At 46.2% G+C, this 72,089-nt stretch overlaps 1 protein-coding gene and 1 pseudogene across 2 annotated transcripts; both read left to right on the top strand.

Annotated features, from left to right (window-relative positions):
- Positions 1–4,016: 4,016 nt before the first annotated feature.
- On the top strand, positions 4,017–4,135 carry LOC134953698 (5S ribosomal RNA; annotated as a pseudogene).
- A 14,581-nt stretch (positions 4,136–18,716) lies between these two features.
- On the top strand, positions 18,717–68,562 carry LOC134948702 (bromodomain-containing protein 4-like). Of its 2 annotated transcripts, XM_063936872.1 has the most exons (5): positions 18,717–18,985; positions 26,484–26,607; positions 66,003–66,080; positions 66,154–66,366; positions 66,974–68,562. In XM_063936872.1, exons 3-5 carry the CDS (start codon positions 66,044–66,046, stop codon positions 67,699–67,701), a joined length of 978 nt encoding a protein of 325 aa, XP_063792942.1. In that variant the 5' UTR covers positions 18,717–18,985; positions 26,484–26,607; positions 66,003–66,043; the 3' UTR covers positions 67,702–68,562. The 2 variants fall into 2 exon arrangements, with proteins under 2 accessions (XP_063792942.1, XP_063792943.1); XM_063936873.1 differs by lacking the exon at positions 26,484–26,607.
- Positions 68,563–72,089: the final 3,527 nt, after the last annotated feature.

Raw genomic sequence — 72,089 nt, 5'->3', positions numbered from 1 at the left:
TTAGTTTTGAGATATTTTTGGAAATCTTCATTTTGTGACAAGTAAATTGGGACGCACCATAGTTTAGATGTATGCAGAGGATTCCTCCTCTCTATGGCCCTCATTCCGAGTTGTTCGCTCGTTATTTTTCTTCGCATCGGTGCCATTAGTCGCAAACTGCGCATGCGCAACTTTCGCAGTGCGCCTGCGCCAAGTAAATTTGCAAAAAAAATTTGGTATTTTACTCACGGCTTAAGAGAGAAATTTAATCGTTCTGGTGATTGGAGTGTGAGTGACAGGAAGTGGGTGTTTCTGGGCGGAAACTGGCCGTTTTATGGGTGTGTGCGAAAAAACGCAGCCGTTTCTGGGAAAAACGCGGGAATGTCTGAAGAAACGGGGGAGTGTCTGGGCGAACGCTGGGTGTGTTTGTGACGTCAAACCAGGAACGAAACTGACTGAACTGATCGCAGTGGCAGAGTAAGTCTCGAGCTACTCAGAAACTGCTTCGAAATTTCTATTCGCCATTCTGCTAATCTTTCGTTCGCAATTCGGCTATGCTAAGATACACTCCCAGTAGGCGGCGGCTTAGCGTGTGCAATGCTGCTAAAAGCAGCTAGCGAGGGAACAGCTCGGAATGAGGGCCAGTATTGGGGCATGGTCTGAGATTATGATGTTATCTATAAAAGTGTAAATAAGGATTCTTCTAGTAGAATATAGTCCAGCCTCGTAAAGGTGTCATGTATTCGTGAGTAGTATGTATACTCTCTGCTAAAGCCATTTTGGAGTCTCCAGACATCCAACAAAGAATGTTGAGAGCATAAAAGAGAAATGCCTTCTCTATTATGAGAAGACATATGCACTGGAGATTTAGAATGGTCTAGGGCAGCATCATGAAGTGAATTCATGTCACCTCCAATGATTAAGTTAGGTGTGGCGTGTTGCATTAACAAATTATATATCGTCTGAGAGAATGTAAAATTAGGTGAATTTGGTGCATAGATGTTAAGTAGTGTAAATTGTTCACCATTTAATAGTACATTTAGCATGAGGTATCTGCCTTCTGAGTCAGCGATAGTTTTGGTTACTTCAAAATTGAGGTTCCTGGCAAATAAAATTGCAACTCCTCTTTTTTTTTTTTACAATAAGAAGCCAAAATACACTCTCCCAACCAGAGTTCTTTAAAGTGGGGTTTGAGTTTTTCAGCCAATGGGTTTCCTGCAGAAACATTATATCTGGATGGGCGCGTTTTAAGTGTGTCAATACTCTACGTCTTTTGCTAGCCGAATTCAGGCCTGCCACATTCCATGATAAAAGTCTAAATGAATTTGAGGTGACTTGCAGAATCTGCATATTAAATGTCTGTGTTTGTGTCATCCTATGCCAATTCTAATGGTACTCGTGTGTAACTTGACTTGAAAGTAGAGCACATCTGCTCCGTCCCAGCTAGCAGAGCACATGTGAGATCTCCTACCAGTTCGAGACCGAGACTCAGACACGCATGGCCTAGGAAGAGGGGGTAAGGCAAGAGGGAAAGAAAAAAAAAAAAGGAAGAGCAACCAAATTAACATCAACAGTAACAATATTATATTACACCAAAACTAACTCAATAGTACAGTAACACTAACCTTAGTAACTTATAATAGTCTAGGTTATCACTAGTGATGAGCGGGTTCGGTTCCTCGGAAACCGAACCCCCCCGAACTTCACCCATTTTACACAGGTCCGAGGCATACTCGGATTCTCCCGTATGGCTCGGTTAACCCAAACGTCATCATCCCGCTGTCGGATTCTCGCGAGATTCGGATTCTATATAAGGAACCGCGCGTCGCCGCCATTTTCAATCGTGCATTGGAAATGTTAGGGAGAGGACGTGGCTGGCGTCCTCTCCGTTTATTAATGTTGCTGCAAATATTTGTGCTTATTGCTTCATTGTGGGGACTGGGGAGCAGCTGTATTATATAGGAGGAGTACAGTGCAGAGTTTTGCTGATCAGTGACAACCAGTTTTATCCGTTCTCTGCCTGAAAAACGCTCCATATCTGTGCTCAGTGTGCTGCATATATCTGTGCTCACACTGCTTTATTGTGGGGACTGGGGACCAGCAGTATTATATAGGAGGAGTACAGTGCAGAGTTTTGCTGACCAGTGACCACCGGTATTATCCGTTCTCTGCCTGAAAAACGCTCCATATCTGTGCTCAGTGTGCTGCATATATCTGTGCTCACACTGCTTTATTGTGGGGACTGGGGACCAGCAGTATTATATAGGAGGAGTACAGTGCAGAGTTTTGCTGACCAGTGACCACCAGTATACGTTGTCTGCCTGAAAAACGTTCCATATCTGTGCTCAGTGTGCTGCATATATCTGTGCTCACACTGCTTTATTGTGGGGACTGGGGACCAGCAGTATTATATAGGAGGAGTACAGTGCAGAGTTTTGCTGACCAGTGACCACCAGTATTTTACGTTGTCTGCCTGAAAAACGCTCCATATCTGTGCTCAGTGTGCTGCATATATCTGTGCTCACACTGCTTTATTGTGGGGACTGGGGACCAGCAGTATTATATAGGAGTACAGTGCAGAGTTTTGCTGACCAGTGACCACCAGTATTATACGTTGTCTGCCTGAAAAACGCTCCATATCTGTGCTCAGTGTGCTGCATATATCTGTGCTCACATTGCTTTATTGTGGGGACTGGAGACCAGCAGTATCATATAGGAGGAGTACAGTGCAGAGTTTTGCTGACAGTGACCACCAGTATATATAGCTGTACTATACGGAAGGCCACTGCTCTACCTACCTCTGTGTCGTCAGGTATACTATCCATCTAGATTCTATACCTGTGGTGCATTTTAGTTTTGCAGTTTGCTGACAGTGACCACCAGTATATATAGAAGTACGGTACGGAAGGCCACTGCTCTACCTACCTCTGTGTCGTCAAGTATATTATCCATCTAGATTCTATACCTGTGGCGCATTTTAGTTTTGCAGTTTGCTGACAGTGACCACCAGTATATATAGCAGTACGGTACGGAAGGCCACTGCTCTACCTACCTCTGTGTCGTCAAGTATACTATCCATCTAGATTCTATAACTGTGGTGCATTTTAGTTTTGCAGTTTGCTGACAGTGACCACCAGTATATATAGCAGTACGGTATGGAAGGCCACTGCTCTACCTACCTCTGTGTCGTCAAGTATACTATCCATCTAGATTCTATACCTGTGGTGCATTTTAGTTTTGCAGTTTGCTGACAGTGACCACCAGTATATATAGCAGTATGGTACGGAAGGCCACTGCTCTACCTACCTCTGTGTCGTCAAGTATACTATCCATCTAGATTCTATACCTGTGGTGCATTTTAGTTTTGCAGTTTGCTGACAGTGACCACCAGTATATATAGCAGTACGGTACAGCAGGCCACTGCTCTACCTACCTCTGTGTCATCAAGTATACTATCCATCTAGATTCTATACCTGTGGTGCATTTTAGTTTGCAGTTTGCTGACAGTGACCACCAGTATATATAGCAGTACGGTACGGAAGGTCACTGCTCCATCTACCTCTGTGTCGTCAAGTATACTATCCATCCATGAATGTATGGGGGGTATACCGCACTGGGGAATAATGTATCTAATAGATAATATAAAGACCAAAATGTAATAAGTAAAAAGAGAAAACCACTGTTTTCTAATAATCTTAAATTTGGTGGTGCACCCTGGGTCAGTAATGTAACATGCAAAAAAAAGAAGAGAAAAGAAGACTCTTTTGTAACAATTTCCCTGCAGGACTTTTTGTCCATTTATATATCTTATCAATCTTACCTAAACAACTTTAGACCAGTATTGTCTCTTTCTCTTCTTCCCATTTTTTCCCACTTCTTCTAATTCAGGACTCTCACCATTGATTCAGGGGTAACCATCCCTGTCTAACATTGGCAGCAGATCCCCTATTTTCCTCTCCAATCTACATCCACTCCTTTGCCTCTCCATTTCGTGAACTCTCATCAGTGATTCCTGAGCCTTCGATATCAAATATTTCTTCTACTATCATACCACACTGGCAACGCCCGAATCCTTCCGATCTTGGAAGCTAAGCAGTGTTGGGCTGGGTTAGTACTCAAGTGGGAGACTCTTGAGGAAAACTCAGTTTAGTAGAAGCTCTAGGACGGCTTTGCTCAAGCGTCTAACACTGACAGCAGATTCATCTCACTTATTCAAGCCTTTCGACTCTATCTGTCTCTACAACATTTATAATAGATATAGCGGACTATCATCAACCTAATATCTGTATAATTCTATTCACATACCTACTCAGGATTCATATAGATATACTTTTTCAGGCCTCCTGCTGTTATTTTCTGCATTTTTGAACCCAGGCAGTTCAGAACTATCATTCAGTATTTACACTGTATAAATGTGTTCTATGTTCTCCTACCCTCCCCTTTTCTGACTAGAACTATTATTCAGTATTTATACTGTAAAAATTTGTTGTTTTCTCCTACCCTCCCCCTTTTCTGATACTTCTGACAGTATATTCTACTACCATTTTATCGATTCTTGCTAATAAAATTTACATTTTTTAACATTGTTTCTTCTGAGACTTCGATACATATACATATAAGAGTGCGCCCACAAAAGAGTCTTCTTTTCTCTTCTTTTTTTTTTTACTATCCATCCATACCTGTGGTGCATTTCAGTTGTGCGCAGTATATATAGTAGTAGGCCATTGCTATTGATACTGGCATATAATTCCACACATTAAAAAATGGAGAACAAAAATGTGGTGGTTAAAATAGAGAAAGATCAAGATCCACTTCCATCTCGTGCTGAAGCTGCTGCCACTAGTCATGGCCAAGACGATGAAATGCCATCAACGTCGTCTGCCAAGGCTGATGCCTAATGTCATAGTACAGAGCATGTAAAATCCAAAAAACAAAAGTTCAGTAAAATGACCCAAAAATCAAAATTGAAAGAGTCTGATGAGAAGCGTAAACTTGCCAATATGCCATTTACGACACGGAGTGGCAAGGAACGGCTGAGGCCCTGGCCTATGTTCATGGCTAGTGGTTCAGATTCACATGAGGATGGAAGCACTCATCCTCTCGCTATAAAAATGAAAAGACTTAAGCTGGCAAAAGCACAGCAAAGAACTGTGCGTTCTTCTAAATCACAAATCCCCAAGGAGAGTCCAATTGTGTCGGTTGCAATGCCTGACCTTCCCAACACTGGACGGGAAGAGCTTGCGCCTTCCACCATTTGCACGCCCCCTGCAAGTGCTGGAAGGAGCACCCGCAGTCCAGTTCCTGATAGTAAAATTGAAGATGTCACTGTTGAAGTACACCAGGATGAGGGTATGGGTGTTGCTGGCGCTGGGGAGGAAATTGACAAGGAGGATTCTGATGGTGAGGTGGTTTGTTTAAGTCAGGCACCCGGGGAGACACCTGTTGTCCGTGGGACGAATATGGCCATTGACATGCCTGGTCAAAATAGGGGAAAAAAATCACCTCTTCGGTGTGGAATTATTTCAACACAAATGCGGACAACAGGTGTCAAGCCGTGTGTTGCCTTTGTCAAGCTGTAATAAGTAGGGGTAAGGACGTTAATCACCTAGGAACATCCTCCCTTATACGTCACCTGGACCACATTCATCAAAAGTCAGTGACAAGTTCAAAAACTTTGGATGACAGCGGAAGCAGTCCACTGACCACTAAATCCCTTCCTCTTGTAACCAAGCTCCTGCAAACCACACCACCAACTCCCTCAGTGTCAATGTCCACCTTACACAGGAAAGCCAATAGTCCTGCAGGCCATGTCACTGGCAAGTCTGACGAGTCCTCTCCTGCCTGGGATTCCTCCGATGCATCCTTGAGTGTAACGCCTACTGCTGCTGGCGCTGCTGTTGTTGCTGCTGGGAGTCGATCGTCATCCCAGAGGGGAAGTCGGAAGACCACTTGTACTACTTCCAGTAAGCAATTGACTGTCCAACAGTCCTTTGCGAGGAAGATGAAATATCACAGCAGTCATCCTGCTGCAAAGCGGATAACTCAGGTCTTGTCAGCCTGGGTGGTGAGAAACGTGTGTCCGGTATCCACCGTTAATTCACAGGCAACTAGAGACTTTATTGAGGTACTGTGTCCCCGGTACCAAATACCATCTAGGTTCCATTTCTCTAGGCAAGCGATACCGAAAATGTACACAGACGTCAGAAAAAGAGTCACCAGTGTCCTAAAAAATGCAGTTGTACCCAATGTCCACTTAACCACGGACATGTGGACAAGTGGAGCAGGGCAGACTCAGGACTATATGACTGTGACAGCCCACTGGGTAGATGTATTGCCTCCCGCAGCAAGAACAGCAGCTGCGGCACCAGTAGCAGCATCTCGCAAATGCCAACTCGTTCCTAGGCAGGCTACGCTTTGTATCACCACTTTCCAGAAGAGGCACACAGCTGACAACCTCTTACGGAAACTGAGGAACATCATTGCAGAATGGCTTACCCCAATTGGACTCTCCTGGGGATTAGTGACATCGGACAACGCCAGCAATATTGTGCGTGCATTACATCTGGGCAAATTCCAGCACGTACCATGTTTTGCACATACATTGAATTTGGTGGTGCAGAATTATTTAAAAACGACAGGGGCGTGCAAGAGATGCTGTCGGTGGCCCGAAGAATTGCGGGCCACTTTCGGCATTCAGCCACCGCGTGCCAAAGACTGGAGCACCAGCAAACAGTCCTGAACCTGCCCTGCCATCATCTGAAGCAAGAGTTGGTAACGAGGTGGAATTCAACCCTCTATATGCTTCAGAGGATGGAGGAGCAGCAAAAGGCCATTCAAGCCTATAAATCTGCCCACGATATAGGCAAAGGAGGGGGAATGCACCTGACTCAAGCGCAGTGGAGAATGATTTCAACGTTGTGCAAGGTTCTGCAACCCTTTGAACTTGCCACACGTGAAGTCAGTTCAGACACTGCCAGCCTGAGTCAGATCATTCCCCTCATCAGGCTTTTGCAGAAGAAGCTGGAGATATTGAAGGAGGAGCTAAAACAGAGCGATTCCGCTAGGCATGTGGGACTTGTGGATGGAGCCCTTAATTCGCTTAACCAGGATTCACGGGTGGTCAATCTGTTAAAATCAGAGCACTACATTTTGGCCACCGTGCTTGATCCTAGATTTAAAACCTACGTTGTATCTCTCCTTCCAGCAGACACAAGTCTGCAGAGTTTCAAAGGCCTGCTGGTGAGAAAATTGTTAAGTCAAGCGGAACGTGACCCGTCAACAGCTCCTCCTTCACATTCTCCCGCAACTGGGGGTGCGAGGAAAAGGCTAAGAATTCCGAGCCCACCCGCTGGCGGGGATGCAGAGCAGTCTAAAACGAGTGCTGACATCTGGTCCGGACTGAAGGACCTGCCAACGATTACTGACATGTCGTCTACTGTCACTGCATATGATTCTCTCACCATTGAAAGAGTGGTGGAGGATTATATGAGTGACCGCATCCAAGTAGGCACGTCAGACAGTCCGTACGTATACTGGCAGGAAAAAGAGGCAATTTGGAGGCCCTTGCACAAACTGGCTTTATTCTACCTAAATTGCCCTCCCTCCAGTGTGTACTCCGAAAGAGTGTTTAGTGCAGCCGCTCACCTTGTCAGCAATCGGCGTACGAGGTTACTTCCAGAAAATGTGGAGAAGATGATGTTCATCAAAATTAATTATAATCAATTCCTCCGTGGAGACATTCACCAGCAATTGCCTCCAGAAAGTACACAGGGATCTGAGATGGTGGATTCCAGTGGGGACGAATTAATAATCTGTGAGGAGGGGGATGTACACAGTGAAAGGGGTGAGGAATCGGAGGATGATGATGAGGTGGACATCTTGCCTCTGTAGAGCCAGTTTGTGCAAGGAGAGATTGATTGCTTCTTTTTTGGTGGGGGCTCAAACCAACCAGTCATTTCAGTCACAGTCGTGTGGCAGACCCTGTCGCTGAAATGATGGGTTCGTTAAAGTGTGCATGTCCTGTTTATACAACATAAGGGTGGGTGGGAGGGCCCAAGGACAATTCCATCTTGCACCTCTTTTTTCTTTCATTTTTCTTTGCATCATGTGCTGTTTGGGGACTATTTTTTTTAAGTGCCATCCTGTCTGACACTGCAGTGCCACTCCTAGATGGGCCAGGTGTTTGTGTCGGCCACTTGTATCGCTTAGCTTAGTCACACAGCGACCTTGGTGCGCCTCTTTTTTTCTTTGCATCATGTGCTGTTTGGGGACAATTTTTTTGAAGTGCCATCCTGTCTGACACTGCAGTGCCACTCCTAGATGGGCCAGGTGTTTGTGTCGGCCACTTGTATCGCTTAGCTTAGTCACACAGCGACCTTGGTGCGCCTCTTTTTTTCTTTGCATCATGTGCTGTTTGGGGACTATTTTTTTGAAGTGCCATCCTGTCTGATACTGCAGTGCCACTCCTAGATGGGCCAGGTGTTTGTGTCGGCCACTTGTGTCGCTTAGCTTAGTCACACAGCGACCTTGGTGCGCCTCTTTTTTTCTTTGCATCATGTGCTGTTTGGGGACTATTTTTTTGATGTGCCATCCTGCCTGACACTGCAGTGCCACTTTTAGATGGGCCAGGTGTTTGTGTCGTCCACTTGTGTCGCTTAGCTTAGCCATCCAGCGACTTCGGTGCAAATTTTAGGACTAAAAATAATATTGTGAGGTGTGAGGTGTTCAGAATAGACTGAAAATGAGTGTAAATTATGGTTATTGAGGTTAATAATACTATGGGATCAAAATGACCCCAAAATTCTATGATTTAATCTGTTTTTGAGGGTTTTATGTAAAAAAAAACCCCGAATCCAAAACACACCCGAATCCGACAAAAAAATTTCAGGGAGGTTTTGGCAAAACGCGTCCGAATCTAAAACACGGCCGCTGAACCGAATCCAAAACCAAAACCAGAAAAATTTCCGGTGTACATCTTTAGTTATCACCCATTTGGGGGTGGGTCGCTGGCTGGAGTGAGTGAGGCAAGTTTAAGGCAGCTCCTGGCCTGAATAGGGTCATCAAACATCTGTGTTTTGCCATCAGTGGTTACTCTGAGTTTGGCAGGATACAAAAGTGCGAATTTGATGTTGTTTGCAAAAAGGTGTTTACAGATAGGTGTAAATTCTCTACGCTTCTGAGTAACCGCATTAGAAAAATCTTGAAAGATCAGGATTTGAGCACCACGCACTAGCAGAGTGCGTTGTTTGCGGTAGGCCATTAGAACATTCTCTTTATCCCAATAATTCAAAAATTTTGCTATGAACCGGCCTTGGCCTTACATCTCAGTTCTCTCTCAGGCCCTATACGATGTGCTCTTTCAATCATAACTGTGCCTGATGAGGTGGGAACATTCAGTATGGATATGATGTCAGTGCTAAGGAGATCCATTAGGTCCGTTCCCTTTACGGATTCGGGGATGCCTAAGAACCGCAGATTACGCCAAATGGTTCTATTCTCTAAATCTTCTAGTTTAGATTCTAGGGCCTAATTCTGAGTTGATCGCAGCAGCAAATTTGTTAGCAGTTGGGCAAAACCATTTGCACTGCAGGGGAGACAGATGTAACATGTGCATAGAGAGTTAGATTTGGGTGGGGTGTGTTCAAACTGAAGTCTAAATTGCAGTGTAAAAACAAAGCAGCCAGTATTTACCCTGCACAGAAACAATATAACCCACCCAAATCTAAATTTCTCTGCAAATGTTATATCTGCCCTCCCCTGCAGTGCACATGGGCCCTCATTCCGAGTTGTTCGCTCGTTCTTTTTCATCGCATCGCAGCGATTTTCCGCAAACTGCGCATGCGCAATGTTTGCACTGCGACTGCGCCAAGTAAATTTGCTAAGAAGTTTGGTATTTTACTCACGGCATTACGAGGTTTTTTCTTCGTTCTGGTGATCGTAGTGTGATTGACAGGAAGTGGGTGTTTCTGGGCGGAAACTGGCCGTTTTATGGGTGTGTGTGAAAAAACGCTGCCGTTTCTGGGAAAAACGCGGGAGTGGCTGGAGAAACGGAGGAGTGTCTGGGCGAACGCTGGGTGTGTTTGTGACGTCAAACCAGGAACGAAACTGACTGAACTGATCGCAGTGGCAGAGTAAGTCTCGAGCTACTCAGAAACTGCAAAGAAATTTCTATTCGCAATTTTGAGAATCTTTCGTTCACAATTTTGCTAAGCTAAGATTCACTCCCAGTAGGCGGCGGCTTAGCGCGTGCAATGCTGCTAAAAGCAGCTTGCGAGCGAACAACTCGGAATGAGGGCCATGGTTTTGCCCAATTGCTAACAAACGTGCTGCTGCGATCAACTCAGAATTACCCCCCTAGTTTGATGTTAAGTTGGGCCTGTGCCTCAGCAAATTGTTTGAGTTCAGAAATGGCATCCTCATTGGTACTGGTGCATTGTTCCACCTCAACCAAGCGTTTAGTGTTTGTTTCTAGATGCGTTAGGATGGTGTTAATAGAAGCCTGAATGGCGTCTAGTTTTTGTTCCATTTGTGATGTTTGTGCTGGATTCAGCAAACTAGGGGTACCACCTGTGCCTCCCAAAGGGGGGCTTTCTGGAGGTGTGATGGATGGGGAAGAGCTAACCGAGCCACGTGTAGTGGAGCTCAAGGGTTGAGTGTTCTTGACCTTATTCTTGTTTCCAGGGGTGGATCCAGAAGAAAATGAAAGGGGGGGACCATAATAGGGGAACAGTAATAGTTATATTTACATGCACCTAAGGCACGCGTGCTCCCAGATAAGGAGTGTGGTTCTCCTTTTGAAAAAAAAAAAAAGGAGACGTTTCAGTGATCGCGCTGAGCCCCCCAAAAAAGTGGGTCCCACGGACCCCTCACTTTTAAAAATGGGGGTCCTATCAGTCCTTTTCTGGGTCCCATCGGAATGAAGGTTCATATTAATCTTATTAATTATTCAAATATAAAAACAGACTTGATTTGGACACTACAAAAGTATTGCGAGGGGGAGGAGGGGGTGACAATGCTGCTGGGCTGTGTAGCATGCAGGACACTGCACCAGAGCTGTAAGTAGACATTTCAGTGCCCTTTGGCAGAAAGTAAATTGGTGCTCCCCCTGCCATATTTCAAACCAAGGTAGGGGTGTGGCTTCATGGGGAAAGAGCATGGCCACATAACAGTACCAATTCACATTACACCACACAGGTAGAGCATGTTATATACACATTGCACCAGGTAGAGCACGCTATACACACTGCGCCAGGCAGAGCACCCTATACACATTGCGCCAGGTAGAAGTCGTTACACACATTGCACCAGGTAGAGCACGTTATACACACTGCACCAGGTAGAGCACGTTATATACACATTGCACCAGGTAGAGCACGTTATACACACTGCACCAGGTAGAGCACGTTATATACACATTGCACCAGGTAGAGCACGTTACACACATTGCACCAGGTAGAGCACGTTATACACACTGCACCAGGTAGAGCACGTTATATACACATTGCACCAGGTAGAGCACGCTATACACACACTGCACCAGGTAGAGCACGTTATATACACATTGCACAAGGTAGAGCACGTTACACACATTGCACCAGGTAGAGCACGCTATACACATTGCACCAGGTAGAGCACGCTATACGCACTGCGCCAGGCAGAGCACGTTATATACACATTGCACCAGGTAGAGCACGCTATACACACTGCACCAGGTAGAGCACGTTATATACACATTGCACCAGGTAGAGCACGTTATATACACATTGCACCAGGTAGAGCACGCTATACACACTGCACCAGGTAGAGCACGTTATACACACTGCACCAGGTAGAGCACGTTATATACACATTGCACAAGGTAGAGCACGTTACACACATTGCACCAGGTAGAGCACGTTATACACACTGCACCAGGTAGAGCACGTTATATACACATTGCACCAGGTAGAGCACGCTATACACACTGCACCAGGTAGAGCACGTTATATACACATTGCACAAGGTAGAGCACGTTACACACATTGCACCAGGTAGAGCACGTTATACACACTGCACCAGGTAGAGCACGTTATATACACATTGCACCAGGTAGAGCACGCTATACACACTGCGCCGGGTAGAGCACGTTACACACATTGCACCAGGTAGAGCACATTATACACACTGCACCAGGTAGAGCACCATACACACACTGCACCAGGTAGAGCACGTTATACACACTGCGCCAGGTAGAGCACGTTACACACACTGCGCCAGGTAGAGCACGTTATACACACTGCGCCAGGCAGAGCACGCTATACGCATTGCACCAGGTAGAGCACGCTATACGCACTGCACCAGGTAGAGCACGTTATACACACTGCACCAGGTAGAGCACGTTATATACACATTGCACCAGGCAGAGCACGTTATACACACTGCACCAGGTAGAGCACGTTACACACACTGCACCAGGTAGAGCACGTTATACACACTGCACCAGGTAGAGCACGTTATATACACTGCGCCAGGTAGAACACGTTATATAGATTGCGCCACCGTAGAACACGTTATATAGATTGCGCCAGGTAGAACACGTTATATAGATTGCGCCAGGTAGAACACGTTATATAGATTGCGCCAGGTAGAACACGTTATACTCACTGCACCAGGTAGAACACGTTACACACATTGCACCAGTTAGTGTTCTATACACATTGCGCCAGGTAGAGCATGTTATACACGTTTTATATGGTACTAGGGAGTATTGACAGAGGTAGCAGGGAGAAGGGACAGAGAGAGGCACCAGGGAATAGGGACAGAGGTAGCAGGGACAGAGATAGGCACCAGGGAATAGGGACAGAGAGAGCAAGGAGTAGGGACAGAGGCACCAGGGGGTAGGGACAGACAGAGGCGCCAGGGGGTAGGGACAGACAGAGGCGCCAGGGGGTAGGGATGGAGCCGGCACCAGGGGGTAGGGACGGAGGCAGCAGGGGGTAGGGACGGAGGCCCCAGGGGGTAGGGACGGAGGCCCCAGGGGGTAGGGACAGAGGCCCCAGGGGGTAGGGACAAAGGCACCAGTGGGTAGGGACGGAGGCACCAGTGGGTAGGGACGGAGCCGGCACCAGGGGGTAGGGACGGAGCCGGCACCAGGGGGTAGGGACGGAGCCGGCACCAGGGGGTAGGGACGGAGCCGGCACCAGGGGGTAGGGACGGAGCCGGCACCAGGGGGTAGGGACGGAGCCGGCACCAGGGGGTAGGGACGGAGCCGGCACCAGGGGGTAGGGACGGAGGCAGCCGGGGGTAGGGACGGAGGCAGCAGGGGGTAGGGACGGAGGCAGCAGGTGGTAGGGACGGAGGCAGCAGGGGGTAGGGACAGAGGCACCAGGGGGTAGGGAGAGGCACCAGTAGGTAGGGACAGAGGCACCAGGGGGTAGGGACAGAGGCACCAGTAGGTAGGGACAGAGGCACCAGGGGGTAGGGACAGAGGCACCAGGGGGTAGGGATAGAGGCACCAGTAGGTAGGGACAGAGGCATCAGGGGGTAGGGACAGAGGCATCAGGGGGTAGGGACAGAGGCATCAGGGGGTAGGGACAGAGGCACCAGGGGGTAGGGACAGAGGCACCAGGGGGTAGGGACAGAGTCAGGAGAGTGTGCAGCCAGAAACCCCACCAAATAACACCCCCCAGGGACCAGACCCCCACCGCTTACCATGGACACAGCGCTGTCAGGCCGGGGGGTATAGTCCGATCCGCATGAGGCCGTCAGCATGGAGTCACAGTATGCGGCCAGGGGGGAGTGGGCGGCCGCATGGTTGAGGAGGGAGAAGAGGGGAATCAGCGAGGAGTGCGGCGGCATCCAGCCGGGGGACCAGGTACCGAACTGACCCCACCTCAGGTACAGCAGCGGAGTTCATCGCGGGGGTGAGAGCATGCGGAGCAGAGGAGGAGGGGAGGGCGTAAGATTACATTGTTCATGGTCTCCGCCTCTTCCAAGTTCCTCCCTCCGTTCCGTCCCTCCCACCGGACTGATTGACAGCACAGGACAGGACAGCGCTGCGGCTCACAGCGTGTCCTGAGGGAGTTGGGACCCAGCGTTTTTTTATGTTTTGTGTCCCCAATATGAATTCATGAGTAATGACAGGGGGGGCACGGGCACGAGTGCCCCCCCCCCCCCTGGATCCGCCAATGCTTGTTTCTCATGGTTGACATTGGAGACCTATCTAGAAATTTGTCCATACTATGAACGGTTGTCTTAGGCCAAAAATTGAGTGTGCCCCCGAAATAGGCAGAAAAATTAATAAAAATCACATATTACAATAGGTAGGCTAGCGATCCATTAAACTTCTGAATCACATGACTGTGTCTAATTGAGTATCACACACCTCACAAATTCTAGGATGCTAGAAGATTTATACAGTCCTATGAATCGTGACTGACGGTGCTATTAGCGCCAAGAAAGACTAGTTACACCAGGCATGTCCAAACTGCGGCCCTCCAGCTGTTGTGAAACTACATATCCCAGCATGCCTTGACACAGTTTTGCTGTCAAAGAATGCTAAAGCTGTGTCAGGGCATGCTGGGATGTGTAGTTTCTCAACAGCTGGAGGGCCGCAGTTTGGACATGCCTGAGTTACACAGAGAATTAAAAAAAAAAAAGAAAAAAAAAAAAAAAACAGAAAAGTAATAGTAATGGTATGTATAAAAACGAGATTTATGGTAAGAACTTACCTTTGTTAAATCTCTTTCTGCGAGATACACTGGGCTCCACAAGGATTGGACAATGGGGTGTAGAGTAGGATCTTGATCCGAGGCACCAGCGGGCTCAAAGCTTTGACTGTTCCCAGAATGCACAGCGCCACCTCCTCTATAACCCTGCCTCCCTGCAAAGGAGCTCAGTTTTTAGTTAACCAGCCCAATGCAGTAGCAGGAAAAAGGACGACAACGGTTAGTAGCCACATACACCACACTCTCACGACAAGAGAAGTGCCAGCAACTAATGCCATATCAACCCAAAGAAGCTAAGTGCGTCAGGGTGGGCGCCTTGTGGAGCCCAGTGTACCTCGCAGAAAGAGATTTAACAAAGGTAAGTTCTTACCATAAATCTCGTTTTCTGCTGCGGGGTACACACAAGGATTGGACAATGGGGATGTCCTAAAGCAGTTCCTTATGGGAGGGGAAGCACTGTAGCGGGCACAAGAACCCAGCGTCCAAAGGAAGCATCCTGGGAAGCGGCAGTATCGAAGGCATAGAACCTTATGAACGTGTTCCCGGAGGACCACGTAGCCGCCTTGCACAATTGATCAAGGGTCGCACCACGGTGGGCCGCCCAAGAAGGTCCAACAGACCAAGTAGAATGGGCTGTAATGTGAGTAGGAGCTGATAGACCAGCCTTCACATAAGCATGTGCAATCACCATTCTAATCCATCTGGCCAGGGTCTGCTTGTGAGCAGGCCAGCCACGTTTGTGAAATCCAAACAAAACAAAGAGAGAATCAGATTTTCGAACAGAAGCAGTTCTCTTCACGTAGATACGGAGAGCCCGTACCACATCCAAAGACCTCTCTTTGGGAGACAGATCAGGAGAGACAAGGGCCAGAACCACAATCTCCTGATTAAGGTGGAACGAAAAAACCACCTTAGGTAAATATCCGGGACGAGTCCTAAGAACCGCCCAGTCATGGTGAAAAATCAGATATGGGGAACGACAAGACACGGCACCCAGATCCGACACTCTTCTAGCAGAGGCAATAGCCAGCAAGAACACCACCTTAAGGGAAAGCCACTTAAGGTCAGCTGAACCCAGGGGTTCAAACGGAGGCTCCTGCAACACCTCCAAAACCACGAAAAGTCCCAAGGAGCCACAGGCGGGACATAGGGAGGTTGGATACGCAACACACCCTGAGTGAAAGTATGAACATCAGGTAAAGTCGCAATTTTTCTCTGAAACCACACCGACAAGGCAGAAATATGAACCTTTGGCTGTACTAAACTTGGAAGCGTCATAATTATTAAATGCGCACCAAACAAAGTAGGAATGCCAGACCCTATAGTAAATCCGAGCAGAAGCCGGTTTCCGGGCCCGCAACATAGTTTTAATGACCTCTTCAGAAAAACCCTTAGCCCTCAAGATGGAAGCTTCAAGAGCTACGCCGTCAAAGACAGCCAGGCTAGGTCATGGTAGACACAGGGGCCGTGAACGAGGAGGTTTGGGCATTGTGGAAGTAGAAGTGGACACTCTTACGATAGGCCTTGCAGGTCTGAGAACCAGTGCCGTCTGGGCCACGCCGGAGCTATGAGAAGCAGATTTTCTTTTTCTTGCGTGAACTTCCGAATTACCCTGGGCAGGAGTGACACCGGAGGGAACACGTATGGCAGCCGAAACCTCCACGGCACCGCCAGCGCATCCACGAATGCTGCTTGAGGATCCCTTGTTCTTGCTCCGAAGACCGGAACCTTGTGATTGTGTCGAGACGCCATCAGATCTACACATGGAAGACCCCACTTTTCCACTAGGAGTTGAAACACTTCTGGATGGAGGCTCCACTCGCCGGCATGCACGTCCTGACGACTGAGAAAGTCCGCTTCCCAATTCAGGACTCCCAGAATGAATATTGCCGATATGGCTGGTAGATGGCGTTCCGCCCAAAGTAGAATCCGTGAGACTTCCTTCATTGCTGAACGGCTTCGAGTGCCGCCTTGATGATTTATGTAAGCCACAGTGGTGGCATTGTCCGACTGTATTTGAACTGGACGGTTCTGAATTAAATGCTGGGCCAGGTTCAACACATTGAAGACCGCCCACAATTACAGAATGTTGATCGAGAGGAGAGACTTCTCCTTGGTCCACCGACCCTGAAGGGAGTGTTGCTCCAGCACCGTGCCCCAACCTCTTAGACTGGCATCTGTCGTCAACAGGACCCAGTTGGATATCTAGAAGGGACGGCCCCTGCACAAATGTTAGTCCCGGAGCCACCAAAGTATCGACAGATGGACCTCCGGTGTCAATGGGATCATGTGAGACCTGATCCAGTGAGGCAGGCCATCCCACTTGGCTAGAATCAGCCTCTGGAGGGGGCGAGAATGGAATTGAGCATACTCCACCATGTCGAATGCTGAGACCATGAGGCCCAGCACCTGCATTGCCGAATGTATCGACACTTGTGGACGAGAAAGGAAGCAACGAATCCTGTCCTGAAGCTTCAGGACTTTCTCCTGAGACAAGAACAACCGCTGGTTGTGAGTGTCCAATAGCGCTCCCAGGTGCACCATGCTCTGAGCAGGGACCAGGGAAGATTTCTTCCAGTTGATTAGCCACCCGTGGGCTTGTAGAAACCGGACCGTCATATCCAGATGACACAGGAGAAGTTCTGGGGAATTTGCCAGATTTAACTAGTCGTCCAGGTACGACAGTATCCTGACCCCTTTACCTCATAAAAAGCTTTTCTTAGGGCTGCTTGGAGCAGCCCCTCTGTTAAGTGCCTGCTTACTGTAGCACCAACTTACAAAACTGAGCTCCTGTGCAGGGAGGCGGGGTTATAGAGGAGGCGGCGCTGTGCATTCTGGGAACAGTCAAAGCTTTGAGCCTGTTGGTGCCTCGGATCAAGATCCTACTCTACACCCCACTGTCCAATCCTTGTGGAGCCCAGTGTACCCAGCAGCAGAAATTAAAATTAAATGAAAAATGCAGCAGCTGACAAACACCTTCTTGTAGGGATTGTGATGTTACAGTCTTGCACCACAAGATGGCACCGTTGCTTTTCTATAGTATAGTTGACAAAACTAGGTACCAAACACTTATGAGGCAGGGAACTGCAGTAGGGTAAGGGAAGAAGCACAATATACAAAGTATAGAAGTGCATCAGAATAAATCTGAAGTAGTGAGCCCGTTTGTGCTATGGTATTGCATTTTATATATTAAATCTGCCCTGAGTATACAGGTATATGAGCAATAGTAAAGTCATCTCGTGATGTACCTCAAATGCCACTAGATGGCAGACATGCACCGTATTACCAAATGAACAGACTGATAAGAAAGTAAAAAGTAAAAAACTAGCACTCTAACTGGTGCTGGATAAACGAGGAGATATGGCAGTGCTCAGAAAATGGAAGTTAAATTAGAAAGGAAAGATGTAGAAAGAGAAAGAAAGGATATTCTAGAAGAGGTATGGAGGAACACTAGGAAGGATGAAGGAAAGGAATGAAACCAATGTCATTAACACAGAACTAGTATAAGGAGAGTCCTGTCACTTCTTTAAGAGGTCCTCTTTTTCAGCACAGACACCAGCACTACCTGAATAGGTATTTCACCATTGAGATTGTGTCCTAATTAGGCAGTCTTCCAGTTGCTGGCTAGCAAAGTCCCCTCTCTCTCGCTCTCTGATGAAACTGGTCACCACTGTCCCGGTCACACCACTGCTATGATGAGGTGATCTCCCGTAGTAGCGGAGCCCCCAGCATCGCGCTGTAGACCAGATGTCATAATAAATGTAGTGGGCAGAAGTGCCGCAGTCACGAGACAGTCCACCCAAGATGTACGGGGGTATGGTGTCCCTCCCCGCGGCTTCGGCTCTCCGTCGGTTTGGCCTCCAGAACAGGTCAGGGTGCAAGGCGGCCTCGATAGTTGTAAGGCAGGCTCAGCACCGGCTCTCAGTAGACGCCCGGCGTTCGGTCCCGCAGCTCCGATCCCTTCTCCACTCGGCGCGGCAGCAGCGACAAGCCTCGGTTGTCCAGGCGGGGTTCACGATCCTCCCAATCGCGGCACTCGGGGTAGCCAGCAATGCGCGTCCGGTCAGAGCGTTCACGGCAGTGTGAGCGGAGTACAGCTCACGTGGCATGCTCCGCATTCAGTAAGGTCCCGTCTCTCTCCCCATCGAGCTGCTCCCTGTCCCCTTCAGTGTACAGGATGGCCGGCAGAGAATCCTGGCAAGGTTTCCAGTGTGTGGTGGGGTCCAGGAAGGGAAAGCAGGCCCAGCTCTAGGAAAGCAACAGGGTCGGTAATGGCGCCGGGCCACGCCACTGGGAGACAGGTAGGCCTCAGATTTAGCAGGCTGGATTCCAGTGGATAACTGCTCCGAACTCCCCGATAGTTAGTTTATTAGGCAGAGTTGAGCCTCCACCCCAAACTCTGCTAGATATTGCTTTGTTTGTGTGAGATCTGCTGTATGATGGAAGCAGATTCTACCCCAGGGAGACAGAGACATCAGTAAAATGCGGCCATCACGATGCTCCACCCACCGGAAGTCTCGTTCATATCTTTGATGATTATCGGCCAGTGTGTAGGGCCTATAAGTTCAGACCTACTCAGAAACTGCACAAAATGTTTTTGCAGAGCTCAGCTGCACAGGCGTTCACACACTTGCAAAGCGAAAATACACTCCCCTGTGGGCGGCGACTATGCGTTTGCACGGCTGCTAAAAACAGCTAGCGAGCGATCAACTCGGAATGACCCCCTATGTCTGTAGTAGAACTTTTGTAATGACCATGTCCAGTGGGCAGATCTTGTGGGTTAGCTGTAGGTTCCTATGCACGTATGATGGGGCAAATTCAGTAAGGATTGCAAAAATTACAAAATATCAAAAATTGCGAGCAAAAGCAAAATTGCGAAAGCACGCTCAAATGGAAAAACTGCAACACTAATTTAATTTAACAAAAAGGTGGCCTTGTGAAATGTGCAAATATTGCAAAAACCATCCTAATAATCGCAATTTTTGCGTACATATTACAAATGTATGCAATTTTCGTATACATGTTTCTGATGTTGCATTTTTTGCTAACAGTGTTTTTCCCTTAAAAACTGCACAACCTACTTTCCTGCACCCAAATTAAAGAAACTACTCAACAACTGCAAATCAATTCAATCATCACTTAATTGGTCAAATGATCTTGTGGTAGTTTAGCAACTATTATCTTAAAGACACCAAAGTGTTTTTCTTCAAACATTGACTAATGCCCATAACTGTGTTCAAATATATTCAACTAGACCAGAGGTTCTCAAACTCGGTCCTCGGGAGTCCACACAGTGCATGTTTTGCAGGTAACCCAGCAGGTGCACAGGTGTATTAATTACTCACTGACACATTTTAAAAGATCCACAGGTGAAGCTAATTATTTCACTTGCGATTCTGTGAGGAGACCTGCAAAACATGCACTGTGTGGGCCCCCGAGAACCGAGTTTGAGAACCTCTGCTCTAAACCCTGCACTACAGCAATTATTGGTATATGTTTTAACAAACACACTTTTTTTGGAGTTAAAATATTTTAATTCGGAAACAACAGTAACATTTTTATCAAAAAAAAAAGAAGTGTTTTTTTGATTCTGAAGTGGTCAAACACTACATATTATTGTTTCTTTGCTTTTATTGACATTCCTTACTTTAAAGAATTATGTGTGAATATTTGTTTCAATAAGTATACAAATGGAGCAGAATTTGCAAAACTTGAAAATAAAAAGATGGTGTTGCTGTTCTTCAACATATGTTTATGCGTGTAGCGCACAAATAAAATGTTAAAAATAAAAAAAAGTACGTGGGTATGTTTTGTTTAACAAAAAAATGTTGGTTGTTTAAAAAAAATGTTAGGAAGCTAAATGTCATTCAGCAGATACTGCTAAGCAAAATGCTTGTAAAGGTTATTTTACATTTGCTTCTATCAAATAGTGTGGTTGTCAAACCTTGATTGTTAGTAAGTGTAAACAAAAATCAGTTAGTGACTTATATTTTCACAACCAACATGTGTTACAGACAGTGGCGTAACTAGGAATTTTTCTCCCCAAAGCCTAAAAATTATCTGGCGCCCCCCCCCCCCCCCCCCCCCCCATAAACGGCACTATAAAGGTGAAGATGTGCGCGCTGCGCCGGAAAAGGGGGCGTGGTCTCACTAAAATGGGTGCGGCTTCACTGAAAGGGGCGTTACAATACAGGTTAAGTATTCCTTATACCCCAGTTTTGCAACCTGCACGCCGAGACATTGGCCACTACAGGGGAAAAAAAATAATCCTGATTCATGTCCCTTATATTATTTGTAATTTTTCCTCCTTATAGTAATGCCCCTTACACATTATGCCACACACTGCAATGGCCCTTAGACATAATGCCACACACCATAATGCCCATTACACAATATGCCACACACAGTAATGCCCCTGACACATTATATCACACACCGTAATGCCCCTGACACATTATACCACACACCGTAATGCCTGTGACATATTATGCCACACACCGCAATGCCCATTATAAATGATGCCACACACTGCAATGTCCGAGACATTATACCACATACCACAATGTCCATGATATAGTATACCACACACCATAATGCCTGTGATACACTATGCCACACACACCGCAATACCCATTACACATTAAGACCTATAGTAAGGCTTATAATTACTTTTAAATTACCTGCTCATTGCCAGGGATTTCATGCTCTTGGTTCCATACACAGTGCCAGGGGTTGTCATGCTCAGGGTGTCATACGCGTTGCCAGGGGTTTCATGAGCTGGGTGTTGTGCTTGTAACCAGGGGGTAATGCTTGTTGCTAGGGCTGTGCTCCCAGTGCCACATATGCCCCCAGTGCCAGATATTCACCCACAGTGCCAGGTGCACATTGCCCCACAGTGCCAGATACAGAGATGCCCCCAGTGCCAGATACACCTGTCCCCCCAGTGCCAGTTATGCCCCCAGTGCCAGATACAGAAATGCCCCCACAGTACCATATATGCCCCCTGTGCCAGATATGCCCCCAGTGCCAGATACAGAGATGATCCCAGTGCCAGATACATAAATGCCCCAATGCCAGATATGCCCCCAGTGCCAGATTCAGATATGCCCCCAGTGCCAGATACATAAATTTTCCCCAATGCCAGATATTCCCCCAGTGCCAGATACATAAATGCCCCCAAATGCCAGATACAGAGATGCCCCCAGTGCTAGATATGCCCCTAGTGCCAGATACATAAATACCCCCAATGCCAGATACAGAAATGCCCCCTAATGCCAGATATATCCCCAGTGCCAGATTCAGATATGCCCCCAGTGCCAGTTACATATGTCCTGTGTCCCCCCCCCCCTCCTTACCGCGGTGCTGCCGCCCTGTGTTTTAGTGTTAGGGGAGGAGAGCGCAGCGTGCGCCTCTCCTGCTCCTCAGCTCAGTCTCCGGCAGTGCGGGTGTCTACTTTCAATTAGGCGCCGATCCGTGAGCCAATCAAAGCTCGCGGTCCGGCAGCCAATCAGGAGCCTTGGCTGCCGGACCGCGAGCTCTGATTGGCTCACGGGCCGGCGCCAAATTGAAAGTAGACACAGAGGGGCAGGAGAGGCGCACACTGCGTGCTCTCCTCCCCTCAAGAAGCAGCAAGCCAGCAACAGCAGCATCATCAGCGGAGGGAAGGAGGGAGACAGCAGATTGACATGCGGACGGCTCATCCGCATGTCAATCTGCGCTAAATCAGTGGCGGTGCCCCCCCGCGGCCCTGCGCCTCCAAGCCACCGCGGGGGCCGTGGGGGCAGTAGTTACTCCACTGGTTACTGAATGGGAGACATTCAGCTATACAAGAAACACAGTGCCTGGACATGTAGCAAAGAAAAGGTACAATCTCACTTTTTGCGCTCCAATTGTCCCTTCACTTGAGTTGTCCTCACACCGATATCAGGGTTTACATGGAACAAAGAATTAAACATATCATAGTGTAATACTGTATATGCACAAAGTCCTTTCCACTGTGTTAACGAGGAATAAAAGTGATGGAGAACAGTCCCAGAAGAGATCAGACGTCCACCTTCTTATAGGGTCACCAAAGTGATGTGATGGGGACTTGACAGATTTCTTACATGTATGCTTACTTGTATCAATGTGGTAGAACACCCATAAAGGTTTCTTTAATGAAGATGATGTTCTTCTTAAACCATATGATGCAGATGGATACCACTCATGCAGTATTGTATGAAAATTAAAAAAGGGGAGGCCAATTAGGGCAAACCAAAACCCTTTTTATTTCTTAAAAAATACAAACAGACAAACAGTCATACCCAAATTGGGAAACAGAGATGGACTTCAGCTGACAGAGTAAAATCCGGAATTTACAATGTCATATGTTCCCCTCAGTGGATAAACTGGTTTAAAACATCAATGTAACACTGTATCAACGTGTTTCGACGCACGGCGGCGTCTTTATCAAGATTAGACAGTGTGTTTAGCACTGGCATGCAGCCTCTCACGTAGGGTCAGCTGGACATCTAGCTGACCCTATGTGAGAGGCTGCACGCCAGTGCTAAACACACTGTCTAATCTTGATAAAGACGCCGCCGTGCGTCGAAACACGTTGATACAGTGTTACATTGATGTTTTAAACCAGTTTATCCACTGAGGGGAACATATGACATTGTAAATTCCGGATTTTACTCTGTCAGCTGAAGTCCATCTCTGTTTCCCAATTTGGGTATGACTGTTTGTCTGTTTGTATTTTTTAAGAAATAAAAAGGGTTTTGGTTTGCCCTAATTCGCCTCCCCTTTTTTAATTTTCATACAATACTGCATGAGTGGTATCCATCCGCATCATATGGTTTAAGAAGAACATCATCTTCATTAAAGAAACCTTTATGTGTGTTCTATCACATTGATACAAGTAAGCATACATGTAAGAAATCTGTCAAGTCCCCATCACATCACTTTGGTGACCCTATAAGAAGGTGGACGTCTGATCTCTTCTGGGACTGTTCTCCATCACTTTTATTCCTCGTTAACACAGTGGAAAGGACTTTGTGCATATACAGTATTACACTATGATATGTTTAATTCTTTGTTCCATGTAAACCCTGATATCGGTGTGAGGACAACTCAAGTGAAGGGACAATTGGAGCGCAAAAAGTGAGATTGTACCTTTTTCTTTGCTACATATTGTATTTATAGGTTGGTGTCCTATCTGGTACTGTCTATTTGCTGCTCTTTTGCAGCGCCTTAGGAAGTATCTCTTTTTCTTTTTACAGTGCCTGGACATGATTGTAAAGGGACACCTACACACACACACACACACACACACACACACACACACACACACACACACACACACACACACACACACACACACACACACACACACACACACACAATAGGTGAAAACACAGTATATGTAGGCAGAGTCTCAGAGAGACACAGATTTCAGAGCCGGCCACACAGCGACCCTGTAACAGTAGTAAAACTAAGCTGGGTCGCAACAACCAAGCACCCAAGTAGTGCTTATAATATGTACACTGCTCCCCACCCTCACTAAGACCCCCGGGTACCACTGAGGAGACTTGGGGTCTTGTCAGAGGAGCTGCGCGTCCCTTGTAATGCTGCTGTGTCTGAACTGCAGAGGGAAATGGCGCTGGAGAGCCGCTGGATCCTCTCAGTGGGAAGCCCCGCCCCCTAAAATGGCGCGCGGCTTCCCGCACTTTATAATATCTATACTGGCCCTGAGGATTTTGTAGTTTGTGCTAACCAACTGTAGAAACACCTGTTAGTAAGTGTGGCCAGTGTGAGTATGATGGGTGTCTCAGCGCGTCCCTCACAGCGGGACCCCGCTGCAGCGTGTGTCCTGTCTGAGCATTCCTGGAGCGCAGCCTGCACTCAAAGCTGCACTCCTACCCTAGTGCCGGCATTCCCACCAGTGACCCACTAACCGGGACGCCGGCGCTGTACTCACCACTCTTCAATCTTCAGGCTCTGTTAGGAGGTGACGGCTTGCTGCGGGAGGGTACGCTGCACCATGGTGTGGCTTGCGAATAGCTCTCTCAGAAGCTCAGTGTCCTGCCAGCAGAGAAACGGGACCATTAACTCTATAGGAAGTTGGGCCGTTCTCCCCCCTAAGTCCCACGAAGCAGTCAGGCTGTTGCCTAAATAGCTCTGACTGAAAATAACAAACATTAAAAATAAAAGTAGAAAACTCTTCAGGAGCTCTCCAAAGTGTGACCGCCTCCTCCGGGCACATTTTCTAAACTGAGTCTGGTAGGAGGGCATAGAGGGAGGAGCCAGCACACACTATTGATTTCTTAGAGTGCCCATGGCTCCTAGTGGACCCGTCTATACCCCATGGTACTAATGTGGACCCCAGTGTCTTCTAGGACGTAAGACTCTTATCCACTCGCTGGTCATCTCCAGACTGGACTACTGTAATCTCCTCCTGACTGGCATTCCTGACAAATACCTCTCTCCACTCCAATCTATCCTCAATGCTGCTGCCCAGCTCATTTTCCTCACCAAATGCACTACGCCCACCTCTCCTCTCTTACAAGACCTTCACTGGCTCCCCTGCCCTTTCAGAATCCATTTCAAGCTTCTCACACTCACTTACAAAGCCCTCACCCACTCCTCTCCCATCTACATCTCTGACCTTATCTCCCTTTACACTCCCACCCGTCCTCTTCCCTCTGCTAATGCACGCCGACTCTCCTGCCTTATGATTACTTCCTCCCACTCCTACCCCCAAGATTTTTCACGTGCTGCTCCATTTCTCTAGAATTCTCTACCTCTCCCCCTCAGACTCTCCACCTCTCTACAAAACTTCAAACGGGCTCTCAAAACCCACTTCTTCACCAAACCCAGCCAAATCTCATCCTAACCCTCTGTTCCACGCTCTCTATGTACCACATCTATGTCACCCGTATGTCTACCCAGTGGTGTCAGAAGGCGGGTGTGGCCCACACCCGGGTATCCCCCTTGGAAGGGGTGACACCAAAGTGCCAGCTCTTCTTTAGTGACAGGAGCCGAGTGCTGCAGTGAGATACTCTCCTGCAGCACTCGGCTCCTGTCACAGATAAGAGTCGGCACCTCAAGCTGACCAGTCTCCGGGGGCAGCCAGCATCTACGGGGAAGCTGGACATGCCCCCGGAACGAAGGAGAAAAGGTCAGCGAGGTCACTCCCCCTTTTAAATTAGGCCATGCCCCATTTCCAGATACCCGCGACTCCAGCGGGCTGAGCGAGGGCGTGGGGGCGATAATACAGAGTGCGCTCCGGGTGTCACCACACCCGGTGATGCCTCTGTGTCTACCTCTCCCCTTTAGAATGTAAGCTGTCATGAGTAGGGTCCTCTTCCCTCATGTGCTTGTCCTTTTTCTTACTTTAATGATCTACAACTGCACCAAATCCAGCAGTCTTCAGCCACCGGATACTTATTCCAGTGTCATCTGCTGATGCAGCTATGTTTATTTACCCTGTACTTTGTCCTATATTGTCATCAACTGTAAGTTGCTGTTTTCCTGTTTTTGATTATTCGCTTATGTACTCTGTAATAGGGCACTGTGGAACCCTTGTTGCGCCATATAAATAAAGGATAATAATAATAATAATGTTAGCAAAGGCAAAGCAAACATCTAACAAAATAATTTCTTTTATACGATATTCCTTCTATGTACAACCCCTGCTAGTTATAACATCTCCATTTCCAGACTACTGCTGCCGCCGCATCAGGACTATGTTTATATAGGATTATATTGTAGTTGCTCCTGCAGCAGAAGTGTAATCTTGTACTCTTGTCCTTCTTTTAGGTGAGTTCATGTGCTGTTTCTCCAGACTACCAGATAGTCATCATATCATCTGATGACAGTCGGATTCATACTGTATGTAGGAACCAAACAGTGGTTTGTTGAAGCATAAACTGGCAGGTCACATGTAAGTGTCCTAGGGTAAAACATTTTCTCTTGTTACTGGTGTATCAGTGCATGTATAAGATTCATACAAGATAGTTATATACAGTAGGTCATACATATACAAGGGCATAGCTACCATAGGTGCATGGAGTGCAGCTGCTATGGGGCCCAGAGCTAAGAGGGGCCTGCCTTCCTTTTCACAGTTACATGTATAAATATACATTTTTCACTATAGGGTGGTACATCGGGCCCTTACAAACTTTTGCCTTGGGGCCTACAATATACCTAGTTATGACCCTAGGCCTGCTCATTCTAATGTTGTATACAGTAAATGAACTGGATGGCATTATAATGTTACATAATATGAAATGGGGCACTGTAATGTAGCATTGATGAAACAGAGGTACTATAGTGTGGCATAAAATGAACTGAGGACATTGTATGTCATAATGTGAATTGGAAGTATTGTGTTGCACAATGTATACTGGCAGCCCTATAATGTGACATAATGTGAACCAGAGCATTACCATAGGGCATAACATTAATTAGGGCACTACTGTGGTTTAGAAAATGAACTAAGACACTATTATGAAGCATAACATTAACAACTGCTGCGGAGAGGTGTCTCTCTAGAAGCATTGAGACAGGGGCCCCTTCAAAATTTTGCTATGGTGCCCACAAAGTTCTGGCTACACCCCTGTACATATGTATACTCTAGCTGCATGTAAGTATATAGGGCATATTACATATGTTATTGTATATGTTTATTGTACACTCACTATTTCCAAACACTCTTCCTAAAAAGAAAAAACACAACAAAGAAAGGTTTTGCATAAAGTTTGCAACAAACACATCTAAAAAAAAAAACTTTTGTTTTTTAAAGAAAACAGTTTTTGGGAATATTGAAACAAATAAAGCATTATGAAATAGAGAAGATTAGCAAGAACAGTGACACATACAATTGTACAATACTAGCGCCTCGCCTCGACTTCACATGGGAGCAATTGTAAATTTACAGCTTAGACTTTTTTAACTGAGGTCTTACAACATTTATAATGGATGACCAGTGTATATACTTTCACGCCAGCCTGCAGATCATGCGCTACCAATCGTCCCCTCCCCCGGCCTCTTATGGTTTGGCCTTTACCTTTTGACTTCGTTCCTAGTGACAGAAACGTACAGAAAATGAATGTTACTTTGAGGAAAAAGAATAGTTTTCACATATATAGGAGCAGAAAATAAAGGAAAAACTTAAATTTTGCACTAGTAAACAGGGCTTAAGTCAATTTATTTGGAGAAAAACAAATAATACATATCAATCTCTACATAGTATAAAATAAAATCCATCATTGTGATACTGTATATCTTTTAACTGTTTAGGCAGCGTAAGCTAAGAAAGTGGTCGGATGGTCATTTTTTTCTTTGACTTGTAACATAGTATCTAAGGATGAAAAAAGACAATTGTCCATCGTGTTCAACCTATTTGTGGTCTCCTATGCAGGATTATTTTGGTCTAAATTTTGTCTGATGCTGATATCAGCCGTAGTGTTTTATTCCTCTTTTTATAGTAACTGTAGTGCGTGATTACGCACCATAACCCTGGATATCCTTATTCATTAGGAATTTATCTAACCCATTCTTAAAGGTGTTGACTGAGTCCGTCAGGCAGGGAATTCTAAACACGTATTGTCCTTACTGTGAAAAAACCTTTACGCCGCATTGTGCAGAATCTCCTCTCCTCTAACCTAAGCGAGTGTCCACGTGTCCTCTGTGCTGATCATACCAAAAACAGGTCCTGCGCAAGCTCTGTGTATTGTCCCCTTATATATTTGTAGATGTTGACCATGTCCCCTCTCAGTCTCCTCTTTTCCAGTGTAAACATGCCTAACTTTGCAAGCCTTTCCTCGTATTCCAGCGTCTCCTTGCCCTTAATTAGTTTGGTTGTCCGCCTCTGAACCTTTTCTAGCTCCAGAATATCCTTTTTGTAGTATGGTGCCCAAAATTGTACACAGTATTCAAGATGTGGCCTCACTAGTGATTTATATAATGGGAGTATAACACTCTCGTCCCTTGCATCAATTCCCCGTTTTATGCATGCTAATATCTTATTAGCCTTCTTTGCTGCAATCCTACTTTGGGTACTGCTGCTTAGTTTGCTATCTATGTGAACACCTAAGTCCTTTTTCAGTACACAATCGCCTAATTTTACCCCATTTAGTATGTAGGTGTTATTTTTGTTCTTGCTACCACAGTGCTTTACCTTACACTTGCCTGTATTAAAGCGCATTCTCCATTTGGCTGCCAATGCTTCTAGTTTAACTAAGTCGAGACTCAGCGTCCCCCTCCATATTAATAACCTTACACAATTTGGTATCATCTGCAAAAATTTACACCATGCTCTCTAGACCTACTGTTAGGTCGTTAATGAAAATGTTGAACAATAGTGGTCCTAGTACAGACCCTTGTGGCACACCACTTAGCACTTCAGTCCAATTTGAATATTATCCATTAACCACAACGCGCTGCTCCCTATTATCTAACCAATTTTTGACCCAAGCGCATATTGTGCTCCCTAACCCTATTTCTTGTAGCTTATAGATAAGTCGCATATGTGGTACTGTGTCGAAAGCTTTGGCAAAGTCTAAAAAGATTACACCCACCTCCTTACCCTGATCAAGGTTCGCACTTACTGTTTCATAAAAGCCAAGTTAGTTGGTTTGACAAGATCTGTCCTTCACAAATCCATGTTGATTCCTTATAAGGACCTTATTGGCTTCAAGGAACTTCTGAATACTATCCCTTAGAATACCTTCCAATACTTTCCCCACTATAGATGTAAGACTCTAGTACAAGAAAGCAGTGCTTGATGTAAATCCAATAGGACAAAATAACTAATTTAAGTGAAAATAAGATTTATGGCACATGGAGATGGAAGGATTGGAAGGTCAAAAAATAACCAATTAATTTAATAAAAATAAGCAAAATACACAAAAATAAAAACTTTCAGAATCACCAATATGGCCTGCTTAGATAGTAGTTTTTGTTCCTTATTTAACATGGACTGCAGATAGGTGTAGGGATTAAGTGATAAAGCGCTGATGGCACAGTCCTGATGTAACATTACCACAAAACTGCCACTGGGGGTGAAAGTCCCCTGAATGAAGTCTCTTAGAATGGGTGATGATGTCGGGGTCTTGAATCCTCACTAAAATGCGGTGTCCTCAGTGGAAAATAGATGCAAATGGACGCCAATGACAAATCCATTCACAAATTATTTCTGCAAGGGTCTTTAGTGTCTGTGATGGATTTTACAAGATATTATTGGTAGTATCATTGCTGTAAAGAATAGAACTAAACCTACATTGAAAAGCCTTAGGGTTTACTGTGATATTATAATACAGATTGACACATTTAAATATGTGTGTAGGGCTCCACTATATACTTATCTTGATGATTTTACATTGCAGTGATTGCATTAATATTTATGCCTAATTATGTTTAGAAACTGTGTTTTTGTCTCCAGTTTATGTATAATGAGAGGGTTTTAAGTACCATCAATGAGTTTAAAGTGTTGCTGTTAAAATAAGGGAAAACACAAGACAAGCAATCATGTGACTTTTTAAACCGATTGCCATTCTGAGTGGCAATAGCTCTATTATGCGCTTCAAATACCCGGAAATGGGATAGTAATGCTGGTCATAGTGAGAAAGTCACGTGACCACACCATGTGACCTAATGAATCGTATCTTCCGCTGCTTGGGTATACATTAGAGATTCCCAAATGTGGAAGTGACACGGTTCACGTGGTCACAACTTGTTGCCTATCAACCTATACTCCAGATAGCTTCAGTGCTACTAAGCGCTTACGACCACTCGTTAATTTATGTGATGCGGGTCACAATAAGAGAAACATGTGACCGCATCTGGAGTAACTGGTGCACGATATCCTTTCTTATTGGGGTTACTATTAGAGATGAGCGGGTTCGGTTTCTCTGAATCCGAACCCGCCGAACTTCAGCTTTTTTTACACGGGGCCGAGCAGGCTCGGATCCTCCCGCCTTGCTCGGTTAACCCGAGCGCGCCCGAACGTCATCATCCCGCTGTCGGATTCTCGCGAGGCTCGGATTCTATCGCGAGACTCGGATTCTATATAAGGAGCCGCGCGTCGCCGCCATTTTTCACACGTGCATTGAGATTGATAGGGAGAGGACGTGGCTGGCGTCCTCTCCGTTTAGAGTGACTAATAGTACTAGAGAGAGAGAGACACAAATTTTGGGGAGCATAATATAGGAGGAGTACTACTTGCTGCTGATAGTGTGACCAGTGGCAGTGACCAGTGCCACCAGTTTAATGAATCCGTTCTCTGCCTGAAAAAAAACGATACACAGTGTGACACAGTCACACATACCATATCTGTGCTCAGCCCAGTGTGCTGCATCATATACTGTATATCATTATCTGACTGCTGAGTGCTCACTGCAGTGCTCACACAGCTTAATTGTGGGGGAGACTGGGGAGCAGTTATAGCAGGAGTACATATTTTAAGTACAGTGCACACTTTTGCTGCCAGAGTGCCACTGCCAGTGTGACTGACCAGTGACCACTGACCACCAGTATTGTGATTGTCTGCTGACCACCAGTATATTGTGATTGTCTGCCTGAAAAAGTTAAACACTCGTCGTGTGGTGTTTTTATAAACGCATTCTGCAGACAGTGTCCAGCAGGTCCGTCATTACATAATATATACCTGTCCGGCTGCAGTACTAGTGTGATATATATATATATATTTTAATTTTATCTCATTATCATCCAGTCTATATTAGCAGCAGACACAGTACGGTAGTCCACGGCTGTAGCTACCTCTGTGTCGGCAGTCGCTCGTCCATCCATAATTGTATACCACCTACCCGTGGTTTATTTTTTTTTTCTATCTTCTTGATACTAGTAGCTTACTTTAGGAGTCTGCAGTGCTGACAGACAGTGTCCAGCAGGTCCGTCATTACATAATATATACCTGTCCGGCTGCAGTACTAGTGTGATATATATATATTTTAATTTTATCTCATTATCATCCAGTCTATATTAGCAGCAGACACAGTACGGTAGTCCACGGCTGTAGCTACCTCTGTGTCGGGACTCGGCAGTCGCTCGTCCATCCATAATTGTATACCACCTACCCGTGGTTTATTTATTTTTTCTATCTTCTTGATACTAGTAGCTTACTTTAGGAGTCTGCAGTGCTGACAGACAGTGTCCAGCAGGTCCGTCATTACATAATATATACCTGTCCGGCTGCAGTACTAGTGTGATATATATATATATATTTTAATTTTATCTCATTATCATCCAGTCTATATTAGCAGCAGACACAGTACGGTAGTCCACGGCTGTAGCTACCTCTGTGTCGGCAGTCGCTCGTCCATCCATAAGTATACTAGTATCCATCCATCTCCATTGTTTACCTGAGGTGCCTTTTAATTGTGCCTATTAAAATATGGAGAACAAAAATGTTGAGGTTCCAAAATTAGGGAAAGATCAAGATCGACTTCCACCTCGTGCTGAAGCTGCTGCCACTAGTCATGGCCGAGACGATGAAATGCCAGCAACGTCGTCTGCCAAGGCCGATACCCAATGTCATAGTACAGAGCATGTAAAATCCAAAACACCAAATATCAGTAAAAAAAGGACTCAAAAATCTAAAATAAAATTGTCAGAGGAGAAGCGTAAACTTGCCAATATGCCATTTACCACACGGAGTGGCAAGGAACGGCTGAGGCCCTGGCCTATGTTCATGGCTAGTGGTTCAGCTTCACATGAGGATGGAAGCACTCAGCCTCTCGCTAGAAAAATGAAAAGACTCAAGCTGGCAAAAGCACCGCAAAGAACTGTGCGTTCTTCGAAATCACAAATCCACAAGGAGAGTCCAATTGTGTCGGTTGCGATGCCTGACCTTCCCAACACTGGACGTGAAGAGCATGCGCCTTCCACCATTTGCACGCCCCCTGCAAGTGCTGGAAGGAGCACCCGCAGTCCAGTTCCTGATAGTCAGATTGAAGATGTCAGTGTTGAAGTACACCAGGATGAGGAGGATATGGGTGTTGCTGGCGCTGGGGAGGAAATTGACAAGGAGGATTCTGATGGTGAGGTGGTTTGTTTAAGTCAGGCACCCGGGGAGACACCTGCTGTCCGTGGGAGGAATATGGCCGTTGACATGCCTGGTGAAAATACCAAAAAAATCAGCTCTTCGGTGTGGAAGTATTTCAACAGAAATGCGGACAACATTTGTCAAGCCGTGTGTTGCCTTTGTCAAGCTGTAATAAGTAGGGGTAAGGACGTTAACCACCTCGGAACATCCTCCCTTATACGTCACCTGCAGCGCATTCATAATAAGTCAGTGACAAGTTCAAAAACTTTGGGCGACAGCGGAAGCAGTCCACTGACCAGTAAATCCCTTCCTCTTGTAACCAAGCTCACGCAAACCACCCCACCAACTCCCTCAGTGTCAATTTCCTCCTTCCCCAGGAATGCCAATAGTCCTGCAGGCCATGTCACTGGCAATTCTGACGAGTCCTCTCCTGCCTGGGATTCCTCCGATGCATCCTTGCGTGTAACGCCTACTGCTGCTGGCGCTGCTGTTGTTGCTGCTGGGAGTCGATGGTCATCCCAGAGGGGAAGTCGTAAGACCACTTTTACTACTTCCACCAAGCAATTGACTGTCCAACAGTCCTTTGCGAGGAAGATGAAATATCACAGCAGTCATCCTGTTGCAAAGCGGATAACTGAGGCCTTGACAACTATGTTGGTGTTAGACGTGCGTCCGGTATCCGCCGTTAGTTCACAGGGAACTAGACAATTTCTTGAGGTAGTGTGCCCCCGTTACCAAATACCATCTAGGTTCCACTTCTCTAGGCAGGCGATACCGAGAATGTACACGGACGTCAGAAAAAGACTCACCAGTGTCCTAAAAAATGCAGTTGTACCCAATGTCCACTTAACCACGGACATGTGGACAAGTGGAGCAGGGCAGGGTCAGGACTATATGACTGTGACAGCTCACTGGGTAGATGTATGGACTCCCGCCGCAAGAACAGCAGCGGCGGCACCAGTAGCAGCATCTCGCAAACGCCAACTCTTTCCTAGGCAGGCTACGCTTTGTATCACCGCTTTCCAGAATACGCACACAGCTGAAAACCTCTTACGGCAACTGAGGAAGATCATCGCGGAATGGCTTACCCCAATTGGACTCTCCTGTGGATTTGTGGCATCGGACAACGCCAGCAATATTGTGTGTGCATTAAATATGGGCAAATTCCAGCACGTCCCATGTTTTGCACATACCTTGAATTTGGTGGTGCAGAATTTTTTTTAAAAACGACAGGGGCGTGCAAGAGATGCTGTCGGTGGCCAGAAGAATTGCGGGACACTTTCGGCGTACAGGCACCACGTACAGAAGACTGGAGCACCACCAAAAACGCCTGAACCTGCCCTGCCATCATCTGAAGCAAGAAGTGGTAACGAGGTGGAATTCAACCCTCTGCAATAACCCACAGACATCTCCATGCTATATTTTCAAATGTATGTCGATTTCAGCTTGCTGATAAGTACACCTCTGCAATAACCCACAGACATCTCCATGCTATATTTTCAAATGTATGTCGATTTCTGCTTGCTGATCCCTGCAAACTATAACTTTGATCTCTATTCACACCAATGTATATTTTAGCAGTGTATGTAATTGTATTTGTAGAATATTAGTACTTGCTTATAGCTGATATTATCTCTTGTATAGATGTGGGTCAGTGGAGTGGAGTTTATTAGCATACATGGCCTGGTGTTTACTTAACACAGGGTAATATAATTCCTTTGATTAGATGTCCAATTAGCTTCAGCTGAAGCCTTTGTAAATTAGAACTAGTATATGTTAGCATTCAGTTATGGGGCAGTTGTCTACGGGGCAGTTGTCAGAGTTTAGAAATATACGAAGTTTGGAAATTACAAAGTTAGGAAATTTTAAAAAGAACAGTTAAACCAACAGTTGAACAAACATTGAAAAACATTGGAAAGCAGGTAAATCTACCATTTGATTAACAATTTCCATAAGCATTTTCCAATCTATACTTTTCTCTTTATAAACACCATGCTCCACAGACTTTTTTTCCTCATAGCACTTCATGGTATCCTCTATAAAATGACATCGTCCTTCACTATTCCTGTTATTTATCGCTCTGTACACATTGCAGCCTCATTAATCCACTCCCCTCTTATTAACACTCATGAGCTTTTAACCTATCTATGTACACTAACTGTCACATCCTCTACCTGTCACCATAAGAAACTATCACACACCTCCCCTAACTATACCTATCTCTCTCTTCTTTTGCTTCTACTAGCTGGTGACATATCCCCAAATCCAGGTCCCATCCACATACCACGCTCACATTCAGCTGATTCACAACAGAATATAAAATCAACAAACCTTATCAACATCACTTGTCTCCCATCTACCTCCAAGTCACTAAAATGTGCTTTATGGAATGCACGCTCTGTTTGCAACAAATTAACAGCTATTCATGACCTTTTCATAGCAAACAAATTCAATATGCTGGCTATAACAGAAACCTGGCTCACACAATCAGACACTGCCTCCCCTGCAGCACTGTCACATGGTGGCCTCCACTTCACACACACCCCCAGGCCTGGTAACATCAAAGGAGGGGGTGTTGGAATATTACTATCCAAATGTTACACGCACATTGTTTTACCACCTGTTCCCTCACTCACATTTACATCCTTTGAAGTACACTCTATTAGGATTTTCACCCCTTTCTCTCTGCGTGTTGCAGCTATCTATCGCCCACCTGGGCAACCCAAAAAGTTTCTGGAAGATTTTTCTGCATGGCTCCCTCACTTTCTATCCTCTGACATCTCCACCATCATTATGGGTGATTTCAATCTCTCTATTGACAGTCCACAATCTCCCCATGCCTCTAAACTACTTTCTCTAACCTCCTCTCTTGGCCTCTCCCAATGGACTGACTCCCCTACTCATCAGGAGGGCCACTGCCTTGATCTTGTATTCACCAGACTATGCTCTGTTTCTGAACTCACTAACACTCCTTTCCCTCTCTCAGATCACAACCTTATCACATGCATGCTCTCCTCCATTACTTCAAACTCCATGTCCCTAAAGTCTACAAGGACACCTCTTACCCGCAGAAATATTAACGCTATTCATTTTCAACAACTATCTACCTCTCTGCAACCACTGCTTTCACCAATTTCTACATTCACCTCTCCAGAGACTGCTGTGTCACACCTTAACCAAACTCTAGTAACAGCACTTGATGAAGTGGCTCCAGCTACCCATCACACTCCACGTAGACTTAGATGTCAACCGTGGCACTCTAAATACACTAGACACTTACAAAAACTCTCAAGAAAAGTTGAACGCCAGTGGCGTAAATCTCGTAGTTCAAGTGACTTTCTCACATATAAGACCACCTACCACTCTTATCGTACTGCTCTGGACACTGCCAAACAAACATATTTTCAATTTCTCATCTCTGCTCAAGCCTCTAACCCCAAGCGACTTTTTAATACATTTAAATCACTTCTTGTCCCTCCCTCACCTAACCCACCAGCCACTGTCAGTGCGCAAGATCTTGCTTCCTATTTCAAGGACAAGATTGACAAGATCCGAAATGAAATGGTATGCTCTTCCACAGCAAGTGACCTGCTCAATTTCCTGCCTGAACCCTCTAACACCTTCTCTTCCTTTGATCCTACAAATGAAGATGAAGTATCTGCACTCTTTTCATCTGCCTACTCTAATACCTCTCCCCTTGACTCTATACCCTCACAAATTAGTAAAGCTCTGTCTACTGTGCTCATCCCAACCTTAACGAAAATCTGTAATCTCTCCCTGTCTACTGGTATCTTTCCTTCTCTATACAAGCATGCAGTGATTACTCCCATTCTGAAAAAACAAAACTCTGACCCGAACTCTCTCTCTAACTACCGTCCCATCTCTCAGCTCCCATGCCCCCCAAGCTACTGGAGAGACTTGCCTACACTCGCCTCACACACTTTCTTAACTCACACAGCCTACTGGACCCACTTCAGTCAGGATTTCGTGCCCAACACTCCACAGAGACAGCACTGACTAAGGTAGTGAATGATTTGGTCACTGCTAAATCTAAAGGACATTTCTCTCTCCTTATTCTCCTTGATCTCTCTGCTGCTTTTGACACTGTTGACCACTCTCTTCTCATACAAACACTACAATCCCTAGGTATTCAGGACACAGCCCTTTCTTGGTTCTCATCCTACCTATCTAATCGCTCCTTCAGTGTTCGTTTCTCTGATTCCACCTCTACTTCGCTACCTCTCTCAGTTGGAGTACCGCAAGGCTCAGTCCTAGGTCCTCTGCTTTTCTCTATCTATACCACATCTCTTGGCAAACTAATCAACTCTTTCGGATTTCAGTACCATCTGTATGCGGATGATACTCAAATCTACCTATCCTCCCCTGATTTGTCACCATCTGTATTGGGCCGTGTCACTGAATGCCTTTCTGCCATTTCATCTTGGATGACATCTCGCCACCTCAAACTTAATATTTCCAAAACAGAATTAATTATATTTCCACCGGCCAATAGAAGTTTCCAACCTGATATCTCTATCACTGTTGAGAACTCTGCAATCACCCCTACCCCACAAGCTCGCTGCCTAGGTGTCATTCTTGACTCTGAACTGTCCTTTGTTACCCACATTCAATCTGTCTCAAGATCATGTTACATACATCTAAGAAACATATCCAAAATACGCCCTTATCTTACACAAGACACAGCAAAAACTCTAATCCATGCTCTCATTATCTCCCGCATTGATTATTGTAATAGTCTCCTGACCGGTCTTCCCAAACATAGGCTCTCACCACTACAATCCATTATGAATGCAGCTGCGAGGCTAATCTTCCTTGCCAGACGTTCATCGTCTGCAGATCCGCTCTGTCAGTCCCTCCATTGGTTACCGGTATTCTACCGTATTAAATATAAAATACTTTTACTCACATACAAGGCTATTAACCAAACTGCACCAACATACATCTCTTCACTCATCTCAAAATATCTCCCTACCCGACCTCTCCGCTCTGCACAAGATCTACGTCTCTCATCCACACGCATTACTTGTTCACACTCAAAATTACAGGACTTTATCCGGGCTTCACCCACTCTGTGGAATGCCCTCCCACGCACAGTAAGACTCGCCTCTAGTCTCCAAACCTTTAAATGTTCCCTGAAAACTCACCTCTTCAGACAAGCCTATCAAATTCCAGACCCACCCACATAACCTTCAGTGCTTCCCTATCTAATTACATCCTCTGTAGAGTATTCATAACATCACATATCTTGTCTTTCTTTAGTCTCACACCCTCCTGACACTTGGATAACTTTGTGGGGTATCATCATACAACCCATTAAGAACCTAGCAATCTGGTGGACCATTATGCAATAGGTAGCATCTATCCTTGTGTATCTATGCCTATTTCCCTATAGATTGTAAGCTTGCGAGCAGGGCCTTCCTACCTCTATGTCTGTCTGTTTTTACCCAGTTTTGTTCTATTACTGTTGTCCTAATTGTAAAGCGCAACGGAATATGCTGCGCTATATAAGAAACTGTTAATAAATAATAAATAAATAAACCCTATATATGCTTCAGAGGTTGGAGGAGCAGCAAAAGGCCATTCAAGCCTATACAATTCAGCACGATATAGGAGGTGGAATGCACCTGTCTCAAGCGCAGTGGAGAATGATTTCAACGTTGTGCAAGGTTCTGCTGCCCTTTGAACTTGCCACACGTGAAGTCAGTTCAGACACTGCCAGCCTGAGTCAGGTCATTCCCCTCATCAGGCTTTTGCAGAAGAAGCTGGAGACATTGAAGGAGGAGCTAACACGGAGCGATTCCGCTAGGCATGTGGGACTTGTGGATGGAGCCCTTAATTCGCTTAACAAGGATTCACGGGTGGTCAATCTGTTGAAATCAGATCACTACATTTTGGCCACCGTGCTCGATCCTAGATTTAAAACCTACCTTGGATCTCTCTTTCCGGCAGACACAAGTCTGCTGGGGTTCAAAGACCTGCTGGTGAGAAAATTGTCAAGTCAAGCGGAACGCGACCTGTCAACATCTCCTCCTTCACATTCTCCCGCAACTGGGGGTGCGAGGAAAAGGCTTAGAATTCCGAGCCCACCCGCTGGCGGTGATGCAGGGCAGTCTGGAGCGACTGCTGATGCTGACATCTGGTCCGGACTGAAGGACCTGACAACGATTACGGACATGTCGTCTACTGTCACTGCATATGATTCTCTCCCCATTGAAAGAATGGTGGAGGATTATATGAGTGACCGCATCCAAGTAGGCACGTCAGACAGTCCGTACTTATACTGGCAGGAAAAAGAGGCAATTTGGAGGCCCTTGCACAAACTGGCTTTATTCTACCTAAGTTGCCCTCCCACAAGTGTGTACTCCGAAAGAGTGTTTAGTGCCGCCGCTCACCTTGTCAGCAATCGGCGTACGAGGTTACTTCCAGAAAATGTGGAGAAGATGATGTTCATTAAAATGAATTATAATCAATTCCTCCGTGGAGACATTGACCAGCAGCAATTGCCTCCACAAAGTACACAGGGAGCTGAGATGGTGGATTCCAGTGGGGACGAATTGATAATCTGTGAGGAGGGGGATGTACACGGTGATATATCGGAGGATGATGATGAGGTGGACATCTTGCCTCTGTAGAGCCAGTTTGTGCAAGGAGAGATTAATTGCTTCTTTTTTGGTGGGGGTCCAAACCAACCCGTCATTTCAGTCACAGTCGTGTGGCAGACCCTGTCACTGAAATGATGGGTTGGTTAAAGTGTGCATGTCCTGTTTATACAACATAAGGGTGGGTGGGAGGGCCCAAGGACAATTCCATCTTGCACCTCTTTTTTCTTTAATTTTTCTTTGCGTCATGTGCTGTTTGGGGAGTGTTTTTTGGAAGGGCCATCCTGCGTGACACTGCAGTGCCACTCCTAGATGGGCCAGGTGTTTGTGTCGGCCACTAGGGTCGCTTATCTTACTCACACAGCTACCTCATTGCGCCTCTTTTTTTCTTTGCGTCATGTGCTGTTTGGGGAGTGTTTTTTGGAAGGGCCATCCTGCGTGACACTGCAGTGCCACTCCTAGATGGGCCAGGTGTTTGTGTCGGCCACTAGGGTCGCTTAGCTTACTCACACAGCTACCTCATTGCGCCTCTTTTTTTCTTTGCGTCATGTGCTGTTTGGGGAGTGTTTTTTGGAAGGGCCATCCTGCGTGACACTGCAGTGCCACTCCTAGATGGGCCAGGTGTTTGTGTCGGCCACTAGGGTCGCTTATCTTACTCACACAGCTACCTCATTGCGCCTCTTTTTTTCTTTGCGTCATGTGCTGTTTGGGGAGTGTTTTTTGGAAGGGCCATCCTGCGTGACACTGCAGTGCCACTCCTAGATGGGCCAGGTGTTTGTGTCGGCCACTAGGGTCGCTTAGCTTACTCACACAGCTACCTCATTGCGCCTCTTTTTTTCTTTGCGTCATGTGCTGTTTGGGGAGTGTTTTTTGGAAGGGCCATCCTGCGTGACACTGCAGTGCCACTCCTAGATGGGCCAGGTGTTTGTGTCGGCCACTAGGGTCGCTTAGCTTACTCACACAGCTACCTCATTGCGCCTCTTTTTTTCTTTGCGTCATGTGCTGTTTGGGGAGTGTTTTTTGGAAGGGCCATCCTGCGTGACACTGCAGTGCCACTCCTAGATGGGCCAGGTGTTTGTGTCGGCCACTAGGGTCGCTTATCTTACTCACACAGCTACCTCATTGCGCCTCTTTTTTTCTTTGCGTCATGTGCTGTTTGGGGAGTGTTTTTTGGAAGGGCCATCCTGCGTGACACTGCAGTGCCACTCCTAGATGGGCCAGGTGTTTGTGTCGGCCACTAGGGTCGCTTAGCTTACTCACACAGCTACCTCATTGCGCCTCTTTTTTTCTTTGCGTCATGTGCTGTTTGGGGAGTGTTTTTTGGAAGGGCCATCCTGCGTGACACTGCAGTGCCACTCCTAGATGGGCCAGGTGTTTGTGTCGGCCACTAGGGTCGCTTAGCTTACTCACACAGCTACCTCATTGCGCCTCTTTTTTTCTTTGCGTCATGTGCTGTTTGGGGAGTGTTTTTTGGAAGGGCCATCCTGCGTGACACTGCAGTGCCACTCCTAGATGGGCCAGGTGTTTGTGTCGGCCACTAGGGTCGCTTATCTTACTCACACAGCTACCTCATTGCGCCTCTTTTTTTCTTTGCGTCATGTGCTGTTTGGGGAGTGTTTTTTGGAAGGGCCATCCTGCGTGACACTGCAGTGCCACTCCTAGATGGGCCAGGTGTTTGTGTCGGCCACTAGGGTCGCTTAGCTTACTCACACAGCTACCTCATTGCGCCTCTTTTTTTCTTTGCGTCATGTGCTGTTTGGGGAGTGTTTTTTGGAAGGGCCATCCTGCGTGACACTGCAGTGCCGCTCCTAGATGGGCCAGGTGTTTGTGTCGGCCACTAGGGTCGCTTAGCTTACTCACACAGCTACCTCATTGCGCCTCTTTTTTTCTTTGCGTCATGTGCTGTTTGGGGAGTGTTTTTTGGAAGGGCCATCCTGCGTGACACTGCAGTGCCACTCCTAGATGGGCCAGGAGTTTGTGTCGGCCACTAGGGTCGCTTAGCTTACTCACACAGCTACCTCATTGCGCCTCTTTTTTTCTTTGCGTCATGTGCTGTTTGTGGAGTGTTTTTTGGAAGGGCCATCCTGCGTGACACTGCAGTGCCACTCCTAGATGGGCCAGGTGTTTGTGTCGGCCACTAGGGTCGCTTATCTTACTCACACAGCTACCTCATTGCGCCTCTTTTTTTCTTTGCGTCATGTGCTGTTTGGGGAGTGTTTTTTGGAAGGGCCATCCTGCGTGACACTGCAGTGCCACTCCTAGATGGGCCAGGTGTTTGTGTCGGCCACTAGGGTCGCTTAGCTTACTCACACAGCTACCTCATTGCGCCTCTTTTTTTCTTTGCGTCATGTGCTGTTTGGGGAGTGTTTTTTGGAAGGGCCATCCTGCGTGACACTGCAGTGCCACTCCTAGATGGGCCAGGTGTTTGTGTCGGCCACTAGGGTCGCTTAGCTTACTCACACAGCTACCTCATTGCGCCTCTTTTTTTCTTTGCGTCATGTGCTGTTTGGGGAGTGTTTTTTGGAAGGGCCATCCTGCGTGACACTGCAGTGCCACTCCTAGATGGGCCAGGTGTTTGTTTCGGCCACTAGGGTCGCTTAGCTTACTCACACAGCTACCTCATTGCGCCTCTTTTTTTCTTTGCGTCATGTGCTGTTTGTGGAGTGTTTTTTGGAAGGGCCATCCTGCGTGACACTGCAGTGACACTCCTAGATGGGCCAGGTGTTTGTGTCGGCCACTAGGGTCGCTTAGCTTACTCACACAGCTACCTCATTGCGCCTCTTTTTTTCTTTGCGTCATGTGCTGTTTGGGGAGTGTTTTTTGGAAGGGCCATCCTGCGTGACACTGCAGTGCCACTCCTAGATGGGCCAGGTGTTTGTGTCGGCCACTAGGGTCGCTTAGCTTACTCACACAGCTACCTCATTGCGCCTCTTTTTTTCTTTGCGTCATGTGCTGTTTGGGGAGTGTTTTTTGGAAGGGCCATCCTGCGTGACACTGCAGTGCCACTCCTAGATGGGCCAGGTGTTTGTGTCGGCCACTAGGGTCGCTTAGCTTACTCACACAGCTACCTCATTGCGCCTCTTTTTTTCTTTGCGTCATGTGCTGTTTGGGGAGTGTTTTTTGGAAGGGCCATCCTGCGTGACACTGCAGTGCCACTCCTAGATGGGCCAGGTGTTTGTGTCGGCCACTAGGGTCGCTTAGCTTAGTCATCCAGCGACCTCGGTGCAAATTTTAGGACTAAAAATAATATTGTGAGGTGTGAGGTATTCAGAATAGACTGAAAATGAGTGGAAATTATTAGAGATGAGCGGGTTCGGTTTCTCTGAATCCGAACCCGCCAGAACTTCATGTTTTTTTTCACGGGTCCGAGCGACTCGGATCTTCCCGCCTTGCTCGGTTAACCCGAGCGCGCCCGAACGTCATCATGACGCTGTCGGATTCTCGCGAGGCTCGGATTCTATCGCGAGACTCGGATTCTATATAAGGAGCCGCGCGTCGCCGCCATTTTCACACGTGCATTGAGATTGATAGGGAGAGGACGTGGCTGGCGTCCTCTCCGTTTAGAATAGATTAGAGAGACACTTGATTTACTAATTTTGGGGAGCATTAGGAGTACTCAGTACAGTGCAGAGTTTTGCTGATAGTGACCAGTGACCACCAGTTTTATTTATAATCCGTTCTCTGCCTGAAAAAAGCGATACACAGCACACAGTGACTCAGTCACATACCATATCTGTGTGCACTGCTCAGGCTCAGGCCAGTGTGCTGCATCATCTATTATCTTTATATAATATTATATATATCTGTCTGACTGCTCAGCTCACACAGCTTATAATTGTGGGGGAGACTGGGGAGCACTACTGCAGTGCCAGTTATAGGTTATAGCAGGAGCCAGGAGTACATAATATATTATATAGTGAGTGACCACCAGACACACAGTGCAGTTTATTTAATATATCCGTTCTCTGCCTGAAAAAAGCGATACACACAGTGACTCAGTCAGTCACATACCATATCTGTGTGCACTGCTCAGGCTCAGGCCAGTGTGCTGCATCATCTATTATCTATATATAATATTATATATATCTGTCTGACTGCTCAGCTCACACAGCTTATAATTGTGGGGGAGACTGGGGAGCACTACTGCAGTGCCAGTTATAGGTTATAGCAGGAGCCAGGAGTACATAATATTATATTAAAATTAAACAGTGCACACTTTTGCTGCAGGAGTGCCACTGCCAGTGTGACTAGTGACCAGTGACCTGACCACCAGTATATATAATATTAGTAGTATACTATCTCTTTATCAACCAGTCTATATTAGCAGCAGACACAGTACAGTGCGGTAGTTCACGGCTGTGGCTACCTCTGTGTCGGCACTCGGCAGCCCGTCCATAATTGTATATACCACCTAACCGTGGTTTTTTTTTCTTTCTTTATACATACATACTAGTTACGAGTATACTATCTCTTTATCAACCAGTCTATATATTAGCAGCAGACACAGTACAGTGCGGTAGTTCACGGCTGTGGCTACCTCTGTGTCGGCACTCGGCAGCCCGTCCATAATTGTATATACCACCTAACCGTGGTTTTTTTTTCTTTCTTTATACATACATACTAGTTACGAGTATACTATCTCTTTATCAACCAGTCTATATATTAGCAGCAGACACAGTACAGTGCGGTAGTTCACGGCTGTGGCTACCTCTGTGTCGGCACTCGGCAGCCCGTCCATAATTGTATATACCACCTAACCGTGGTTTTTTTTTCTTTCTTTATACATACATACTAGTTACGAGTATACTATCTCTTTATCAACCAGTCTATATATTAGCAGCAGACACAGTACAGTGCGGTAGTTCACGGCTGTGGCTACCTCTGTGTCGGCACTCGGCAGCCCGTCCATAATTGTATATACCACCTAACCGTGGTTTTTTTTTCTTTCTTTATACATACATACTAGTTACGAGTATACTATCTCTTTATCAACCAGTCTATATATTAGCAGCAGACACAGTACAGTGCGGTAGTTCACGGCTGTGGCTACCTCTGTGTCGGCACTCGGCAGCCCGTCCATAATTGTATATACCACCTAACCGTGGTTTTTTTTTCTTTCTTTATACATACATACTAGTTACGAGTATACTATCTCTTTATCAACCAGTCTATATTAGCAGCAGACACAGTACAGTGCGGTAGTTCACGGCTGTGGCTACCTCTGTGTCGGCACTCGGCAGCCCGTCCATAATTGTATATACCACCTAACCGTGGTTTTTTTTTCTTTCTTTATACATACATACTAGTTACGAGTATACTATCTCTTTATCAACCAGTCTATATATTAGCAGCAGACACAGTACAGTGCGGTAGTTCACGGCTGTGGCTACCTCTGTGTCGGCACTCGGCAGCCCGTCCATAATTGTATATACCACCTAACCGTGGTTTTTTTTTCTTTCTTTATACATACATACTAGTTACGAGTATACTATCTCTTTTTCAACCAGTCTATATATTAGCAGCAGACACAGTACAGTGCGGTAGTTCACGGCTGTGGCTACCTCTGTGTCGGCACTCGGCAGCCCGTCCATAATTGTATATACCACCTAACCGTGGTTTTTTTTTCTTTCTTTATACATACATACTAGTTACGAGTATACTATCTCTTTATCAACCAGTCTATATATTAGCAGCAGACACAGTACAGTGCGGTAGTTCACGGCTGTGGCTACCTCTGTGTCGGCACTCGGCAGCCCGTCCATAATTGTATATACCACCTAACCGTGGTTTTTTTTTCTTTCTTTATACATACATACTAGTTACGAGTATACTATCTCTTTATCAACCAGTCTATATATTAGCAGCAGACACAGTACAGTGCGGTAGTTCACGGTTGTGGCTACCTCTGTGTCGGCACTCGGCAGCCCGTCCATAATTGTATATACCACCTAACCGTGGTTTTTTTTTCTTTCTTTATACATACATACTAGTTACGAGTATACTATCTCTTTATCAACCAGTCTATATATTAGCAGCAGACACAGTACAGTGCGGTAGTTCACGGCTGTGGCTACCTCTGTGTCGGCACTCGGCAGCCCGTCCATAATTGTATACTAGTATCCAATCCATCCATCTCCATTGTTTACCTGAGGTGCCTTTTAGTTGTGCCTATTAAAATATGGAGAACAAAAATGTTGAGGTTCCAAAATTAGGGAAAGATCAAGATCCACTTCCACCTCGTGCTGAAGCTGCTGCCACTAGTCATGGCCGAGACGATGAAATGCCAGCAACGTCGTCTGCCAAGGCCGATGCCCAATGTCATAGTACAGAGCATGTCAAATCCAAAACACCAAATATCAGTAAAAAAAGGACTCCAAAACCTAAAATAAAATTGTCGGAGAAGAAGCGTAAACTTGCCAATATGCCATTTACCACACGGAGTGGCAAGGAACGGCTGAGGCCCTGGCCTATGTTCATGGCTAGTGGTTCAGCTTCACATGAGGATGGAAGCACTCAGCCTCTCGCTAGAAAAATGAAAAGACTCAAGCTGGCAAAAGCAGCACAGCAAAGAACTGTGCATTCTTCGAAATCCCAAATCCACAAGGAGAGTCCAATTGTGTCGGTTGCGATGCCTGACCTTCCCAACACTGGACGTGAAGAGCATGCGCCTTCCACCATTTGCACGCCCCCTGCAAGTGCTGGAAGGAGCACCCGCAGTCCAGTTCCTGATAGTCAGATTGAAGATGTCAGTGTTGAAGTACACCAGGATGAGGAGGATATGGGTGTTGCTGGCGCTGGGGAGGAAATTGACCAGGAGGATTCTGATGGTGAGGTGGTTTGTTTAAGTCAGGCACCCGGGGAGACACCTGTTGTCCGTGGGAGGAATATGGCCGTTGACATGCCAGGTGAAAATACCAAAAAAATCAGCTCTTCGGTGTGGAGGTATTTCACCAGAAATGCGGACAACAGGTGTCAAGCCGTGTGTTCCCTTTGTCAAGCTGTAATAAGTAGGGGTAAGGACGTTAACCACCTCGGAACATCCTCCCTTATACGTCACCTGCAGCGCATTCATAATAAGTCAGTGACAAGTTCAAAAACTTTGGGTGACAGCGGAAGCAGTCCACTGACCAGTAAATCCCTTCCTCTTGTAACCAAGCTCACGCAAACCACCCCACCAACTCCCTCAGTGTCAATTTCCTCCTTCCCCAGGAATGCCAATAGTCCTGCAGGCCATGTCACTGGCAATTCTGACGAGTCCTCTCCTGCCTGGGATTCCTCCGATGCATCCTTGCGTGTAACGCCTACTGCTGCTGGCGCTGCTGTTGTTGCCGCTGGGAGTCGATGGTCATCCCAGAGGGGAAGTCGTAAGCCCACTTGTACTACTTCCAGTAAGCAATTGACTGTTCAACAGTCCTTTGCGAGGAAGATGAAATATCACAGCAGTCATCCTACTGCAAAGCGGATAACTGAGTCCTTGACAACTATGTTGGTGTTAGACGTGCGTCCGGTATCCGCCGTTAGTTCACAGGGAACTAGACAATTTATTGAGGCAGTGTGCCCCCGTTACCAAATACCATCTAGGTTCCACTTCTCTAGGCAGGCGATACCGAGAATGTACACGGACGTCAGAAAAAGACTCACCAGTGTCCTAAAAAATGCAGTTGTACCCAATGTCCACTTAACCACGGACATGTGGACAAGTGGAGCAGGGCAGGGTCAGGACTATATGACTGTGACAGCCCACTGGGTAGATGTATGGACTCCCGCCGCAAGAACAGCAGCGGCGGCACCAATAGCAGCATCTCGCAAACGCCAACTCTTTCCTAGGCAGGCTACGCTTTGTATCACCGCTTTCCAGAATACGCACACAGCTGAAAACCTCTTACGGCAACTGAGGAAGATCATCGCGGAATGGCTTACCCCAATTGGACTCTCCTGTGGATTTGTGGCATCGGACAACGCCAGCAATATTGTGTGTGCATTAAATATGGGCAAATTCCAGCACGTCCCATGTTTTGCACATACCTTGAATTTGGTGGTGCAGAATTTTTTAAAAAACGACAGGGGCGTGCAAGAGATGCTGTCGGTGGCCAGAAAAATTGCGGGACACTTTCGGCGTACAAGCACCACGTACAGAAGACTGGAGCACCACCAAAAACTACTGAACCTGCCCTGCCATCATCTGAAGCAAGAAGTGGTAACGAGGTGGAATTCAACCCTCTATATGCTTCAGAGGTTGGAGGAGCAGCAAAAGGCCATTCAAGCCTATACAATTGAGCACGATATAGTAGGTGGAATGCACCTGTCTCAAGTGCAGTGGAGAATGATTTCAACGTTGTGCAAGGTTCTGATGCCCTTTGAACTTGCCACACGTGAAGTCAGTTCAGACACTGCCAGCCTGAGTCAGGTCATTCCCCTCATCAGGCTTTTGCAGAAGAAGCTGGAGGCATTGAAGAAGGAGCTAAAAGGGAGCGATTCCGCTAGGCATGTGGGACTTGTGGATGCAGCCCTTAATTCGCTTAACAAGGATTCACGGGTGGTCAATCTGTTGAAATCAGAGCACTACATTTTGGCCACCGTGCTCGATCCTAGATTTAAAGCCTACCTTGGATCTCTCTTTCCGGCAGACACAGGTCTGCTGGGGTTGAAAGACCTGCTGGTGACAAAATTGTCAAGTCAAGCGGAACGCGACCTGTCAACATCTCCTCCTTCACATTCTCCCGCAACTGGGGGTGCGAGGAAAAGGCTCAGAATTCCGAGCCCACCCGCTGGCGGTGATGCAGGGCAGTCTGGAGCGACTGCTGATGCTGACATCTGGTCCAGACTGAAGGACCTGACAACGATTACGGACATGTCGTCTACTGTCACTGCATATGATTCTCTCAACATTGATAGAATGGTGGAGGATTATATGAGTGACCGCATCCAAGTAGGCACGTCACACAGTCCGTACTTATACTGGCAGGAAAAAGAGGCAATTTGGAGGCCCTTGCACAAACTGGCTTTATTCTACCTAAGTTGCCCTCCCACAAGTGTGTACTCCGAAAGAGTGTTTAGTGCCGCCGCTCACCTTGTCAGCAATCGGCGTACGAGGTTACATCCAGAAAATGTGGAGAAGATGATGTTCATTAAAATGAATTATAATCAATTCCTCCGCGGAGACATTGACCAGCAGCAATTGCCTCCACAAAGTACACAGGGAGCTGAGATGGTGGATTCCAGTGGGGACGAATTGATAATCTGTGAGGAGGGGGATGTACACGGTGATATATCGGAGGGTGAAGATGAGGTGGACATCTTGCCTCTGTAGAGCCAGTTTGTGCAAGGAGAGATTAATTGCTTCTTTTTTGGGGGGGGTCCAAACCAACCCGTCATATCAGTCACAGTCGTGTGGCAGACCCTGTCACTGAAATGATGGGTTGGTTAAAGTGTGCATGTCCTGTTTTGTTTATACAACATAAGGGTGGGTGGGAGGGCCCAAGGACAATTCCATCTTGCACCTCTTTTTTCTTTTCTTTTTCTTTGCATCATGTGCTGATTGGGGAGGGTTTTTTGGAAGGGACATCCTGCGTGACACTGCAGTGCCACTCCTAGATGGGCCCGGTGTTTGTGTCGGCCACTAGGGTCGCTAATCTTACTCACACAGTCAGCTACCTCATTGCGCCTCTTTTTTTCTTTGCGTCATGTGCTGTTTGGGGAGGGTTTTTTGGAAGGGACATCCTGCGTGACACTGCAGTGCCACTCCTAGATGGGCCCGGTGTTTGTGTCGGCCACTAGGGTCGCTAATCTTACTCACACAGCTACCTCATTGCGCCTCTTTTTTTCTTTGCGTCATGTGCTGTTTGGGGAGGGTTTTTTGGAAGGGACATCCTGCGTGACACTGCAGTGCCACTCCTAGATGGGCCCGGTGTTTGTGTCGGCCACTAGGGTCGCTAATCTTACTCACACAGCTACCTCATTGCGTCTCTTTTTTTCTTTGCGTCATGTGCTGTTTGGGGAGGGTTTTTTGGAAGGGCCATCCTGCGTGACACTGCAGTGCCACTCCTAGATGGGCCCGGTGTTTGTGTCAGCCACTAGGGTCGCTAATCTTACTCACACAGCTACCTCATTGCGCCTCTTTTTTTCTTTGCGTCATGTGCTGTTTGGGGAGGGTTTTTTGGAAGGGACATCCTGCGTGACACTGCAGTGCCACTCCTAGATGGGCCCGGTGTTTGTGTCGGCCACTAGGGTCGCTTATCTTACTCACACAGCGACCTCGGTGCAAATTTTAGGACTAAAAATAATATTGTGAGGTGTGAGGTATTCAGAATAGACTGAAAATGAGTGTAAATTATGGTTTTTGAGGTTAATAATACTTTGGGATCAAAATGACCCCCAAATTCTATGATTTAAGCTGTTTTTTAGTGTTTTTTGAAAAAAACACCCGAATCCAAAACACACCCGAATCCGACAAAAAAAATTCGGTGAGGTTTTGCCAAAACGCGTTCGAACCCAAAACACGGCCGCGGAACCGAACCCAAAACCAAAACACAAAACCCGAAAAATTTCAGGCGCTCATCTCTAGAAATTATGGTTTTTGAGGTTAATAATACTTTGGGATCAAAATGACCCCCAAATTCTATGATTTAAGCTGTTTTTTAGTGTTTTTTGAAAAAAACACCCGAATCCAAAACACACCCGAATCCGACAAAAAAAATTCGGTGAGGTTTTGCCAAAACGCGGTCGAACCCAAAACACGGCCGCGGAACCGAACCCAAAACCAAAACACAAAACCCGAAAAATTTCAAGTGCACATCTCTAGTTACTATGGGGGATGTCCCTATTGTTGGAAGCGATGCAGGTTAAGTGTTTGCATCATGTTACTAGGCAACGATAACATTCGGCACTGTTTAACCCAGAAGTGGTATCTGGGATTCGCTTAGCTTTCCTTTGCTACTAGTTTCTCAGTTTCTACTTTAGCCGCCCTTATTTCTTTTTTGCATATTTTGTTACAGTCCTTATAGTGCTGAAATGACTCCACATTCCCATCAGATTTGAATTTTTTTGAATGCTCGCGTTTTCTTGCCCATAAGTTCCTTTATCTTTTTGGTAACTCACAGTGGTTTGGGATTTTTATTCCTTTTTTTGCTGAGCGTGGGAATACATTTGACAGTATTTTTAACTAGCAGTGATTTTAATACATCCTACATTTTACCTTGAAACAAAGTTTCCCAATCAATATACCTTAAAGCTTCCCTCATCATGTCAAGGTTGGCTTTGCTAAAGTTTAGAGTCCTAGTTGAGCCAGTATAGTATAGCTTATGAAAACTGTTATTGAATGTGACCATATTGTGGTTGCTGTTTCCTATGGGTTCCCCTACTATAATATTTGTTACCAATTCCCCATTGTTTGTTAATACCAGGTTTAAGATTGCATTGTACCCAGTAGGTTCCTTGATTAGTTGAACTAAGTAGTTATCATTTAGTGTTTTTAAAAATAGGATTTTAATTACCTACCGGTAAATCCTTTTCTCGTAGTCCGTAGAGGATGCTAGGGTCCATTTTAGTACCATGGGGGTATAGACGGTTCCACAGGAGCCTTCGGCACTTTAAGACTTTTCAACAGTGTGAACTGGCTCCTCCCTCTATGCCCCTCCTCCAGACCTCCGTATAGGAACTGTGCCCGAGGAGACGGACAACTTTGAGAGAAGAATTTACATTAAACTAGTGGCGAGATTCACACCAGCTCACACCTTACAAAACATGTCGCCTAACATGGCCTTCAACATAACCCATGCCAACGTGCATGCATAACGCAACAGCAACAGCTGTGAACATCTTAACACATGAGAACCTGTGTAAAAGGTAAAACATAATCCTGCAGGAAAAATGAGCACCGGGCGAGCACCCAGCATCCTCTACGGACAACGAGAAAAGGATTTACCCGTCGGTAATTAAAATCCTATTTTCTCTTACGTCCTAGAGGATGCTGGGGTCCATTTTAGTACCATGTGGATGTACCAAAGCTCCCAGTACGGGCAGGAAAGTGCTAATGTTCCTGCAGAACTGACTGACCAAACTGAAGGTCGTCAGCAGCCAAGGTGTCAAACCTGTAAAACTAACAAATGTGTTTGCCCCTGACCAAGTAGCTGCTCGGCAAATTTGCAACGTCGAGACACCCCGGGCAGCCGCCCAGGAAGAACCCACTTTCCTTGTAGAGTGGGCCTTTACCGGACTCGGTAACACCAATCTTGCCGTGGAATAAGCGTGCTGAATGGTACCTCTGATCCAGCGCGCAATAGTCTGCTTAGAAGCAGGACCCCCAATCTTGTTGGGGTCATAGAGGACAAACAAAGATTCTGTTTTCCATATCCAAGCTGTTCTTGCAACATAAGTCCTCAACGCTCTGATGACATCCAAGGACTTTGAAACGGCTGAGGTGTTAGAAGCCACTGGCACCACCACAGGTTGGTTAATATGGAAAGGAGACACAACCTTTGGAAGAAAATGCTGACGCATCCGCAGTTCAGCTCTATCTTCATGAAAAATCAAATAAGGACTCTTGTGTGACAGAGTCCCTAATTCAGACACTCGTCTGCCTGAGGCCAAGGCCAACAGCATGACGACTTTCCAAGTGAGAAACTTCAACTCCACCTCTTGTAGAGGCTCAAACCAGTCCGATTTAAGGAACTGCAACACCACATTAAGATCAGCTGGTATGGCTGATTTGAAAAATCGGCATGGGGGAAGGTCTTGAAATTCCAATTTGTACCCTTGGGATACTATCTGCAATACCCAAGGATCCAGATCTGAGTGAATCCAGTACCCCCACCCGATCGTACTCCCGCAGGGGAGCCCCAGCGTCCTGCTGAGGTTTTAGCAGAAGTAGCTGTTGACTTCTGCTCCTGCGAGCCTGATGGTGTTGTTGATTTTTTACCTCTTCTTCGCCTTCTTCCTGTGAAGAAGGGGGTACCCTTTGCCTTTTTGGACTTGTTGGTCCGAAAGGACTGCATCGTATGAGAATGATATCCTTTCCTAGGTGGAGCAGCTGCGAAAGGCAGAAATGCTGACTTGCCTGATGTAGTTGTTGAAATAATGGCATCCAGCTTGTCTCCAAAGAGGGCTTCTCCATTGTAAGGGAGCGCCTCAATATTCTTTTTTGATTCCGCATCCGCATTCCATTGGCGGATCCACAGCGCCCTGCGGGCTGAAATTGCCATAGCGGAGGATCTTAAACTCAGCAACCCAATAACCTTCATAGCTTCAACTAAGTAACCTGCAGCATCTTTGATATGGCCGAGAGTTAGGACTGTTTCATCCCTGTTAACTGTGTCTATGTTAACAAGCAAGTTGTCAGACTATTTTTCCACAGCGTTACCCACCCACGCACAAGAAATGGTGGGCCTGACCACCGTTCCGTTAGCCGTATATATGGATTTCAGGGTTGTTTCTAATTTACGGTCAGCTGGATCTTTTAAAGAGGCTGAACCAGGGGCAGGCAAAACAATTTTCTTAGACAGCCGAGAAACTGAGGTGTCTATCATTGGGGGAGTCTCCCATTTGTGCCTGTCTTCCTCAGGGAAAGGGTACGCTACACGTATCCTTCTGGGAAGGGTACATTTCTTCTCAGGGTTAGCCCAGGATTCTTCAAAGAACGTGCTTTTTATTTAATTTAAAATAATCCTTTTCCTCTGGGACCAGTGTTGTTTCAGGAAACTCCAAAACTTCCTTTATAGCAACTATCATACATTGCATGCTTTTGGCTGATTTGGGGTCTACCCCTCTCAAATCCCCAGTGTCGACGTCAGAGTCGGAATCTGTGTCTGTGTCCACTTGCATTATCTGGGTCAGAGACCTTTTCTGGGAACTGGATGGGACCCGAGTGGATGATATGGAGGGGTCAGTGAACAGTGCATCCTCCACAGACTGCCTCCAATATTTAGTCTGTTGTTCAGACTCAGAGAATTTCTTTGCAAGCATTGACATATTCTTTTGCAACATTCTCACCCACTCCGGCTCCTTCTGAGAGGGGAGCTGTTGGGGACAGACCCACACTAAAGTCTGTCAGAGAGACACAGAGGGATTTGCCAGTCCACACACTGCGCCTTATTGGGAATTGTGGAAATATTACCCACTTACAGCGCATATACCAATAATAGGCCCACAGACCTAATTATAATGAACACTCTCTGCCACTTCTATAACACCCTATACTTGTATCAGCGTTGTCATGAGGAGAAACATCGTTCAGGAGCTTCACACTGGAGTTTCTGCAGGAGAAAATGGCACCCAGTGAGTGTTCTGGCAAGTCTGAGGAGAATCCCCGCCCTTCAGCCTCAGCAATGTAAGATTTATACTTGCTGGGGATCCACAGCATACAGACGTGGCACTCACGGTGATATAAATGAAGCTTCACAATTCACAAATGGTTTAACAGCAACGTTTCAGTGGTCTGTGCCACTGTTGTCAGGCTTTATTAACAAAAAGGCAAACAACACATACCCTTATACACCTTATGTGCATTCCCCACCTCCCCTTCCGGAGTCCCACACCTGGCAGGTTAATTAAAAAATATTTTAACACACAATGTGCTGAAGTCACTGACAGCCAGCAATCTGATAGCACAGCAGCTATACAAGACAAAAAAAATGTAACAAAATTACAATTAGATAGGAGCCTGGCTGTAACTAGAAACCATGTATCCATCAGAATATACACGCAATGGTATCCAGTTTATTGATAAACATGCCCTCAGGTTTTAAAACATGCCCTCAGAGCGCCCCCCCCCCCCCCCTCCGTGCTCTGCACCCTTGTGCTGCGCGTGTACCTGTATGCCGCCAACGATGACCGGAGGATCCCCTCTCTGCAGGACTCCAGTAATATACTCACCGGCCTTCTGACTTCTGGCTCTGTTAGGGGGTGGCGGCAGTGCTGTGGGAGTGAACGCTGGCCAGGCTTGGGCTGTGTTCAATACCCTTCAGGAGCTAATGGTGTCCTGTCAGCGGAAGCAGAACCATTAACTAATTGAGAAGTTGATTCCTACTTCCCCCCCCTAAGTCCCACGAAGCAGGGAAGCTGTTGCCAGCAGCTTCCCTGTAAAATAAAAACCCTAAGAAAGTATTTTTCCAGCAAAGCTCTGTAGAGCTCCAATAGTGTGCATCCAGTCTCCTGGGCACATTTTCTAAACTGAGGTCTGGAGGAGGGGCATAGAGGGAGGAGCCAGTTCACACTGTTGAAAAGTCTTAAAGTGCCAAAGGCTCCTGCGGAACCGTCTATACCCCCATGGTACTAAAATGAACCCCAGCATCCTCTAGGACGTAAGAGAAAACATATTACCCCTAACAGTATAACACAAATCGTTTTTCCAATTTATTTCTGAATTGTTAAAATCTCCCATCACTACTGTGTCTCCTACTCCCGCTGCTCTTTCAATTTGCTTCAGTAACAATTCCTCATCAGACACATTAATACCAGGTGGCCTGTAGCATAAACCCAATACTAACTTTTTTATTGCTTTACCCCCCCCATGCAATTTCTACCCATGATGTCTCAACGGTATCTACAGTCGACTCCTGAATGTCTTCCCGTATATCAGGTTTTAAAAACGGCTTTACGTAAAGACACACCCCTCCCCCTCGTTTATTTAATCTGTCTCTCCTGAACAGCGTATAACCCTCTAGATTGACAGTCCAATCATGAGATTCGTCCCACCAAGTTTCAGTAATGCCTATAATATCATACTGTTTGCTTGCTGCAAGTATTTCTAATTCGGCCTATTTACCTGTAAGGCTTCTAGCATTTACATACATACAGTTAAGATAAGCATTTCCCCTTGTGCTAGGGACATCATTCACTATATGCAGCAACAATGACCCGTAATCGTTATTAGTTAGTGTTTTGATAAAACCATTTTTAGTACCTATGTTAATATCCTTACTGGCTGCTCTTTCCCTCCCCCCTACTCCTCCCCCATTTCGTTTTCTACCGCCATCCCCACTATTCTCACTGCATGACCCGTAATTTCTAGCTAAACCCTCCCCCCAGGCTCCTAGTTTAAAATCTCCTCCAACCTTCTAACCATCCATCCCCCAGCACCGCTGTCCCCTCCTCATTCAGGTGCAATCCATCATGACAAAAAAGATGGCGCCTGACTGAGAAGTCCGCCCAGTGCTCCAGGAACACAAACCCCTCTTTCCTGCACCAATCCCTAAGCCACACATTTACCTCCCTAATCTCCCTCTGCCTCCCTGGACTAGCGCATGGCAAGGGTAATATTTTGGAGAATATTACCTTAGATGTCCTTGCCATAAGTTTCTTGCCTAAGTCCCTATAGTCTTTCTTAAGGACAATCCACCATCCACTAACTTTGTCGTTGGTACCAACATGCACCAAAACCGCCAGGTCCTTCCCAGCCCTTCCCAACAAACTATCTACCCGGTCTGCGATGTGCCCCACCTGAGTACCCGGGAGACAACAGACTTTATGGCGATCACGGTCCCGGTAGCACATTGTCCTATCTGTCTTCCTGATGATGGGATCCCCTACCACCACAATCTGGCTAGGTACCTCACTATCTTTTTTCCCAACTGCGTCAGAGGGACCGCTCCTCTGGTTGCTAGAGGGAACAGTCTCCTCCGGCACCGTCATTTCCTCACTATCATCCACCGAATCCTCCTCCAATCGGGCAAATTTGTCGGGGTTTGAGCAGTGGCGGAACTAGCGAGCGGAGGGCTCAGGTGCAACAAAATGCTTTGCCCCCCCCCCCCCCCTCATCCCATCCAAGTCCACCCCCTTTCCCCTGGAGAGGATCTGGTGAGCGGGACTTGCTCAGGCCCAGAGAACTGGATACCTAGCAACAGTGCCGTAACTAGACATTTTAGCACTGTGTGCAAGAAACGGCATCAGAGCCCCACCCCTGCATGCAAAACACATAGGGGCGTGGCTTCGTGGGGAAGGGGTGTGGCCACAAAATAATACCAATTCATATAACGGTGCACAGTAGTCTCCATTATTCAAATTACGCCCCTTTTTACACATTACGGCAGACAGCGCCCCCTTTTTACACCTTATGGCAGACAGATTCCCCTTTTTACACATTATGGCAGACAGCGTGCCCTTTTTACACATTACGGCAGACAGCGTGCCTTTTTTACACAATACGGTAGACAGCGTGCCCTTTTTACACACTACGGCAGACAGCGTCCCCTTTTTACACCTTACGGCGGACAGATTCCCCTTTTTACACATTACGGCAGACAGCGTGCCCTTTTTACACATTACAGCAGGCAGATTCCCCCATTTTACACATTACGGCAGACAGCGTGCCCTTTTTACACATTACGGCAGACAGCGTGCCATTTTTACACATTACGGCAGACTGTGTCCCCTTTTTTACACATTACGGCAGACAGAAGAAAGAAAGAAAGAAAGAAAGAAAGAAAGAAAGAAAGAAAGAAAGAAAGAATTATACTTACTGTCTCCGCTGGCTCAGGCTCCTTGGTGCAGCTTCTGGCAGAGATCCCGATTCCCGGGCAGGAGAGAAGGAGAAAGAGGGAGGTGGAGGAGGGAGCCGCAGCATCGCTGTGTTATTGGTGGAGGCGCCGCTGCTGCTGTCCCAGTCCTTCACCATAGGCTGTTCTCCGCCACTGTGAATGGCTGGGATGCGCTTCACAGCGTCGGAAGACAGCCTATGGTGAAGCAGAGGGGCAGCAGCGCCTGAACCAATAGCACTGCGCTGCTGTGGCTCCCTCCTCCACCTCCCTCCTTCCCCCCGTGACAGCAGCGCTCCTCTCCTGTCCTGTGTGCTGCGGGCGGCGGTTGCCCGCAGCACACAGCGGCATGTAATGAGTCAGTTTGACTCATTACATGCTTGGGCCCCTGGACAGTGGCGGGCCCCAGTGCAATGCACTGGTTGCACTGGCGGTAGTTCCGCCTCTGCGCCTAGATGCTCGTTCCCAGAGCCCGCCGTCACCCCCCTTGCAGAGCCAGAAGTCAGAAGACAGGTGAATAGAAGTAGATCAGAAGACTTCAGTGACGGCTTTGAGGTACCGCACAGCGATCGCACGCTGCGCGCCATGCTCCCACTACACAGCGGCACTACAGGCTGTAGGGCGCGGGGGGCGGGGCGCTCTGGGCAGCATATCTAGCCTCAATAACTACCTGGCAAGAGCGGACTAAGTGCCAGGGCACTGTCCGGACCCCCGCCAGTCTAAAATTTTTAGAAAAAGAGCGGGTCTGAAGCGCGCCATTACGGGGGCGGAGCTTAGCCCTCACAGCACACAGCCCGGCGCGATTTTCTCTACACAAGGCTGCAGAGACGCTGGTCCTTCCTCACACTGCTGTACAAGTAACAGGCTGCAAAACGGGGGGGGGGGGGGGGGGCACAGTTATTTTGGTGCATTGTATGTAACTTATAAAAGCGCTGCAGGTCTGGGACATTTTCTGTGGTGTTTTCAGACCAGGATTGGGCGCTGGGGTGTTAGCTGGCAATAACTCCCTCTGTGTCTCTCTGACAGGCTTTACTGTGAGTCTGTCCCCTATAGGCCCAGTGTGTCTGCGTGTGTTGGGTGCACGTGTGTTGGCATGTCTGAGGTGGAGTGCTCTTCCCAGGAGGAGACTACGTTAGGGACACAAACAGCTGTGGGAGTGACCCTGTCGGCACCGCCGACACCTGATTGGGTAAATGTGTTGAGGGCTTTGAATGCTAATGTGGCTCTGATAAATAAGAGATTGGATAAATCTGAGTCTCAGAACCAGGCATGGAAGAAATCCGTAGAGGATTTGTTGTTTCAAGTCCAGACCCCCTCGGGGTCACAAAAACGTTAATTTGCCCAGCTGGCTGACACGGACACCGACACGGACACTGACTCAAGTGTCGACTATAGTGATGCCAGATTAGATCCAAAACTGGCAAAGAGCATTCAGTACATGATTGTGGCTATAAAAGATGTATTACATATCACTGAGGACCCTACTGTTCCTGATACTAGGATCTGTATGTGTAAAGGAAAGAAAACTGAGGTAACGTTTCCTCCCTCTCATGAACTGAACACACTTTGTGAAATTTGGGAAAATCCTGGCAAAAGGTTTCAGATTCCCAAAAGGATTCCAGTGGCGTATCCGTTTCCCTCTGGGGATAGGGAAAAATGGGAGTCACCCCACATTGTGGACAAAGCTCTATCTCGGCTGTCCAAAAAGGTGGCTCTTCTGTCCCCTGACACGGCAGCCCTAAAGGATTCTGCGGATCGTAGACAGGAAAATACATTAAAATCCATTTATGTCACCACGGGTATGCTACTCAGACCAACCATTGCATCTGCGTGGGTGAGTTGTGCTATCGTAAAAAAATGGGCAGATAACTTATCATCTGAAATGGATACCCTAGATAGGGATAGCATTCTTTTGACACTAGGTCATATCAGGGACGCTGCAGTCTACCTAAAGGAAGCTGCGAGGGATTTTGGCCTCTAGGGATCAAGGGCCAATGCCATGGCAGTCTCAGCTAGGAGAGCATTGTGGATTCATCAATGGAACGCTGATGCTGACTCTAAGAAAGCTATGGAGTCTCTACCGTATAAAGGTGGTGTATTGTTTGGTGACTCGCTGATTTGGTATCTACGGCTACCGCGGGTAAGTCATCATTTTTACCTTATGTGCCTGCACCACAAAAGAAACACCACTATCAGATGCAGTCCTTTCGGCACAATAAATACAGAAAAGGCCGAGGGTCTTCCTTCCTTGCTAATAGAGGAAAGGGAAAAGGGAAAAGATCACCAGACGTGGCCAGTTCCCAGGAATAGAAGTCCTCCCCGGCTTCTGCCAAATCCACCGCATGACGCTGGGCTCCTCTGCGGGAGTCCGCACCAGTGGGGGCACATCTCAAGCTCTTCAGTCAGTTCTGGGCTCGGTCGGCCCTAGACCCATGGGTTTTAGAAATAGTGTCCCAGGGGTACAAACTGGAGTTTCAAGACGTTCCCCCTCACCGATTTTTCAAATCGGCCTTACCAGCTTCACTTCCGGACAGGGAGGTGGTATGCGCCGCAATACAAAAATTGTGTCACAATCAAGTCATTTTCAGGGTTCCCCCGTCGCAACAGGGAGAAGGCTTTTACTCGAGCCTGTTCGTGGTCCCGAAGCCAGACGGCTCAGTCAGACCAATCCTGAACCTCAAATCCCTAAATTTCTACCTAAGGAAATTCAAATTCAAGATGGAATCTCTCCGGGCAGTGATCTCCAGTCCGGAGGAGGGGGATTTTATGGTGTCGGTAGACATAAAGGATGCCTACTTACATGATTCCATTTATCCTCCACATCAGGCTTACCTGAGGTTTGCAGTTCAGTATTGTCTTTACCAATTTCAGACATTGCCGTTTGGTCTGTCCACGGCTCCGAGTATTATCACCAAAGTAATGGCCGAAATGATGGTTCTCCTGCGCAAGCAAGGGGTCACAATTATCCCGTACTTGGACGATCTCCTGATAAAGGCGAGGTACAAGGACCAATTACTGCAGAATATTACGCTCTCCCTGACAATTCTGCAGCAACATGGTTGGCTCCTAAACTTGCCAAAATCACAGTTGGTGCCGACGAGACAGCTGTCGTTTTTGGGAATGATTCTGGACACAGAATTACAGAGAGTTTTTCTTCCAGTAGAAAAGGCGCTGGAAATTCAGAACCTGGTCAAACAAATTCTGAAACCAGCAAAAGTATCGATCCATCAATGCACTCGGTTGCTGGGGAAGATGGTGGCGGCCTACGAGGCCATTCAGTTTGGCAGATTCCATGCCAGAGTGTTTCAGTGGGACCTGTTGGACAAGTGGTCCGGGTCCCATCTGCACATGCACCGAAGGATAATCCTGTCTTCCAGGACCAGAATCTGGCTCCTGTGGTGGCTGCACAGCTCTCACATCCTAGAGGGACGCAGGTTCGGGATCCAGGACTGGATCTTAGTGACCACGGATGCGAGTCTCTGAGGCTGGGGAGCAGTCACGCAGGGGGAAAGCTTCCAGGGACAACTGGGAAGCAGACTTCCTCAGCAGACACGATTTCCATCCAGGAGAGTGGGGTCTTCATCGAGGGGTCTTTGCAGAAGTGACAAGTCTTTGGGGTATTCCTCAAATAGACATGATGGCGTCTCGCCTCAACAAGAAGCTTCAGAGATATTGTTCCAGGTCGAGAGCCCCTCAAGCAATAGCAGTGGACGACCTAGTGACACCGTGGGTGTTTCGGTCGGTGTACGTGTTTCCTCCACTTCCACTCATTCCAAAAGTGATAAAGATCATAAGAAGAACAAAGGTTCAAGAGATTCTCATTGTTCCAGACTTATGATGAGCGGATTCGGTTTTACTCGGATTTACTCGGTTCTCAAAACAGCATCTTATTGGCTATTCAAAACACGTGACATCCGTGAACCAATAGAAGGCCGTTTTGAGAACCGAGTTAAAATCCGAGTAAAACCGAATCCGCTCATCTCTATTCCAGACTGGCCAAGGAGGGCTTGGTATTCGGGTCTTCAGGAATTACTCATAGGAGATCTCTGGCCTCTTCCTCTGAAGGAGGATCTGTTACAGCAGGGGCCGTGCGTGTTCCAAGACTTACCGCAACTTCGTTTGATGGCTTGGAGGTTGAACGCAGATCCTAGCCCGAAAGGGTATTCCCAAGGAGGTCATCCCCACTCTTGTTCAGGCCAGGAAAGGAGTATCGTCAAAACATTACCACCGTATTTGGAGAAAATATTGGTGTGAATCCAAGAAGGTTCCTACGGAAGAATTTCAGTTAGGATGTTTTCTCCATTTTCTGCAAACCGGTGTGGATGCGGGCCTAAAGTTGGGCTCCATTAAAGTACAAATTTCAGCCTTTTCTTTTTTTTTCAAAAAACAATTGGCTTCTCTTCCAGAAGTTCAGACCTTTGTGAAAGGCGTGTTGCACATCCAACCTCTCTTTGTGCCCCCTGTGGCACCATGGGATCTTAACGTGGTGTTGAAATTCCTTAAATTTCATTGGTTTGAACCTTTACAAAAGGTGGAGTTGAAATTCCTCACTTGGAAAGTGGTCATGCTGTTGGCCTTGGCATCTGCCAGGCGGGTGTCTGAATTGGCGGCCTTGTCTCACAAGAGCCCTTATTTGATCTTCAATGAAGATAGAGCAGAGTTGAGAACTCGTCAGCAGTTTCCGCCAAAAGTGGTTTCGTCGTTCCACTTAAACCAACCTATTGTGGTGCCAGTGGCTACTGACGCCTTGCTGGAATCAAAGTTTCTTGACGTAGTCAGAGCTTTGAAAATTTATGTGGCCAGAACGGCTCAGTTTAGGAAAACGGAGGCTCTGTTTATCCTGTATGCTCACAACAAAATTGGGGCTCCTGCTTTCAAGCAGACTATTGCGCACTGGATCTGTCATACGATTCAGCAGGCTCATTCTACGGCTGGATTGCCGTTACCAAAATCGGTGAAGGCCCATTCTACCAGAAAGGTGGGCTCGTCCTGGGCAGCGATCTCGGCATTACAACTTTGCAGAGCGGCTACTTGTTTGGGTTCAAACACCTTTGCGAAGTTCTACAAGTTTGATACCATGGCTGATGAGCACCTCATGTTTGGTCAATCGGTGCTGCAGAGTCATCCGCACTCTCCCGCCCGTTCTAGAGCTTTGGTATAAACCCCATGGTTCTTGAAGTGACCCCAGCATCCTCTAGGACGTATGAGAAAATAGGATTTTAATACCTACCGGTAAATCCTTTTCTCTTAGTCCGTAGAGGATGCTGGGCGCCAGTCCCAGGGGTCTATTTACTAAAATTCGTGTTTGAGTTGGTTTGTGTAGTGTTTAAAATAATTTTTTTATCGGGTGCATTTTCATGCAACTTTTTGAAACTATGGGGGTCATTCCGAGTTGTTCGCTCGTTATTTTTTTCTCGCAACGGAGCGATTAGTCGCTAATGCGCATGCGCAATGTCCGCAGTGCGACTGCGCCAAGTAAATTTGCTATGCAGTTAGGTATTTTACTCACGGCATTACGAGGTTTTTTCTTCGTTCTGGTGATCGTAATGTGATTGACAGGAAGTGGGTGTTTCTGGGTGGAAACAGGCCGTTTTATGGGTGTGTGCGAAAAAACGCTACCGTTTCTGGGAAAAACGCTGGAGTGGCTGGAGAAACGGAGGAGTGTCTGGGCGAACGCTGGGTGTGTTTGTGACGTCAAACCAGGAACGACAAGCACTGAACTGATCGCAGATGCCGAGTAAGTCTGGAGCTACTCAGAAACTGCTAAGAAGTGTCTATTCGCAATTCTGCTAATCTTTCGTTCGCAATTTTGATAATCTAAGATTCACTCCCAGTAGGCGGCGGCTTAGTGTGTGCAAAGCTGCTAAAAGCAGCTTGCGAGCGAACAACTCGGAATGAGGGCCTATATACGCTAAGTTACAAAGCAGTCGAGTTTATGGTTTTCGTGTTTTCCGATGTCGATGCCAGTCATTTTTTTTGGCACATTTACGGCCGTCATTGTCGTTTGCGTACGTGTTTTTGTTGTTTTTACTGGTTTATTTTCTATGTTAAACGCGGCAGGGTTATTTATCAACCACGGCCGCATTTTCACTTTTAGTTTCGATTTTCATCCCCGTTCGTGATTGGTTGTGTTTCAGATGTAGGAGTGTCTGTGCGCAACCATATAAATACGCCCCAAACCGTCCGCACCGCACCTCGTGGGTTTAGTTAGTGGTGAGGAGGGAGGTTGTGCTGTGGAGGTTGGTGAGTAGTTGGTTTGGTGAGGAGTTTTTTGGGCGATTTCTGAGTGTAGTATTGTGTTTGAAAGTAGTCTTGTTATTCTTGTGGTCATGTTTTTGTCTAATTTTTTGTCCAAGTTTTTTTTATTTAGAGTCCCTTGTCAGTGTGTGTGTGTGTGTGTGTGTGTGTGTGTGTGTGTGTGTGTATGTGTGTGTGAGAGAGTTGTGCAGTGGTAGTGGAGGAGTGTGTTGTTTATTTGCTTTTTTTCTGTTAATTGTTGAACCACACAATAATGTCTGACTCAGAGGTGGGTGAGGTGGCTGAGGTGAGTGAGGTGGAGGGTGTGAGTGAGGGGGAGGAGGTTGGTCAGGTGGAGGAGGTGAGTGAGAGTGAGGTTAATGAGGTTGAGGAGGTGGGTGAGGTTGCTGCAGCAGCCTCAAGTGACAGTGACAGTGACAGTCAGAGAACTCCGCAGCCACGCACCACTACTAAGACTGGGCGGAATGTAAAGTTTAGTTATGCTGAAAATGTGGCATTGGTGTGGGAGCCGATGAAGTATCAGCGGCAGCTATTTGGGCCTGAGTCCGCCAAGGTGCCAACACGGAAGAAGACGGTGTTGTGGGCGAAAGTTGTTGCTGCTGTAAATAGTGAGGGGGTGGTCAAGCGGACGGAGGACACGTGCCGCAAACGGTACTATGACATAAAGCGGCGTGTCAAGTCTAAAATGGCCAAGGAGGCGAAGTCGTCTCGCAAAACCGGTGGTGGACAGCCCTATATTGCAAGATATCTGGACTATGAGGAGCCCATGAGGAGTTTAATACCTCCTGAAGTAGTGTCTGCAACCCATGTCCGTGATTCCGATCTGCCCAGGAAGGATGGTGAGCATGTGTATTTGTCTTAACATTCTATTACATTACTTCTGTCGTTATTTTTTGGGGAAATGTGTGTGATGTGACGTTGCATATTACTCCCATCTTCATGTGTGCATCAGCAAAGACATTGTTTTGGTTAATGTTTTCTACAAAAGCCAATGTAACATAGGTGGTCATTCCGAGTTGTTCGCTCGGTAATTTTTTTTGCATCGCAGCGATTTTCCGCTTAGTGCGCATGCGCAATGTCCGCACTGCGACTGCGCCAAGTAAATTTGCTATGCAGTTAGGTATTTTACTCACGGTTTTTTCTTCGTTCTGGTGATCGTAATGTGATTGACAGGAAGTGGGTGTTTCTGGGCGGAAACAGGCCGTTTTATGGGCGTGTGGGAAAAACGCTACCGTTTCTGGGAAAAACGCGGGAGTGGCTGGAGAAACGGAGGAGCGTCTGGGCGAACGCTGGGTGTGTTTGTGACGTCAAACCAGGAACGACAAGCACTGAACTGATCGCACTGGCAGAGTAAGTCTCAAGCTACTCAGAAACTGCACAGAGATGTCTTTTCGCAATATTGCGAATCTTTCGTTCGCAATTTTAAGAAGCTAAGATTCACTCCCAGTAGGCGGCGGCTTAGCGTGTGTAAAGCTGCTAAAAGCAGCTTGCGAGCGAACAACTCGGAATGAGGGCCCATAGTACTTTATTGTATGTCATGTGGTTTTTTAACAGTACATTTTCCATGTGTAGTTTGGACTTGGTGTGTCATTGAATTGTCCAGCAATAATGTTTTCCTTTTGCACATTTTACAGTTTGCAAGTTGGTCTATGTTTTTGATTTCAGTTATCCATGTGCAATGTTTGAAAAACAGTGGTTGACATCAGTAGCGGATCTTGCCACGGGCAAGCAGGACTTTTGCCCGGGGTGCCGCACCATGGCAAGATCCGCCACTGCTGTGCCCTCCGCTGCCCGATGTGTCCCCCGGCTGTGTCCCTGTGAAGGGAACTAGACGCTACGCGTCTAGTTTCCCTTCGTGGGGTGGACCTTTGCTGTGCGGTGCGGGATGATGTCATCGCGCACCCCACAGCAAAGGTCCTCTCCACGACGGGAACTAGACGCTACGCGTCTAGTTTCCCTTCGTGGAGAGGACCTTTTGCTGTGCCGTGCGCAATGACGTCATCGCGCACGGCACAGCAAAAGGTCCACCCCACGAAGGGAAACTAGACGCGTAGCGCACCTCTCAGCATTTAAGCAGCACTACTACTGTACAGGGGTGTAACTGACCACGCCCCTGTATTAAGCCACGCCCCCATTCCCTGCCCGGGGCGCAGAGAGGGCTCGAACCGGCCCTGGTTGACATGTTAGAGGCTGGAGTAGAGCAAAGTGGCTTTCAAGCCAGTTACATGTGTAATTTCATTAGTACTGTATATAATCTTGTTTAAGACAAACCCACTATTTTTTGGTTCATTTAGAGTCTGTATTTGTACCCTGACACAACACTGCAGACTTAGTTACCGTACTATTATGATGGTTTTTCTTAATTTTGGTTTGGTTTTTTGCTCATATTGTGCTAATGTGTGTTTGGAGTGCCACATCACAGAGCATTTTCTATATTGCATCTTTCATTAATTACATAACATTTATAAATGAAGATGTCTGTGTTTTGGCTTGTTAGTGTATGTATTAGTAATTGTGGGGCAGATTTATTAAGCCTGGTGTAGTGATAAAGTGGAAGTTGATAAATTACCAACCAATCAGCTCATAACTTCCATGTTACAGGCTGGGTTTGAAAAATGACAGTTAGGAGCTGATTGGCTGGTGCTTTATCACCTTCCACTTTATCACTTCACCAGGCTTAATAAATCTGCCCCTGTGTCCTATGTCTGTGTCCTGTACATTATTTCCTGTGTTGCACTTTCCATAGTGCATATGGCTATTGGCCAATGTGTGTGTTTTTTAAAATATTTTATGGTTTTGTTCTGAAATTATTCCCACATAAATAAGCATCCATTTTTGAAAGATTTAATGTTTATAAACATAATGGGCGGATGTATCAACAATAGCATGAATAAATGAGTTATTTTATTTGTTTCATTATTTACAGTGTTGAAAAAAAGCAGTACTGGTTGGCCTACAGTCACTCCCATGACATCTGATGATGATGATGACGCTGCGGAAGCAGGTAAAGTGTCCATTGTAGTATAGGTTATGTTTGTAAAGGAATGGCCATAACAAAAGTACACTTTAAATCCTAGGTCCATCAAAAGAAGTCTTGAACAGCAGAAGGCGGACTCCTGTAGCACACCAAACAATAATACATGTGGCAACAAAGAAAGCAAGGTTTGATGTCCAATCACAACCACAGCAGTCTACCCCGCCACGAAGATTGTCTACAGTTTCTTCGATCCCACCACTCCAAATTTTGGTCACACCTCCAAGACTCCAACCACACTCCCCTCATCTTGATTGTAAGTAAGAAACTGTAATGATAAAAAAATTAATCATCTCATAATAATCCATTTAATTAGACTAATTAACTCTAAATTCAACAAAATCTGCTATACTTACCGAAAATAAAAAAACATCAAATGGATTCTGAGCAAAATGGCCTTGTCCACATCCAGTAAAGATATGTATGTCCACTTCATCCATACAGCAGCAGATTGTGTGTAAGATGCTGCAACATAAACACATGTGTAAGCTTGGCAAATAGTAAGATTTTTTCAAAAATTTCGCTTATGTGTTTGTACTAACATTGGCACCAACATGCCAAAACACTACTATGTTTCTGTTGAAAAACACCATAAGGCAACACATTATGATTTAAAGTGTGTTTTTATGGTGGAGTATGTCTGATCTACCATACAACTCATGTGCTTGCTTTAAGAATGAAGTAACCAGACACATTTGCCACAAACAGGAATATGTCTGTATTTAAGTTCTGAGTGATGATATGATATGATGATATGCTGGATATCTGAAAGCACCATTTAAATACATGTGTTCCATGTTTATTGTTTTGCTTTAATTTCTCAAACATATGTCTAACTAATGCCAAAATGGTTCTAATTCCAGATTCTAGTACTGGTACCAGCATCCCGACACAACAGCAGCAACACAGTGACATGGGTGAGACAATCATGTTACAAATGCAGCCATTAATCAAAGGAATCAGCCACCCAGCACCTGTATGTACACCACCACAGCAAAGCACTCCACCACCACAACACAGCCCAACAACACCAGTAGCACAAGGCCCTGATCAAGTGTTTTGGGACAGTTGGGCTACACAGCAGGCCACTAATCAAGAATGCCTGCATAGGCAGACCCAAATTTTTGCTAACCTACCATCTCACCTCAGAAGAATCAGCAGAAATATCAGTCGCCAAAATGAACCAACCACCAGAATTGCCAATACCATGGAAATCATGCGTGCAGACATTACACATGTCATGGGCAACTTACAATGCATAATGGAAGAACAGCACAGACAACAGCAAAGCTACATCAACATCTTAGAAAACAATCAAAAGATCAATGAATCTATCACCAGAATTTTAGAAAATCAAAATGCTGCAACACGTGAACTCAATGCCACCCTCACTAGCCTCAATGAAACATTCAGATCCCAGCACCAACAGCAACCAAGCAGCAGTTCTGGTACGACTACTGCTATTCTATCGCCAGTGTCCTCACCACCAAGGCTCTCCACCAAAGCACGCCAACATGACAGTGGTAAAGGCAAAGGCCAGTCCAAGCAGCCAACCCAAAAAAAAAATATAGAGATACCGATTTCTGTATAGAGAAGAAAATAAACACAGTTAGTAAGTGTAGGTTTGTCACAATATATATAACACTTAGCACCTTGTCAATTTGTTGAACATCATTAATTATAAGTGTTACAAACAACAACAGGATTTTTTGCAACACATTTATTCTTTAACATCTTTGTGTTTTTTTGGAGGAGGAAAAAGTTATTTGATCTGCACATTGATCTTAGCATGCAGTGACAATACCACTTGATTTTTTTGTAATCATTACTCTTTCTAGATTCCAATCATTCTCAGATTCTGCAGACAGACTAATTGGCAGCCATGCAGAATGTCTTTAGCATGCACAAACCATACCACTTGATTTTTTTCTAATCATTACTCTTTCTAGATTCCAATCATTCTCAGATTCTGCAGACAGACTAATTGGCAGCCATGCAGAATGTCTTTAGCATGCAGAAACCAGACCACTTGATTTTTTTCTAATCATTACTCTTTCTAGATTCCAATCATTCTCAGATTCTGCAGACAGACTAATTGGCAGCCATGCAGATTCATCCATGACCAATACAACTTACAATGTGAATTTTAACTCTTTTACATTTCTTCTCTAGACGACATTACAAGAATAACACAATTGAGTTGGCTAAAAAGGTCCTAATATGTTGTGAAACAATTTAGATAATTCAGTCCCAAAGTGTATTACATTATTGTTGTGCCATGTTTGCGTGTGTTAAAAATGAGTAATCAGATTCTTACACATGATGCAGAAACAAAGAAATTGTAAATATTTTAATGTGCAAAAATAATGTGTCTAATAATGGATATATGTTGAAAACTGTGTATTGACTTACAAATCAGCAAGTTTACTCCAGCAAACATAACGAAATAAATTATTTTGGATGATACTAACTTTGTGTCCCTTAAATACGATGGAGCATCACACATAGGGACACATGTATTCCGCAAGGCTAACATATTATATGTGGAGAAGTGTTACATTAAGACGTTACACACATTCATAAAGTTAAATACTAAAAAAATTACTATGTGGATTATGTGTGCTTTTAATAAATTATCAGGACAAGTTTATTAACACTTATCCAGACTTCATGCATGCCACTCATTATCTGTTGTTTAGAGATTTTAAATAAACACAATACACATGCTACATTTGTTTTGCATAAAGCGAGGGTATGTTTGTATGTCACAAGGAGACAGACACATTCTGAGTAATGGTTTTTAAACGAAAAATGGTTCAACATATATTTAGGCTTACACAACAAATGAAAGAAGCTAACAAAACTTACCGTATTTGCCGGCGTATAAGACGACTTTTTTGCCCTGAAAAACATGCCTCCAAGTGGGGGGGTTGTCTTATACGCCGGGTGCACTTCAGTTGGGATAGACATAGCTGCCATAGTGGCCTTCCGATACTCGCCCGGTGCCCATAGTGGCCTCCCGATGCCCGCCCACCTCATTCTACATACCATCTAGTATCGCGCGGTATCCAGTGCGGCCGCGGCGGGTCACTAGTGCCAATTACAGGGAGATGCAGGGACTGGCCGGAGGCGCTGCAGTCGCATTGTGGCCGTACAATGGTGACAATGACAGGTACTGTAATGGCACTAATACTAATGGCACTCATGTGAAACCGGTAACAATAAATGCACACAGGGGTATACTTTTATACATTTTACAACTTTCTCCTCGCCCCCTCCCCCCTTCTTATGCATACCTTGATAAATACTCCCTATCCAAATCTCTTATCAGGTCATAATATACAGTATGTCACAAATCTGATGTTCTTTTACGTTTTATTTGGTGTGTGGAAGGGGGTAGTCTTATACGGCGAGTATATAACAAACTCTATATTTTGAGTGGAAATGTTGGGGGTCGTCTTATACGCCCAGTCATTTTATACGCCGGCAAATGCGGTACCTTAAAAATAACTATTTATCAGGTCTTGCCTAACCTGCCTCCCTACATCTGTACTCCAAGTATCACCAGATGTCTCTAATTCCTCTTAGATTCCTGATGGCTGCTTTCTTCATCCTCCTCCTCCTCATCAACATGTGGCGGATCTTGTTGCAAACACATGTTATGAAGCAAGCAGCAGCAGAACACAATTTGAGTCACCTTCAAGGGACTATACAACAAAAGGCCACCAGACTTATCCAGACACCGAAACCTAGATTTCAGCACACCAAAACATCTTTCTATCACATTCCGCATGGACTTATGTGCATGATTGTAAATGTGTTCAGCAGGGCTATCAGGTCGGGACAATGGAGTTAGAAGCCAAGAGAAACAGCCATATCCTCCATCACCTGAAAGACAGATATAGTAACGTGATTCATGTTAAGATACAGCAACACTGTATTCGGACAAAGTATACACAGGCATACACATATCAAATTACATACCCAGCAGCCATCCATCTGGCATTTGTCCGTCCTCAAACTTATCAAAGAGGGATGACTGACTGAGAATGAAGGCGTCATGGCAGCCCCCAGGGTAACCAGCAACAACACTCATTATTTTGAGTTTTGCATCACAAACCACCTGCACATTTGTGGAGTGCTCTAGATGACAATTAGTATAGATGTGCTGCCTGCCCCTAAGTGGCCTCAGCTGAATGTGTTTGCAATCTATAGCTCCCAGCACATTGGGCATGCCAGCAAGTTCATAGAAATCTACCCTGACGGCATGCCACTGAGACTCCTGGGTAGGGAAGCAGATTGAGGCATCGATGTGGGGCTGCAAAACAGCCAACACCTGTGTGTATATTTGATAGAAAATAAAACATGATATTTTAGGACAGAACTGGCCACTGAGAGTAATTAAAAACAACCAAAAACAGAGGAGGTAGTTAGGTATACATCACCTGTGTTAATATTCTAGAAAATGTGGGCTGTGAGATTCCTATGACATCCCCAGACACAGCCTGAAAGCTGCCAGTAGCCATAAAGTGCAACACAGCCAGGAGTTTGTGCAGGCCTGAGATAGGGCGAGAGCGTTCTGTCTCAGGATCTAGGCCCAGTTTGACAAGGTCATACAGACGGAAAATGTTGTTATGATTTAGACGGAACATCTGTATGACCCTATCATCGGACAATGCGTTCAAGTTTAAATGCCCCCTAAAAAAAACGAGGCCTGCGCAGCCTCCGCTGAACCTGTACAACCTGCTGACCATGTTCAGTTTCTTGGCCCTGGTTACTTACAGGCTGATGTCTGAGTCTGAGGAATCCCACAGCACACAAAAGATCACTGGCCCACAGTCTTGCTGCCATTGTGTAGGTTGTTTGAAATGGGCCTAAGATCCTTTTATAGGCATTCTAATTCAGGTGTGAATGATTTGTAAGTGGCAACACATGTAAACACGCCTGAAAAAAGCAGGTCTATTTTTTTGCCGCTTTTTTTAACGAATCGCAAAAAAATCTGACCGCAATTGAGCACTCAGAGACTAACACCCAAATACGAATGAATAGTGAATACCCGTGTTGTATGAAATAACAGCCGCGTTTGACCGATGGTCTATTCATTTGTATTTCTGAACTTTGCTGTTAAAACTATTATGAATAGCCAAAACGCTGCCGAGATTTGTGCTTAGTGAATTCCCGTGTTGGGACTTACAAAAAAAAACACAAATCGGACAAACTCGGATTAATAGTAAATATAGGCCCCAGTGCGTACTGTATCTGCAGTTATTAGTTGTGGTTACACACATGTTGCGTTACGTTTATAGTCAGCCTGTTGCTGATGTTGTTCATGCCGTTGACTTGCGTTGTGTTGAATGCCATGTTGTACGGTGTGCTTGAGGTGTGAGCTGGTCTGTATCTCACCTTAGTTTAACAATAAATCCTTTTCCTCGAAATGTCCATCTCCCTGGGCACAGTTCCTATAACTGGAGTCTGGAGGAGGGGCATAGAGGGAGGAGCCAGTTCACACCCCTTTGAAAGTCTTAAAGTGCCCATGTCTCCTGCGGATCCTGTCTATACCCCATGGTTCTTGAAGTGACCCCAGCATCCTCTACGGACTAAGAGAAAAGGATTTACCGGTAAGTATTAAAATCATATTTTCGGCTGCCGTACGTGTTCCCTCCGGTGTCACTCCTGCCCAGAGTAATATGGAAGTTCAAGCAAGAAGGCAGAAACCTACTTCTGCTAGCTCCAGCGTGGCCCAGAAGGCACTGGTTCTCTGATCTACAGGGCCTCTCGCTAGATTGTCCCCTTCTACTTCCGCAACGACCAGACCTCCTCGTTCAGGGCCCTTGTGTTTACCAGGACTTGGCCCGTCTGGCTTTGATGGCATTGCTCTTGAGGCTTCCATCCTAAAGGCCAAGGGTTTTTCTGAGGCAGTTGTTCAAACTAATTTGAAGGCCCGTAAGCCGGCTTCTGCTCGGATTTACTATAGGGTCT

The sequence above is a fragment of the Pseudophryne corroboree genome, chromosome 8 (assembly GCF_028390025.1).
Source record: "Pseudophryne corroboree isolate aPseCor3 chromosome 8, aPseCor3.hap2, whole genome shotgun sequence".
In the NCBI taxonomy this organism is placed as follows: domain Eukaryota; kingdom Metazoa; phylum Chordata; class Amphibia; order Anura; family Myobatrachidae; genus Pseudophryne; species Pseudophryne corroboree.
The sequence above is the reverse complement of the archived record's forward strand: the minus strand, read 5'-3'. Positions and strand labels throughout refer to the sequence as shown.

Bases quoted from the DNA above. Each gene is read 5' to 3' on its own strand.
- LOC134948702 (XM_063936873.1), top strand. From the start codon at position 66,044: ATGACATCTGATGATGATGATGACGCTGCGGAAGCAG. The intron at 66,081-66,153 runs GTAAAGTGTCCA...TTTAAATCCTAG, and splicing joins TGATGACGCTGCGGAAGCAG to GTCCATCAAAAGAAGTCTTG. The intron at 66,367-66,973 runs GTAAGTAAGAAA...TTCTAATTCCAG, and splicing joins ACACTCCCCTCATCTTGATT to ATTCTAGTACTGGTACCAGC.